A 72,089-nucleotide genomic window follows, 5' to 3' on the forward strand; every position below is an offset into this window, starting at 1 on the left:
AAGCAAAAACCATGTAACTTTATACTAATTATAGTTAAAGTTACGTAAGCGTTTACTTAGGTTCATACTTATATTTCATATTTTCGGGTTTGATAACTCGTTTTGGTATAGCCATCAAAAATCAACCTTGTTTTTTTTTGTAAATGAAATGACCATCGATTTTTACCATAATTAATTCTTCTAATATTTTTGAAAGAAAAACAGGTAATTTTATTTCAATTGTGGGATACTTATTGCTGATCTATTAGTTTATTTAGTAATCAAGGTAATTGAAATTAAGGGAGGCTAATCAGAAGTAATACCATATTTTTCACTAACTATAAACATGAGAAACATATTAACAATAAGTATGACAATTAACGAGATTTACAGTTATTGACGGATCTTAAAATTACGTTTATGCGCGTGACACCATATCTACATTATGAGGTATAGTAGGCTTATTTAGCTGCTTTTAAACCCTAAGATACAAGGTGAAGGCTCAACCTTTAAAAGTAATTTAAGCGACGTCCACACTAGACACTTTGGAACCGTTTTGAAACTGATTTGAGGGGCGAATTAGTTAGGACCTTATATCTTGTTAATTATAAGAATTCTCAAAATTATTTTAAGCATTAAGATTTTCGAAAAATATGTCTGGCAACACTTCTCTCTGAAAATATGCCAGTTGGATAACGCCGCCGAAAATCCGTTTCGGCGTTCCGGTCATATCGACTATTGTGCAACGCAGCACAGAAAGCGGGTTGAGAATGACCAAAGAACAGGCGGTGGAAAAACTTTAGTTTCCAGAGCAAAAATGCGACAAATTTATTATTATTTGAATATTTAATAGAAATAGTTATTGCACCAATACATGAAATTAAACAGTACGATTCTAATGCAGCTCAATGCAAATTTATTCATGAACAGTTTTAGGTAAAAAAAATCAGAGGGGGCAAATGCACCTCCCTGCCCTACCCAAATGACGTCCCTAATTTCGATTTAATAATATCTTATTAGACTACACTAACTATTTTTCGAGCCACTTCAATCATAAAATTCACTCGCTATTTTTGATTAGATGGTCAATTGATATTATAGATTACTTTCAAAAATCTTTCTGGAAGCGCAAAAACAATTTCCCCTCCGCTCCTTATTGTGTTTTTAATCCGTCTTGGAAAAATACGCGAAGGAGACCGCAGGCCTCACTCTTGTCATTTTAGCTTGACCAAATACACGGTGGAAGGCTCAAACGTCCGCGCGCGGACAGGTAAAATTTTGGAACCCGGCGACTGAGGGGCGACAATCCTATGCCGGGTTTTGGATGCAACAATTAACGCGTCAAAAGTTATGGGGGAGGAAAGGGGTTGGGGCACGGTTGATGGTATAAAAAGGGGCAAAAGACACAAATGGAGCACAGTTTCTTGTCGATCTTACCATCTTCAAGTATTATCTTTGCGCTAGTTGCTGCTTCATTAGTTTTCACTAAGTTTTTTCGCTGCTTCCTTAGTTTTCACTAGGTTTTTTGTTGCTTTGGAGATAATTATGTAAGTATATCGAAATTTTCTCTTTATCTTCAATAGGCTAGACTTAGATTACTTAAATTGTACTGTAATAGGTGAAAAAGTATCTCTTAAGTAGTCTCTATATTTATTTACATTTAATTTATTTTAATTTTTAAAGAACGCGTGAAAATTCTAATGCTAAAATTTTAGAAATTTTCCTGTAATTACAAATTATGCCCTTTATTTATACGTCTGAATCGGTATATTGCAGGTCTTCTAGTAGTTTAGTTTGTATCGGAGTTACGACGCCCGTTACCAACAGTAATGGTCGTCTGCGACCGACTCGACCGCCTAAGGGTACTCCCAGACCTACGGTCAGGGTGCCCTCGATTGTTGAGAAATTCGAAACGGGCAGATATGGACGAAAAAATATCCATCTGCATTTCGATTACGTCGGAAACCATCTCGAGGCTGATGGCACACCTGCCATTTCTGTGGTGGGGCGGTGCAAGTTCGACGGTTGTAATCAGTTGATCGTCGGGGGAGTCAGTAGCGCTTACGCTATGGAACGGCATGCCGTAAGTTTAATATTTACGCCTTGAAATTTTTTTCAGTTCTAACGTGTTTTCATTTATTTTTGCTTATAAGATTGCTGTCCATAATCTTTCTTTGACGCCTGATTCCAACGACGACGGCGAATACCAGATGGACGTTTTGGGATCGGGGAGCGATTTGATTCCTCCACCATCTAAGAGGACCAAACTGGACCCGGCCGCCAAGAAAATCAACCAGGCCCTCTTCAAGCGATGGCTTGTCAATATGATAGCCATTGACGGGTTGCCTTTCAGCGTGGTGGACGGGAAAGGTTTTCGAAAGGTAATGGCGTTCGCCAACCCATCCCTGGACGTATTTAGCCGGAGGTCCGTCACCTCTGAGTTGGCGCACATCGTTACGAATGAATTAAAGCCGAAAATCACGGTAAAGAAATTTTTTGGAATGTTACAAATAAATATCCTCAAGTTATTTATTTGCAGTTGTATTTATAACATTGCTCATTTGTTTTACATGTCAGAGGATTCTTGGCAATTTGGCACAGGGGACGTTACACCTGACGTTGGACATTTGGTCGAGCCGGCGCCAGCAGTCGGTTCTCGGAGTTCGAGCTCAATTTATTGACTCGAACTTTAAATTCCGAAACCTTCTGCTGGCATTTGCCCATTTTTCTGGTGCACACACTGGCGCCGCAATTCGGTCTATCCGAGTCTTCCGTAAGAAATTATATTTCATTGTACGAGAATTATAAATTAATGTTGAGCATTTCCAGATCTCGTGTATTTGCGCGGACAACGCGTCAAATATCACTAAGGCGGTGAACTTGTTAGATATTTTGCGACAGCCCCGTATAGGAGAGGCGGAAGAGGAGAGCTTTTGCACAACTCCAACGTCGTCGGCGTCCTCTGATTCCGATCTAGAATCTTCGATTGATTCATCGGATGACGAGAGTTTCGTTTTAGATGACGGTATATTTCGTTTCACTAAATAAGTGGTAGATACGGTGGCACTCTTTTTTTCGATTGTAGGGTGGGATACGTGGAGCCAACTCCTATTGGTTGGACAGAGCTCTGACCCTCAGTCTCCTGGTGAAGGCGACCTCTTACCCGATTGCATCCTAGACAACTCCGCTCTTCACGGAACCTGGAACAGAAAACGGTGCGTTTGCCACTCACTTCAGTTAGTGGTTAACAATTCCGTGAAGAAAGTTCCTCGGGTGAAAAGGATGATACAAAATGTCAGCGATTGGGTGTCGTTCCTGCGTCGCTCCACCAAGTGGAGCGAATATTTTCGCTCAAAATCGCCGAATGGTCTTGACGTCAAGGCCATCGGCGTCACGAGATGGAACTCCATCTATGCCGCTATGGAGCGACTAGTGCAGGTAAGCGGCATCTTAAAAACTGAGTATGACAAAGATAATTATACTAATGCACCCCATTTTCGCCGTTACCCTTTTTGTACTTTCTCTAGGAAGGGATGATCACGGCGCTCAAGGCCACTTTCCTTGAAGCCGGGGTCTTCGAGGATCAGATGCCAGAGGAAGATCATCTTCACCAGATGAAGGAGTTGCTGCGGTTTTTAAAACCGATCCAGGTGGCTACGGACACGTTTCAGAAGCGAGAGCCACTTTCTCACCTGGTCATAGGTACTCTTCTAGATACCTATGACCAGATATCCGCCGCTCGAGTGGGGTTCTTTGGAGAGTTTCAAGAGGAGCTATTAGCTCACTTGAAGTCGAGATTTTTCGAAGAGATTGTTGACCCCGATTACGTGGTAGCCGCCATATTAGACCCCAGAGGGAAAACATCATTATTTCCTTGTAATATACCTCAAAGTAATTTTTCTTCCCAGTTATAAGAACAAAATTAATAGATGATTTTTACAGCATCTTTTCCAATCGGAAATGGGTTGCAGACGAAGGAGGGAGGAGAAATCTTCCGCTCGCTGAAGGAGGAGGATGCCATCAGGCATCTATCGGAGTTTGCCGCCCGATTACCGGAACCAGTGATTCCTGTGGACGAGGAGGGGGACCAGCCGGCGTCCAGGGGTGGGATGTGGTCCCGCGTCAGAAATAACCATGCTGCGGAACAACCAACAGCTGCTGTCGAAAGGAATAGCTCCTTGAAGAATGAAGTGGCCAGGTATCTGGAGGAGCGGCTTCAACCGATGGAAACCGACGTACTACAGTTTTGGAGCAACTACTCCAAAGAATATCCAGTTTTGGCGGAGTTGGCCAAAAGGATGTTAAGCATCCCAGTGGCCAGCGCTGATGTAGAGAGGATGTTTTCGGTGGCTGGGTCGATATTAAGGTATCGACGAAGCCGAATCACTTTAAAAAACGCCTCATATTTACTGACATTCAAGGAGTGGGCGGATACCCTTGAATAGATGGATTTGTCGGAGGAACGAGATGCTTCAGTAGATGTGGAGTAGAAGAAAAAAAACGGCCCTTTTCAGGGCCATTCTCTTTTTGATACAAAGGTTTCACTTATAATGTATTGGTCAGTAGAGTACTTTTACTAGCCATTAACGGCGCCTCGCTAGGGGCAATTTTCTTACCGGGATGACGTCACTCCGTGAATAACCCTCAGTAAAATATTTCCCAAAGAGACATACTTATGTTAAATATTATAAACTTATGGTAATGGCCTTAGCGAAACAATGGTTTGACAGTTTAGGAGTATATTGATTTTATATGTGCAAAAAGCCATCGGCTGCGTTAAAATATGTCGCCGTTGAACCCCACCGGCGGTTAACAGTTGGCCTACACGTATTTAAATAAGCTTACATGTTATACATTAGCCGCTTACATTAAATAGGAATATTAAAATTTGTTGCAATGCAACGTTAGATTCCCTTTTAATAAAAAGAAATAAGCTTACGCTGTGTTATAAAATAGATACACTATAATACGAAGCGTTTCGTTGCTGTCTACACCGACTTTTTCCAACCGGAAAACTCGTGTAAATTAACCACACAATAGTATTTATATATATAAAAATATAAATAAATATAAATATATTAAAATATTGATAAACATAAATATAATAATATAAAATGTAAATAACATAATCACTCATTATGCTACAAATTATAATTGTTTTATAAGTTTATAATTGGAATATTATAAGTTTAAATTAATTACGTAAGAGCTATACTGCATTTAAATGATCATTGGATTAATTAAAATTTTAGAGCACGTTAACCTACCACCAGGGTATTTGTGTGGCAGAAAAGTAAATATAAAGGGTGAAGGGCAGCTAGGAGCAACAAACACAAGGAGAACGCAACCCGTCAAAAGTCGTGGATTTTCTTGTGTACGTTTTTCATTGGCTAGACCCTTTAGCGCCTGCTGCCGTCGGAAGGGGAAAATTCGGCAATTGTCTTCCCCCGCCCGTAAAACGTTCAGCGTAAAGGCTCGTGACGTTCGTCCAATGAAATTCGTACACAACCCTCCGGTAGCGTGTTTAAAGGCTAGCTGCGTTCTCCTTGTGTTTGTTGCTCCTAGAGGGCAGTGGTGTAGCCAGGATTTGGTTTCGGGGAGGTCACACAATGAAAAAAATAAAACCAAAATAAAAAAGTCACGCGCAACGCCACTGGTGACAGGCCTTTAATATATTAATAATTGAGAGACAAGGAAATTGCGTCGAAAAATCAGAAAATATAAGTTAGCCACTGAAGTGTTAAATATTTACCGTAGTATTGAAATATCTCGGGCGAAAACATTGAAATAAGCTTATTTTCTACACAGGGCGAAAACATTTAAATAGGCTTACATGCTATACATGGGCGAAAACTCTGAAATAAGCTTACATTTAAAAAATCTTACCTTAAATGGGTAAGGAAGTTTTCTTACAATAAAAATAAATAAGCTTAAAATAAAACGCAAATTGGGCACACCACAAAACGTAGCGTATGTTGTAATAATCAGCTAGGCTAATACCCAAGTCACCACTACAGGCCTAAGTCAACTTGCGACTTAAAACGCCTTTTAACTAGTGGCCGGGTTATACAGCGTAGGAGGGGGGTGGCTAGCCCTTCATGCCACGCGAGCTAACCGACAGCTCCCTAATCACACAAAAATAAACTACATTTAAATATTTTCCCAATTATTAATTTTTCGACGTTTATAATAAATAGAAATTCTGATTTCGAATCCATTAAAGGGTGAAAAAATATTTTTATTCGAAATTCGCGCACTTTCGAAGCGCGCCACGGAAATGAAAAGGGCGGAATCGAGAGGAACCATGATTTTCTCCTGCTCAATATTCGTGGGGTCCGCCCCCAACAAGGAATTCTCAACAAGGCCGACTTTGCGTCCATGACACGCTCGCTCTCTGATATCCATTTCCCCGATGCCACTTCTATTGAAGAGACGTGGAGCGCTTTCCCCTCGGCCGTCAGGCAAGCGGTGACGGATCATGTTCCCACTAAGCATCTATCATCCAGGCATAATCTCCCGTGGGTAGGCTCTTCCCTCGGACGTCTGATGGAATCATGGGCATCACAAAGCGTAGGTACAACTGCTCCCGGAAGTACCCTTCTGCTGCCAATGTACAAGCCTTCAGTCGGCATCGTGCTATGGTCAAATTTGCACTCCGAGCTGCGCGCACCCATCATATTGACAAAGTAGCGTCGGATATACCTACAGGAAAAAGTACTACCTGCTAGTCTCCAAGAAGGCGAAGTCAGCGGGAGTTCCCGATCTCTCCAGCTCTGGAACGACGTTCACCACAGCAGTAGACAAAGCCAATCTAATGGCGTCTACCTTCCGGCGAACTTTTCCGACGTATGATGTAGCCGTAGTTCCACTCTTGGCGAAATACACCAGCTGCTGACCAAAGTCAAACCGCATAAAGTGTCTGGCCCTGATGGCATCCAGTCAATTGTATTTCGCCAGTGCGCCGATGCATTAGCAGCTCCGCTTGCGACCATCTTCCAGCTGTCTTATGACTCTGGTGCTATTCCGTGAGATTGGAGTCGGGCTAACGTCACGCCAATACCCAAGGGTGGAGATAATCCGATCCTACTAAGTACCGCCCAATTGCTCTCCGGTCCCTCGTTCTGAAAGTCGATGAGCACGTCTGTGCGTCTGCCATTTCTACGCATTTCATCCAGCACAATCTGATGAATCCGTTCCAGCACGGCTTCAGGGGTGGCTTCAGAGGATTGGACCTCTGGCCTTGAGCAGGCTGGACGTGTCGACATCATCTTCCTTGACCAAGGGCGTATCCAGAATTTTATTTCAGGGGGGTTTTGAGGCAAAATTTCAAGGGTGGGTGCTGACGGAAGTTTCACTGATTTTTATTAGGCACCCCCCCCCCCCAGTCATCAGCATTTGAACCCCCAACCCCCCCCCCTTAAATACACCCTTGTCCTTGACTTCCGCAAAGTATTTGATTCGGGCCCCTACGAGCTTCTCAAGGCCAAGCTGCACTCTTATGGGGTCCGGGGTCGTACGCTAAACTGGCTCTCTTCTTACCTTGAAAATAGGGAGTTTCGGGTTTTTCTGCCCGGTGCCACTTCCGATTGGCTCCCAGCATCGTCTGGGGTCCCACAGGGCTCGGTCCTGGGACCTCTACTCTTCATCATCTACATCAATGACATTGGAGACAACGTCGTCTCTAAGATGTAAGTCGCAAGACTGTAACACTCTACAATCTGACCTAGATACAATTAGCAAGTGGTGTGACCAGTGGCTTCTAACGCAGTCGAAAAAATCCAGCGCCAAGCCCTCCGCTTCGCTGCCAGTGTTGGCTTCGCGTGGAGTACCTCCATGACGAGGGTTCTTCATAACTATAAGTGGAACACCATTACTGCGTGCCGCCGTCTGAAGAGGCTTGTCATTGTCAACTGTGTCGTGCATCGCGCTTCTGGTGCCCTTGCTCCACTTTCGACGGTCATTTCCGATTGGCATCGCCTCCCCCGAGGGAATCATGTAGCCTCCATGGTCCTCCCGGGTTACCGTCTCGTCATTCAGAAACATTCGTTTCTCCCCTCCTCCGTCCAAGAGTGGAATTCCCTTCCGGAACACCTGAAGGACATTCCAAATCGCGTGCAATTCCGGAAGGCGCTTTTCTCGTTCATGGAGCTGTACGAGTAATGCTTCCATGTCTCGACGTGATGGGATTTTTACCCCTTTGTTGAGCAAAAACCGAACTCAAGAACTCAAGAACTTGAAGCTTCCATTTTTATACGGCTTTCGCTTCCCAATTGCACCAGAGAATCAGTTCTTGAAATGACGTCGCGTACGAAGAATTTATGAGAGCTCCGAGAGGGTTTCTGCCTGGTCAGAAGAACCGGATTTTCAATTAGTACAACACCATTCTTCTATATGCAATCGCCCATTAAAAATTTCAAATCACAAATATAAGGGGCACGTCCTTGAAATGGTAATTCAATGCGACCGAAATCATAAAATTCTTACGTCGTCATCCGAAAAAGTTGGAAAAAATTATTCCGCTAATATCAGTCTGTATTTAGGATTACCGCGCTTTCAAAAATTGGAAATGCAGGTGCTAACTGTCGGATAAGAGGGCACCTATTCGGAACCATTTATACTGGGCCATGGCAAACTGTGATTCAAACCCCCGCTTCTGCAAGAGAGGCTTGTCATTTCGAAAACGATCAGTCTCTCTGCTTCCCCGGTTTTAAATGTAAGGAGCGCGGTTATGTCCACAAAGTGAAAATCATAAAAGATAAAAGAGCCGCGGATATGTTGGAAAAATTTATAAAATCAAGCACGGTATATAAAAATCCTAGTGACTTTACGAACGCACGTGACACTTTTTACGTTGAATCATATAATAATTCGTGTCTAATTTATCTCGATAAAAGAATTCGGTATGGAAAAGAGGCGTATTTTCTGAGACGGTTGTTAGCAGTGTTGGACTGGAACAACCACGTTGGGAAATTACGAAAACAGTTACAGTCTGAGGGCCAAAACTACTACTACGCAAATAAAACATTCGAATTCGTTCAAAGATGATTGGAAACCATTGTTTGGTATAAAGGCGTATCTTTTAAAATATAATTAAAATTTAATTGTTCGAAATTAAAAAATTTATCTTTTAATTTGAACACCTTGAGTAATTTGCTTTATATTCTGAATAAAATGTATGCACAATTCTGTCTAACCTTTGTTGTATATAAATAAAAATAAATAGGTAAATAAATATAATCTTCTTTATATGGGTTTTATTATTTAAATTTAGCTTTAAAATTTCTAAATCAACATATAATGAATATAATATATATATATAATATCTTATATAAAAAGGAATATGAAATACAGGAAAATAAGTAAAATTCCAATAATAAAATATATAGGTTCATGTTTTATTTTAGAACTAAGAATATAAGATTCTCGCCCAATGTTACAATCTAGACTCGCATTTTCTTTTTGCGATTTCACTCCTTGCGAAATATGGAGTGAAAATCTTAACCTGCCCAGCATATGGCTACGTTATCAAGTTATCATGTTATTTGTACACGTATTGCTATATCCTTTGCGACTAGTTAATTTTGTAGTGCAGTTAACGCGAAAGAGCGCGGGAGAGATAAGCCGATAATTGGCGAGAGCGGGAGAGAAATGAAATGTTCCGAAAATCAGACCCTAACCATGATTACAATTTTGTATTGTGGAAGCTGTGGAGGGGTAAAGGATTACGAATGGATTTTGTTTGGCTGCAGAGTTCGTCGTAAGTGTTGTCTGCTATTTTATTTTAAAGCGGCCTACGACGTTTTCTTGGCATAGTAGGATTTTATAACCTATTTTCAAGCGTAATATTTAATCTAATTAATCTTGGAAACGGAATGGTATTATAAATCATGTATTTTAATAATAATTGACCATATTTCAGTGATAAATTCGTTTAATTTTGATATTATTTCGTCGTTTTAGTCAGCGCCATGTGTATAAGGCCAAGGCCCAAAATTATTGTTGTTTACTGTTACTGTAATTAATCGATTTTTTTTTAAAGTTAACTTTAAACGACTAATTTAGATGGTAAAATGTCTATTTTGTGTACTCTATGTACACTAAGAAGGTAACATGGCTCACTTAATTTTTTAAGAACACTTCCAGAAAAGACCCACCTATCCTTTCTTTCAATGGCTAGAGACCTATTTGGGATTTTTTGCAAAAACTATTCATATTTTAAATAATAGTTTTCTGTGTGTTTCAACATAAAACCAGGGAAATTCCTGAAGTAAAAGTATCAGGTTACGACATTTACACCTATTATCCACTTATGTGTATTTTTTTGGGGTTATCCTTTTTGATGACCTGGATAGCATCCATAATTGGAGCATAGCTTGCAATCTTCCACTCAACGCTTCCCAGTGTGCAGTCCTGTCTCTCCGTTGACAAGGCTGTCCTGTTACTAATGCCATTTACACCCTTGATGGACCCTCGTTCAGCATTACCTTGGAGTGGTCATTTCTCGAGCGGGACGGTCACCGTACGTCAGAGATGAATAGAACACTTTTTTCCAGATTCAAAGTGAAACTAAGCCTTTAATAATGTATTGAACTCATTTTATATAAGAAAAACCTTTTCAGTGGTTTTCGCTTTAAATAATGCTAATTTTAAATAAGCTTACGTAAGATAATTATTACGAGGAAACCTTATGAGTTTAAATAAACTTACGTTTAGAACTTACGACGAGGAAATTTTAAATAAGCTTATGAAATATATGGGCGTCAGTACTAAAGATTCCGCAAATATCGGGATATAGAAAAACTCATCCCAAATGCCGAGTTCCCCCTTTATTATTTGTAACGCGCTGGCGACGGTTCTGATAATTTTTTTTTATACCCAAGCCACCTTTCAATACGCTCTTGACATTAAATGTCTTGAACGTCATCAAACTGACGCCTTTTCTTACTTTTGTCACTTTTACCACTTTTACCAGTGTAGTTATGAACGAATATCATTGATAGATAAAAGTGATAACGGATAATAAGTGTATTGCTTTTACGGAAATAAATAACCGATACAATGAAGCTCATTAACTTAAAGGCCTAGGTTTAAAATTTACTTTCAAACTTACTTTGCCACACAAATACCCTGGTGGTAGGCCAACCGCGGAACACGTTGGCCTACCACCAGGGTATTTGTGTGTGTGTGGCAGGAAAATAGTATATTAATTAATGAGAGACCAGTAAAAGGCGTCGAAAAATCACAATTTCTAAATTAGCCACTAAAGTGTTATAATGAATTTAAATATTTACCGTAGTATTAAAATATCTCGGGCGAAAACATTGAAATAGGCTTACTTGCTATACATGGACGAAAACTCTGCAATAAGCTTACATTTAAAAAATCTTACATTAAATAGGTAAGGAAGTTCTCTTACAATAAAAATAAATCAGCTTAAAATAAAACACAAATTTGGCACACCACAATACGAAGCGTAGGTTGTTAAGTATGACTTCATATCTTGAAACTCGAACAATTAATCACACAAAAATAAACTACATTTAAATATTTTCCCAATTATTAATTTTTGGACGTTTATAATAAATATAAATTCTGATTTCGAATCCATTAAAGGGTGAAAAAATATTGAAATTCGAAATTCGCGCCCTTTCGAAGTGCGCCACGGAAATGAAAAGAGCGGAATCGAGAGGGACGAGAGCGTCGCACTTTTAGAAGGGCGACTTGACGAAAGAGGGGAAAATACGCTCTTCGCGTAGAGCCCACAATAGCAAGTGCGAGAGGGGAGCGAAAGTGCCACCCTTTTTTTCTGGCGCTCTTCCTCCAGAGCGACAGCGCGTAAGAGAGAGAGCGTCGAAAGAGGGGAAAATACGCTCTTCGCGTAGAGCCCACAATAGCAAGTGCGAGAGGGGAGCGAAAGTGCCACCCTTTTTTTCTGGCGCTCTTCCTCCAGAGCGACAGCGCGTAAGAGAGAGAGCGTCGAAAGAGGGGAAAATACGCTCTTCGCGTAGAGCCCACAATAGCAAGTGCGAGAGGGGAGCGAAAGTGCCACCCTTTTTTTCTGGCGCTCTTCCTCCAGAGAGACAGCGCGTAAGAGAGAGAGCGTCGAAAGAGGGGAAAATACGCTCTTCGCGTAGAGCCCACAATAGCAAGTGCGAGAGGGGAGCGAAAGTGCCACCCTTTTTTTCTGGCGCTCTTCCTCCAGAGCGACAGCGCGTAAGAGAGAGAGCGTCGAAAGAGGGGAAAATACGCTCTTCGCGTAGAGCCCACAATAGCAAGTGCGAGAGGGGAGCGAAAGTGCCACCCTTTTTTTCTGGCGCTCTTCCTCCAGAGCGACAGCGCGTAAGAGAGAGAGCGTCGAAAGAGGGGAAAATACGCTCTTCGCGTAGAGCCCACAATAGCAAGTGCGAGAGGGGAGCGAAAGTGCCACCCTTTTTTTCTGGCGCTCTTCCTCCAGAGCGACAGCGCGTAAGAGAGAGAGCGTCGAAAGAGGGGAAAATACGCTCTTCGCGTAGAGCCCGCAATAGCAAGTGCGAGAGGGGAGCGAAAGTGCCACCCTTTTTTTCTGGCGCTCTTCCTCCAGAGCGACAGCGCGTAAGAGAGAGAGCGTCGAAAGAGGGGAAAATACGCTCTTCGCACAGAGCTTACAATCGTAAGTGCAAGAGGGGAACGAAAATGTCACTCTTCAATCTGGCGCTCTCGCACTAGATGGAGAGCCCGAGAGCGGAGAGCGAACGTACTTTTGCCCATCTCTGTGTGGTTATGGTACTTGAGCCAGAGGCGTACTGTGGGTAAATGGTGCCCGGTTCTAGACAAAACAAATTATAATTAGCTTTGATATTCTAAAGATAGGAGTGTTTTTGGCGCACGGTTCAAAATGTACTCCTGAACCCAGGCTGGTACGCCTCGGACTTGTCAATTTTTATAGAACTATTTGTGGTGGGGCTTGCGATTTGGTTATTGGGTATAATTGTGTCTTATATTTTCTGTAACTTATTAGCAAGTTCTAAATTTTTTCTAATGGTTTATATATTTTTTGTATATTATAACATCAGAGTCATGCAGGTTCGCTACTCTTTTACATGGAAAGGTACACCGGAGTGGAAAAATAACTGATATGGTTTACTCTAACCACTTCATTAGGATTACTAAGGATTTAAGTTTTAAGAGATTGAAAATTCTAAACTCCTGTATCTTTATTGTTATAGGAAATTTAAAAATAATTTCAATGTGGTATAAAATTATACAGCTAATTAAAACAAAGTTCCTTTCTAAGCTCTTAGGTTTTTTTATACATTAATATTTGACTCAGATTAGAATTGTGAGATTTCTAACATTGATTTTGTGAAATGGAAATGTAAAATATATTTTATTTTTCTATGGTATATTGTTGACCTGCGTGTTAATATTAAACAACTCCTGTTGTAAGTTAGAAACCAACAAATCTAGAAATTTAAAAAATATTTTTAAAGAAAATTAGTTAATTACTTCGTAATATTTAAAAATGTTTAACTACATTAGTACTAATTTTAAATTTTAATTACTGATTTAATTTTTGGAATGATTCTGACTAATATAAGGCTCAGATTGGGCTCAACTGCAAATTGTAGACTCGGAATAAATTTAAGACTTGAATTGGACTTTCAGTCTCATTATGACAGTGATAAATTGATCCACAATAGAGTAGTATCGCTCTGTAGCTTTGGGCTATGGCCGCCATTTTTAGGGCAATTTTTTATCTATAGGAAAAAGCATGGGTGATGTTTCCTCTTTCAGTGCTCTAATGCTCTCTCGTAAAGTTCGGTTCTCAAATTCAGGTTGAATCATCTGTAGTCTGTCTGGGTTCCTTTATAACAAAACTTTAATCGAAAAGCCTCGGGTAATAATTTCATGCAAATTATCTATTGGTGATATGGTTGTCTTTTTAATACTATCTTGTGGTGGTGTACGGTGGGACAAGTTTTCAACTTCTTTAGAATAGTTTTCCATATTATCTTCTATGGTTATATCTCTACAAGTGACATGTAATTATTATGAAAATTTAGTGATATACCAAGTCTTTGCTGCTGAACCAATTCATTCATAAAAACTTTATACTCTTCCTAGAAAGAAGGCATAATCGAATTATCTCTAGAAATTTAAGTTACTAAAAACTTAAAAAGGCTTAAGCTAAGGAACCAATTTCATTTAATATTTCGTAACTATCCAATTTCATATTTATTTATTCTTATCTAGCTGACTTTCTTCCCCACTAATTCACGTTTTGATTGGAGTATTATTATACTAGATGGTAAATTTAGCGTTGGAATCCAGTCCTGGGGCTCCGAAAATGTCTGCTACAAACCCTCAAACTCGGCGTTGGGCTCCAATTTTTTCTGTGTTTTTTTCTTGCCTAAAGGCGAGTTATCTTCTTTGGAAAGCGATTAAATATAATTAATTGAGCTCCATAAATACTTTTACAACCAAAGATACTGCATCAAACCATATTTAATTTAATAACTTGTGTTTCGAAGTAATCCCTGAATTTTTCCCATACAAAATAGCTGGCGCGATTTCAAATATGGCGTCTAAAAGAAACAAGAATATGTTTGGCGCATGCTCACGTCCCTTTTCCGCCCCATTTTCTGGCCAAAAAGGAGTATAAATCATTTTTTTATTCAACTTAAGAAATAAAAAGAAAATAAATTCACCATTAAAAAAACCACCTATAAAATGTGTAAAATAATCTAATATATTTGAAAAATATTGAGGAGCAAGTTTGAAAACTACAAAAAGTCGTTTTTCTAAAATTGAACTTTTTTAGATATCTGGTTTTGGAACTCAGGTAACGCAATACTATTCCGCCAAGACTCAATCACGGCTTAAAGCAAAGACTATGTATACGCTTCGCTTACTAGACAGGAGTCTCCATACAAAAAACCTGTTAACACTTTCGAAACACGGGAGAAGCCTTGACCAGCCGTTAGAGGCGCCACTAGTAGCACTCTGAAGCAGGCTTGGAAATAAGGGTTATTTCTAAACTGATCTATTTGGCCAGTGACTCTCAACTCTTGAATTATTTAAGTGATCACGTAGACCAGTTGGTTAATAATACGGTAGATAATGTTGAATTGATAGACTGGACCAGTGAACCCCTAGCTTTTGAATAACCAAACTGGTCCGTGCAATTAATAAACTGGTCTTTGACCCAGTGACCACCACTTATTTCCAAGCCTGCTGCACTGCCGTGCAAAGCACAAAAGCATTAACGACCAAATTTTCGATTTACAGATTTTGGTTTTATTTCTCCTTATTTTATACGTTAAATTCAATTTTGAACTAATTTTCGAATTTAAAATTTTTGTTCTTAGAGAAATGACTTGTTGCAAAACGCATTATTTTAGGTTTTTGCTTTATTTTCAAACCAAAAACGCATTAATGTGTTTATTTTCTTTAAAAGTCAAATCAAAACGTATTTTTTTTCGCGTTTTAAGACATGGTTTTAATGAGATTTCTGAAATATCGTTTGGACTGTAAATGGTTTAGTACCAGAATGTAATTTGAGTTGAAAAATCCAAGTCTACTATATAAACTTGAAGTAAGTTGGGGTATCTTAAGGCAAAGAAAGTTTGAATTTCGCGGGTTTTCTCCATATTTTGGTTTTGGTCGTTAATATTAGGTGGTTTTTTTTCGCTTGTCCAGGGACAAAAAGTGTAAAGTTTTTACCCTAAAACGTTTTATTCGCCTGTTCTCGGGGTAAGATTTACCCTGTCCCGAATTTTGTTCGCTTGTTCCGGAGTATTAGGGTTACACTTTTTACTCGTCCTCGAAAGGAGGTGTAGAGGGAGTAATCTAGTTTTGTCGTCTGCTTAAATTTCGTTTCACGAAAATATGATGGGAAACTTTTTATAAATAACCTTTAACCTTTAACTACTCCCTTTCTACTCCAACTCGTTTTTTTCGTCAAGACATAATTGTAGTAAAATGACGTCATATGGCTACACTTTTTAACCTGCTCAAAAAACCCAGAACAGGCGAAAAAAAACCACCTACTTTTGTGCTTTGCACGGCAGTGCAGCTCTGAAGCGCAGGGAAAATTTTGACTAGCGTCTGCTATCGTATGCAAGTGGAGCCATTGAACCTCGCATTGAACTGTTGAACACGCCAGTCTATTTAGCGAAGGGGCTTAAAGTGTGGTGACATGGAGTCCGTGGAAGTCCATAAAAATGTTATTATTCACTTAGATGTAGATTGTTTTTATGCCCAAGTTGAGATGATTAAAAATCCTAACTTGATGAATAGACCTTTGGGCATAAAACAAAGGCAAATTATAGTTACATGTAATTACCCTGCTCGAGAGTTCGGGATTAGGAAACTTATGACAGTAAAAGATGCATTGACCATATGTCCCAACCTTGTTATGGTACTGGGAGAAGATTTGACTGATTACAGAGATATGTCCAAAAAAATCCACCGTAATTTGTTTCATTTTTACATAATTGCTGAAAGCTTAAAATTTATTATCAATAGAGTTGCTGAAAGGCTACACTAATAAAGTAGAAAGGCTTGGAATGGATGAAAATTATCTTGATGTCACCGATATAGTTTGTAGTCGATTGGAAAAATCTAGTATTAAAGAGTTGAAAGTAGTTGGTCATACTTTTCAGTCAGAAAATGGTATATAGTCTAAAGAAAAGGTTGTTTGTGACTGAATAATATGCAGATTTTTCATTACACTAGACGAAGAAGAGGTATGTAATTGTGGTTGTCAAGAAAGACTTAAAATGGGGAGCAGCATCGCATCTGAAATAAGGGAAGCTCTGAAGACTCAACTTAATATAACTTGCTGTGCTGGTATTGCGCATAGTAAATTATTAGCAAAACTCATATCTGGTTTTAAGAAACCCAATCAACAAACTACAATTTTTGCAAATGATGTTACTAACTTGATGTCAACAATTGAATTTCCTAGACAACTGCCTGGTAATCATTCTGTTATTTTGTTTATGACAAAGTGTTAGGGCGCTTCTATGGTGGTATTAAATATGCAATTTGTTTCTTATTCAATAGGTATTGGAAGTAAAATATCTGAAACTTTAAACTCTGTGAATATAAGAACATTGAAAGATCTACAAATGTGCAAAATTTCAGAACTACAAATATTAGGGAAAGATGCAGAAAGAATTAAAAATTATAGTTTGGGAGTTGATAGCAGCCCAGTTCTTGAGTCTATGAAACATAAAGTAAAAATTTTAAAGCTACATCCTTTTAGAAAAATATTCAAAGTTTTTTTCCAAAGCAATATGGGTTGGAAGATACCACACCTACCACTACATTAGAAAATTGTACCAAGATAATCGAAAACCTAATTACAAGACTTTACAAAATGTAATTTTATTATTCAACAAAGGTTATTTAGAATATAATGAATTTTGTTGCAGGATCATTGAAGATGGGCGAATTCCAAAAACCATTGTAGTCTTTGCCCGGAGAAAATTTACAGGAAATGAATTACCAAAGCGACGTAGTCAGCGTTGTAGTATTCAATCTCATGTACATCTATTTCGCAATGCAAGCATTGGTTAGGTAGAATATTTTTCTACAAACCTTTCAATAACTAATACTATTATCGTATCATTATAGAAAACAGCAAGGAAGTAACAGAGAATTTACTTACACTCGCAATACCCATGTTAAAGAATTTAGCCCAAAATAACTATTGCTTTGGTCTGCTTGGTGTAACATTATTAAATTTCATAGAGCAGGATGCTAACCAAAATGGAATTGAAAATTTTTTCTACAAAGAATTGCCTAAGGTTGAAAATACTGTGGGTTCCACAAAAGACAATGTGCAACCCAGTAATTTTAGTGGAAGTTCAATTGGTTCTGTGGCGGAACTTGACAACAATGAACTATTTCCAAATAATACTGAAAAATCACAGGTCACAAGTAATTCCATAATGGACTATGTTCAAAAAGCAAAACAATTTTCCATGTCAAATCCCAAAAATACAGGCAAAGACAATGTGCAACCAGGTAATAAAAGTTCAGAATCAAATAATTCGCGATGGAAACTTGAGAACAATGAACTGCTTCAAAATAATACTGAAAAACCTGAACCCACAAGCAATTCCATTATGAATTATATTCGAAAAGTAGAAAAGTTTTCAGTGTCAAATCCTTCAACTTCTCGTAAACATCCTTTACCTTGCAAATCTCCAAGTGCAAAACGTAAGAAATTAGACCAAAAGTTAACAAGTAGTCAAAGTATAACCTCACTTTTAATAATCCCCTATGACATAGACAAAAGTGTATTTTACTCTTTACCAAAAGACATACAGAATGAGTATGTTTTACTGTGGAAAGCTGAAAAGAAATCTAATTTTAAATGAAGCCTTAAATTTTGATTTGGTGGTAATGACTTGTACCAGTACTTTAATTGTACATCAACTTTTTGAAATACTAAAATAAAATATGTTCATTCCTTGAGAGCGCAAAATTGTTGAAAAACTGAAAGAATGTTTGAGTCTACATCAGAAGTGAATAACAATGATTCCAATGTTGTGACATATTTAAAAACATGTACATGATGCTAAAATGTAAATTAATGTTAATTTAGGTTTTGAGATTTTTGTTTTATCATAGCTACCAAATGAAACACTTGTTGCAAACGTCCAATTGTCCAGCTAAACCAATGGTTCTTAAAATCCTTGTTTTCCAATTCACATGAGGCAATATGCTCGGTTAAGATCATTATAAACCTCTGACAGATAATTTTTCACTTAGATTAAATCGTAAATTTTTGTATTTATAAACCAAATTACTTGAAATATGACAAGAAAGATATTTTTAAGTTCACTCTGAGCACTTTCTAAATCTTCTTCAACTTTTTCTACCATATCTTCGGTAGCGGTTTCATTTTCATCATCATCCATCTACAGAATTTATTAATTAAAACCTTTAACTAATCTTAATTAAAGGAATAATCTCAGTCTAAATTTTAGTTAATTTTCATACTTGCAGAGTTGAAATATTTACCTTATCAAACTTTAATCTGGCATTACTTAGGTCATTTTCAAACTTTTGGACATTTGAAACAATTTTGCAGATAGTCGAATGCAAAATCTCCCATATATACATCCTTTACGGAAACATTTCCATAAATATTAAATACAGATTAAGATAAGAAATCTTTAAAAACCATACTTAGTAAATTCCCCCGTCATTTCTTTGGAAAAGATCCAATTAGCGACAGCGCAGCTCTCAATCACGCTAATACGAAGCAATTTATCGACAAGAACACACATTTTCTGTTGGTTATCACGCCAAACTTCAAACATGGCTCTTAAAATGCACATTTGAGCTTCTTCCGTAGTTGCCAATGATTTTAAAACTGGATGAAACCTTTTCAATGCCAAAAATGAATATAAATTTAACATATCTAAAATAAATAATATACTTTGCAACTGCTGCAAACATGTGTGAAATAGATTTGTTGGCCATTTTCAATAACGTTTGAACAAACACGTCAATTTTTAATGGATTATGGCCCATGTCTCCATCATCCTCTTGCAAAGGGTTCGCCAGTCCATCAATTATTTGCAGGGCTTCGTCAGGAGTGCACTTTGATTTTATAGCCTCTGCTAAAACGTGGGCTACTGCAGTGCCAGGTATCGTGTCAGCTATGTAATGCAAAAATAATGAAACCATTCAAAAAGATGAATTATGGTGTACAGGGTGCCCACTAAAAAATGCTCCACTGCTAAATAAATTAAAATCTATTTTTCCTAGGAATTTAATATTTATCTCGAGAACCTTTAAATTTTGGGTCTAAAAGGCTTTAAACTGATGTGAATAAACCAATAGGAGGCCAAGAAAATTCACATAAAAAACACAAAGGTCAATAAGTAAAAATGCTCAAGATATCACCCTTCGATGTTTAGAAATTACTAGTGCTACGCCATTGAAAATTTCATGACAAACTCACCCTGGTAAGGGGTCTTTGGCTATGGAAGTTCTGTTGACCTTGAACCATGTCTTCAAGGTCATTCAATATTTATTCAGAGAACCATTGGGTTAAAAGGTCGGTCCAATTTAAAAAGGGTGAGCCATCACTTTTTATATACAGTGAGTTTGTAGTTAAATTTTCAATGCCATAGCACAAGTATTTTCAAATTATTAACACCTAAGTGTGATATCTTGAACATTTTTACTTAATGACCTTGGTGTTTTTTATGTCAATTTTCTTGGCTTCCTATTGGTCAATTCACATCGGTATTAAGCCATAAGGTTATTATATCCTAAATATGACGGCTCACATTTTACTAATTTAATTAGAAGTCTCTAAATTCAACGGTTCTGTTGATAAATTTTTAATGACCTCGAAGACATGGTACACGGTCATTGAATTTTGTCTCATCAAAAGACCCCTGCCATCTGAAAATATTAAATTCGTAGCAGCGGAGCATTTTTTAGTGGACACCCTATATATTAGACTAACCAGCTCCTTCCTTTTCGTATTTATAGTCTGGTTTTGGTTCTTTCGGCATCATACTAGCAAATTCGGTGGGAATCATTTCTGTTAACCTTTCGTAATAGGTTAACCTCAGGCATTTTTGAAGAGCCTCGTACACAAATTTGGCTTTTGGATGTAATGGATCCAGGCTGATTGCATTGATCCAATCATTCCAAGTCCAAATGAAGCGGAAATTGCTTAAATGGTAAGCAAACCAACTGGCAAAACGTTCGATGCAATCAATATTCATAGTATCGATTCTTTGGTATATTAGCTCTGTCATTTGAGCTAGCTAAGACAAAGTTTAGGAAAAAACTTGAAATATTTATCATAATCAAAAAAATAATAAAGGATACAACAAGAGGCATCGAACTAGGTTGGAGTTTACACAGCTCCAATAGAAGAGATCCATACACAATTTCCATGTGAGATGGACTTGGAAGGCTAAAGATTTCTGAGAAAATAACCTGAAATAAAAAATTTCGTATTGTTAATTTTCTAGAAAAAAAAATGCGGAAATATTTTTAGAAAATTTTCCGATTTGCGGAATAATGAAAAATTGATACATATTACTTTTTAAAGGTTGTTAATGTTTTTAACTTTTTAACAATATAAAATGTCTAATATCAGTAAACATACTACAAAACATTAATAGTGATACATTGTTAATCAGTTTAAGCTAGTCTAGAGGTTTAGTTTTACTTTTAATGGCACTTTATTTAAATTTGCAAACAATATATTAGACTTATCATGGAAGGAAAACTTTTTTTATTTTTTTTTCAGAAAAATACGGAAAATTATTATATTATGATAAAATCAAAGTTAACAATAAGAACTGGAAAATAAGGTTGGTCTATTATTTCTATTATATATATATATATATATATATATATATATATATGTATAGTATTGTATCATCTAATGACCCCCTGCGCATGCTATACGATCTGAAAATATCAAATTCCTACGACAAATAGCTTTTTAATTATTAGTTCCGGATTGTTTTTAGTGGACATCCTGTATATATTATACACATACCTCAACCAGAACATAGTCAATGGGTATTTTGTTTCGTCCTGGAAATGATAAAAGCTGAGCTGCACTAAAATTTCAAGATCCATCATTAATGACCTTTAGCCATAGCAAATATTGATGAAATATAGTACCATTCCTTTCTGTCAATGCAATACTGATGAATAATTCGGCGGACTTGTTCCTCAATTAAATTACGTTCAATAGCATGTGCACCAGGCATAACTAGACCCTGCATTACATATGTATTAATAAAACTTACTTTTAGAAGATTAGGTAAATAAAAATTACTTCAGGTAAATCTGTATAGTCAAACAAACGAAAAACCACTGAAGGATAAGGATATTCAGTATTTTCCTCATGCGGGGGCATCGTTATGTTTGGAAGTTTATGTTGTAATGCTTCGCAAAGAATTTCATCAAATGCCATATATGGTCGAACTACATGATGTTCCACCCAATTTTCATTGCGAAGTTTTGTAACTTGGGCCCATAGACAGTCTAAATACTCTTCTTGCGGATGTGGAGAGTCAGTTTGCCAAACTTTCAACCCTTTAACGTGTATTTTCTTCCGTTTCTTGAGATAGTTTTCAATGTTTGAAAGTAAGTGGTCTAATTCCTGTTTCTTTTTTTCATAAAGCTCTCTCCCAACCTGGATAAAAATTAATTAGGTTCAAGTAATTTCAGACAATATTTGACAATTTTACCCAGGGTAAAGCACTTAATATGGTGAAAATAAACCAATCAGATCTGACTTGGGGTATATTGTCTTCTTGTGATGATTCATACATATTTTCAAGCAAAGTGAAAAATGTGTAGACGCAGATTACTCGACAGTTTACTAGATCGGCAAAAAATTGTACCAAACCCCTAGCCGCCTCAAATTGTTTATTTTTCAGTGAATCCTTCAGTTTTTTGGTTAAAAGTTCTACACACTAGAAATTAAATTTAATTTAGAAAAGTTTGAGATTTAATCTTCATTAATATGTTAAATTACATCTCCAGAAAATTCAAAATTCTTGGAATTTAGCAGTCCCACTAGAGTCGAATAAATAGTAATTTTTTCAGGCATCTTTACAATACTACGAGTTAATATTAGGTATTAGCATATTTTAAGCAAGTACACAAAATAATTATAAGAATATACCAATCTCCAAGAATTCGTAAAATTGCCTGTTTATGACTTGGTACGTGCAAATCAAGTTGAACAACATCAGCTAAAGTTTCGAGGTTTTTCTCCAATGACACAGTACTCTTTTCACCAACTCTTATAATCAAAGATTCAAGTCGTTCAACCATACCACCCGTATCAGACTGTTCTGAATTGTAACGCCGCCTTTTACGGCCTCTTTGATCTAAACGTGAATAATATCAGTAAGAAAATCAAGATCAGAAAAGTTATAGACAAGTTCCACAATCCAAAACTATCATTTCTATAGTCAGCAATACTTTATTAGGGTCGAGAGATTGTAAAATATTAACTTTTGCTTTCTTATTACTAACACTAAATTTTATTTAAACTGAAAAATTTTATAACCCACAAAAATAATATACTGACTTGTTGGGTTGTAAAGATAAGCCTTGCCGTATTTTGATTACTTGAATTGTTTTAAATATAAACAAAATACTATTACCATCATAATCATCACAATCGTAATTTCTTCTTTTATTCATCTTTGCTAATTTATAATTAAATTGAAAAAATATAAAGATAAATTACTCAATTTAAACAAAACGAATTGCCAAAAAAAATTCCACAAGTTCCCACAACACCGTCGACCCTTCGTTTCGGGGACCTCACCTCTAATGATAAGCAGGGTTGCCAGCATGCGGAAACCCATAGAAATTAGAGAGAGGAACGGAAAGTGTAGCCTCGACAAGGCATTAAAGTAATCTTCACGTCTCAAAGCTACGCTGTAGGCCCATTTTCTTCCGGTTGCGTTCCGGCTTTCTATTGGCTGATCGAGAAAGGAAAATAATTTCAGTTTCAACTCATTGGCTGATTAAAATTTTTATTTCTTTATCATTGATCCGGGAATCAGGATTTCGCGGGACGTCGATGAGAGTATTTACATTAATTTAAATTAATTTTATTAGATAATAATAATAATAATCAGCTAGGCTAATTATTATTATTTATTAGTAATGGTTTTCGTGAAATTTTGAATATGTGTTGTAGAAATCTAAACAGACAACACATTTATCAAATCTTAAAGCTTAGGCCTTAGCGTTTGACGCAAAAAATTATTTACCTTTTCTAGTCTCTATACATTTAATTTGTTCCAATCATCGATAAACATTTAATTTGTTCCAATCATCGATAAACATTTAATTTGTTCCAATCATCGATAAACATTTAATTTGTTCCAATCATCGATAAACATTTAATTTGTTCCAATCATCGATAAACATTTAATTTGTTCCAATCATCGATAAACATTTAATTTGTTCCAATCATCGATAGATTATTTATCGTCGTTTGGAACAAATTAAAAGTATAATATTAATCGATAATTTCCATTAAAAATTGTTAGACTTAGGAATTTTTTTAACCGAGCTAGATCTGTGCGAAGTTGTAGCAGACAACAGAAGAAATGACCGTGTTACGTCACAAACTTAAACCGGAAGAGAGTAGGCTTAATCTACTGAAGTCGGAAATGCGACCGACTTTCCGTTCCTCTCTATAGTTTCTATGGGAAACCTTTCTTTGAATACGACACCTGGTGAAATTAATTCAAACTATTCCGAGAATTATGGGAAATCGCATTTTACCCAGAGTTCTTTGAAATTTTTACAGAAATATCGTCTGCTTAGGAATAGTTTTTTTTTAAATCGTTCCTGCATTATCTTAGTAATTTAAAGGGTTATTTAATGATTATGAAAAAGTTGAATACTTTAAACAGGTAAGCAATTTATTCCTAAACTATTCTTTATAGTTTTCGTACATAAAATTATACAAAATATTAAATTTTTATAGATAAAGTTGAAATTTGTATCTAAGCCTAGGTGGTAATGTGAGCAATAGAAATCTCTTATACATATTTCAAACATGGACTAATTAATTAGTCCATGTTTCAAACATGGAAAACCAAAACCAGTAAGTTGAATTTACAGTGTAAACAGTGTCTATAGTGGATAGACCGTGTAAATATAGTTACCGTTGCTATTGCTAAGTAGTTTTTAATATGACAATGTTTTTATTTGTAGATTAGTGGTTAGTTTTTCGTCAAATAACTGTGATATAGCGAAACCTAACATACCAAATAGAAATTGGACAAAACAAAATTTCATAAAACCTTCAGTGAGCAGGAAATAATAAAATATAAAAACAATCATAAGTCAGGTAAACATTTTACGAAAGGATATAAAATGGCCAGATCAAAGAAAGTTAGGATCGTTACGCAAGATCACTTTCCAGTAGACCAACACGCAGCCTACACAGTACCAGGAAGAGCTGGTCAATTTCAGGAATATATAATTGTTTTCCACTTCTGGTATTCTTTATATCTGCTAATACGCCTGTATCTTGCCTCCTTAATTTTTCACGAGCTACAGCATAACCAGCCCATTACAAATTTATAAAATCACATAAACTTTTTTTGCTTTCGAAAACTGTAACTTCTTCTTACGTTGAATGACTTATTAGTTGCTTTTTAAACCTCAAATTGCATCCCAGGGTTTAGGAATTGTTTACATTTATTCGTTAATTCATTTAAGGTGTCTTTTTTATTTTTTTCTAGGGTTGAAACCTTCTCTTTAAGCTCATTATTTTCAAATATCAACTGTTTAATCAGAGCATCCTTTTCATTGATAATTGATGAGTAATGGTCTTTTATTATATACGAATGTTCACAGTGGCTGATGGTAAACTCATTCTTCATGCTCATTTGTGGTACTGGTAACGTACTTTCCTCGTTGTTAATAACAACATCTGCTCCTAGCGACGAGGTTACATCCGGAGGAAGAACCAGTTAGTTATAACTTAACCGTTCTGTAAATAAAAACACGGTAAAAATGTTATAAATGACAATGGATTTATAAGTTAATTTCCAACCTTTGAAAGGCTTTAAAACAACATGTTCAAATGATTTCCAAGGAAAGTAACGAGGGAGAATGCATTGTAATGTTTGACTCCAGCGGGGTTGAAATGGTATCCGCAGATTTTGCTAGTTGCTGAAGGAATCCAGTTTCAAAATTTGCTTTAGAACTTGTGCATGGTATTAAAATCATGAGGAGCTGATTGAATCCTACTAATCCATTCCTCTTTCAAAGTCTTGTCCCTTGGAAACAAATGAGAAAGCTAGCTTTACTCTTGTAGCTGTTTTTCCCACAACCGATAACACAACATCTTGTTCCTCCCCTTTTGGGTGTTTCTGAAGAACTGAAAATAATATACTATCGTTAAAAATTGAACATTCAATAAAATAAGCGAAAATATTTATTATTAATTACCTGTTTTGTCTCTCCATCTCGTTTGAAAATCATATTTTACACCTAAACTGATTAAGCCTTTCCGATAACTTACGTAGCAGACGATTTATACGGTCCTAGCTAAGCAGACGGAAATCGCGAAAATGTTGATACCCATAATACCTAGCGAATCCCCAGTAGATGGCGCGTTTCAAACGAAAAAGATCTATTACCAAACGGTCAAATGGTAGAAATGTCGAGGGGTCCGCCACTTAAGAAAAGAGCGTACAAGATTCGGAATCAAGGAATCTTAGAGTTGATTCTCGTTGATTCCAAAAATCATTTATCCCATTTGATTCCGTGATTCCATTCTGATTCTTTCGTAATCCAAATTGATTTTTCTGATTTCAATTCCGATTCCGTGGATAACTTCAAAAAACCGTTGATTATGCTTGATTTCAATATTCTGCTAAGATTCCAAATAATCACAATTTTACGTAAAATCCTTATTACCCTCATACTCTTAGTTGATTCTGATTAAGGTTATTTCTTTGTTTATATTTAAAGGAAACAGGAAATGCAATATTTGGCATTTCAAGGGATCCGTAACCTACGATGCAGCTATTACCCCTTCGCTCCGCGCGTATCGTTTAATTTACGACGTAGAAGTGCGTTGATGATAATAAGTAAAAGAAAGGTGATAATGTCGGACAGTGATTAGGATACTCAATGAAATTTTGATTGAAATGCTTTTATTGATAGATAAAATAACACAAAAATGAACAATATAAACGAAAAGTTAAAAATGGGATTTCTTACATAAATCGTGCGTATCCTCGGGATACCTGGCAGCCATGGTGAGGGTTATACACTTAACAAGACGGCCCAGGCCGTAATATTAGTTCCACATCAGTGTATTCGAGTGGGCAAAGCCATACACCCTTAGTAGACACAGGTAGGCAAACTAATACAAAGTTTTTGAGGCTTTGTGATTTCTTATCGTTGGATATATAAATTTCCACCCTAAGTGAAAGGGTGGATGCCGCCCACCATCAGGAGACCCGGGTGGGCAAACTAATATAAAAACTGTTGAGCCCATGTGATTTCCTATAGTTAGATATACTATTTACCATCCTATGTTAAAGAGTGGCCACCGCCCACCCTCAGGATACACGGGAGGGCAAACCAAATCATAAGCTGTTGAGGTCATTTGATTTCCTATCGTTAGATAGACGTAAAGTATCAAAGGTGAAATAGGTAAGCAAAACACGACAAACATAATTTTTTTTAAATTATTGAAATTAGTGGAAAAATGATTTAAAGAAATTATTAAACTGGGATTCAAATATGTTCATTTTAGGAAATTTATATCAAACATTTGGGTATGGTTCAAACACCAAAATTCCTATTATTGCACAAATTCAAAAAAAAGATACCCTTGAATGTAATTAAGCTTAAGTCCGACTGCTTTGAATTTTTTGGTCTCCCATATTCTAAGTACATAAATTCATTCTTGATTAATGCATATTGGTTTTGACTTAACTTGCAAGGTAATTTGACAAAAAGCTATATTTTAAATGTCGATCTATTTGTGGTAGAGCTATAAACGGGTAGTCTTTACGTGAACTTGTAAGTTAATATACCTAAGTTTTGCGAATGGTATACGGCAAAGATTATCGTAATAAAAATTTACATTCATAGATATAAAAATACATAAGCCCGAATGCCCCTAGTTTTTGGATGAGTATGGGAGTCCAATAATTAATAATGGCGGTACGTAATAGTGTGAAGGGAAATAGAGTCTTCAATGCTTTAACTGTTTAAGCGTACGCGTGTTCTTAATAATATAATACCTTCTCCCGATAGTGACTTCAATTTATTATTGTTTCTTTATGGTTCCATTATTGCTTTTATTACCTAAAAGGAAGTTCGTCAGGTGTGGATTGAACTCGTAGTTTGTCTTTGAACCTTTTGTGTGGTGTAACGAGTGATGAAGTTTTTAAATGTCTCTTGTTGATTTATTTGAATAAGAAAATAAGTATCTCATTGTGGGGCTTTTAGAGAATTTATAAGTACATATGGGGAAGAGGGCATTTAAAATGTTCGAGCTTGTTTATTCGAGTACTCACTTTCGAGTGAGGCATCTTAAGCGAGTGTGCCCACCTACCACCGCTCACCACCCGAACATTTAAAATTTTCGAGCTCGTTTATTCGAGTACTCACTTTCGAGCGAGGCATCTTAAGCGAGTGTGCCTACCACCCACCACCCACCACCCGACGCGAAGTTTGAGGTTCACTTGACCGAAAATATACGTAAAATAAGGCGGAAAAAGGTACGAGAATTTCGACAACTTAACTAGACAACTCCCCCCGCGTCGCTAAAACTGACGAGAATACAGTCGAAGTTCCGAACAAAATACGGTAAGCTTCCAGTGGCCGAGAGCGTAAAGGCGTCATGGTTTGGAGTTTTTGACTGGCCGTTTATGAGTTCGAATCCCGGTTTCGCCGAAACTGCAAATTATTTTCGCAGCGCCATCTGCCGTGTCGTTGCTTTCCACACCAAACAAACAAACACACAACACTTAACGACAATCCATCCATAGCAATAGTCCCACTTCGATATATATATATATATATCTCGATGTGGAACTAACAAGTTGGCAAGCCAAAATATACTTCTCCTCGGAAGGATTGTCCCTAGTGGTATTAATTTCTCGAGATAACCCTTTAAGATATATCTCCGCAATTTAGAGTTATTTGTTAAAAATGTTATCCCAGTTCTATCCCGCCCGGTATAGAATTTTAATTATAATTAAAATAATTGAGACGAAACGACCAATTTTAATTTATTCAGAATATCATAAGTTAAGTAGTTACAGCAGTGAGTTAGACGTACTATAACAATGCGCAATTGAATTAAACCCTTTTTACAGTACAAGTTTATCAGTTGAACATAATTCAAAGCAAATTTTAATGAAAAAATATCTAGAGGGTATTACAACGACCGTTCGCTTTTTAGTTTATAATTTTAACGGAATCGGGCCAGTTTTAATTAAACGATTGTTTATCGAAATTTTGTTAAAAGAATATTCCCTAAGGCCGCGCGATAAATTTACGATAATAATTTCCCGTCGCCGTTAAATAACTCTAATGTTGTGGGCGAGTGATTAGAAAATAAAATGGCAACCAGAAATATGCAAAATTATAAATGTTTATTTTTATTCAGAACAGTCTATGGAACGTTCTAGATTTAACTTTCATCAATAACCCAACAATATATATCCCTCCTACGTAATTGTACAGAACTGGTACTCAAGTGTCTAAGACTAGATTTGTCTTAGTTCATCGTGATTGAAAAATAAACCAAAACACACACTTAAGTAAATATCATAAATTATACTGAGGTACTTTGAATTTAGTTAAAATTACTAACTATAAACTCTGTCTTAATTAACAGCTGAGAGCTGTTCGCTACTAATTACTTCCAATCTACTTAATAAGCCTCACAGGTTGAGTTGATAATTTCTAGGGTATAATTAGGTTATTCCAATACAAAAAATAATAACAATCAATTTTATCTTACAGCTGACTTGAGTATTCCTTTTTCTTAGCGTTATTAAAAGGTAAAAAACCCGCCTTATCATAATGGTTTCTTTACTTTTTATTTTCCTAAAGGAAGTCATTGGCTCGGCGGTAAAATATCTGCATTGTAACTTTGCGACCCGAGTTCAATTCCTGAACACGGTCAAATAAATTAAAATACTCAGATATTTAATTAAATATAAGATTAATATAATTTCTAAATATTTAATTAAATATAAGATTAATATAATTTCTAAATATTTAATTAAATATAAGATTAATATAATTTATAAATATTTAATTAAATATAAGCTTAATATAATTTATAAATATTTCATTAAATATAAGATTAATATAATTTATAAATATTTCATTAAATATAAGATTAATATAATTTATAAAAATTTAAAATGATGTAGAATAAATTATAGTACCTAACGTTTTAACTTTGTAAATGACATTCGCCAAAGCTGTTTTTTAGAAAAACACCGTAACTTAACAAGCGTTGGTGGCTGAGTGGTTAGAGTAAATCTCTTGCACTAGGCAGACCCGGGTTCGGCGCCAATAATTCGCATATTGATATTAAGACGGATACCGTGAACAATTGGTGGAAACCCTGCCATTGGACGTTGAGAGGTAGCATTACACTCAGCACTCTTTCCGTCCCAAAGTCAGTTAGAAGAAGTTGGAGAGAAAACGCCCATACAAACACAACTGACTCAACATCCACAACCATCATAACACGAACTCAACATGCACAACCATCAAAACACAAATACGACAAACTCAACACTCACAACCGTCATAACACGAACTCAACATTCACAATCTACGCATAAACATTACAAAAACGTAATACACCAAACCGTCACGACGGTGAGCGAAAAAACACCATCCAAACCAAACCGCAAATGTATCCGTTAACGCTCACCGTCACACGGTGGTTTTACCAACCCTTCGAGAAACTGCGAACGCAGAAATTTCGAGAAATTGCGTACGCAATGATTAACCTTTGCACGAATAATGCGAACGCGTTCGCAGGACAGACGGACAGACAAACAGACAGACAGACACGGTGATTGTATAACCCCTCCTAGGGGACTTTGTCCCCTCGGAGAGGTAAAAATGGGGGCGGTAAAATAAAGAAAGAAAAACTTGTGTTAGGTGCTTAAATTTACTTGGAGATTTTAGAAATTATTGGGGAGAGTAGCTCTAAACTTACGACTGGCGTGGAGAAGGTAGAAATCGGTTTAGATACCTTTATGGGTTGGGGGCTCGGTTTTTATACTGGTCGGGATATAGGAGTTGTAATGTTCTGTCCTTTACCCCTGTAGCACACGGGAGTCGGTTACGGGTCGGTCTTTGGTCGAAAAGTCGGTTTTAGGTCCATGACCAAAAACCGACCCAAAAAGGTTTAATCTTTTTCGAATATAAAATATATGTACGTTTTTCAGACTTTTCTTAGTCAGGGTGGCGACCACTGTAATACACGGGAGTCGCTTACGGGTCGGTCTTGGGTTGAAAAGTCGTTTTAGGTCCATGACCAAAAGCCGACCTAAAAAGTCTTAATCTTTAAAAAAATATATGTACGTATTTCAGACTTTTCTTAGTCAGGGTGCCGACCGAAATTTATAGTACAATTTCCGACTTAAAAAAGACCTTAAGTACACTGTTTTCAGATAATTGAGAGTTTGGGCATCTTATCGGTTTCATGAACCCAAATTATTACCAAAAATACTGTGCTAGCTTTTTGAATACGTATATAGATAAACGATTAAATCAATAAAATATACAGTGCTAGCTTGTAATATTTTGTTTATTTTTAAATAAAATTTATCGAAAAGTGATATGCATTGTCAAATTTCTTTACTTTAATCGTGTACAAGATTAAAGATAAAACGAGCTGGCGAACACCGTGATCGACAAAATGATTAAAAATCTTTATCTTCATACTTTTCAACTGACTTATTTTTCTTTAATTCTTAAACACCACTCGTTTGGTTCTAACACCATTAAGTACTTTTCGGTCGAAAATAATACTTACCCTGTAGCAAGAAGAGTCGATTTAAAGTCGATCTTTGGTCGAAAAGTAGCTTTTAGGTCCTGGTCCAAATACCGACTCTAAAAGTCCTAAACGTTTGTGAGATAATAGGTACCTTGTAAAAAGTTTTTGGTCGTTTTAAAGTTGGTATGGCGACTCAACATTTTGGACCACTTGCCGACTCTAAAAGTCTAAGCATTGGAACTATTTAGAATCCGAACGCCGACCTTGAATTGTTATAGCTGTCGTGACTTGAAAAAGACATTACACATTTATAGCCCAACCAACGGTCGACTTATATCCGACATTTTATTTGCCAATTAATCCCTCAAAACTGTGAAACTTTTGCGATTTAATAAAACAAATTGAAATATTTTTAAAATAACATCTATTCTGTATTATATTTTTTCGAAAAAGATCGTATATTCAATCTGAGAATGTTTCCTTATTAAAAAATCTCTCAACTCAAGTAGGTTATATTCATATTGCTAAATATTTTAGGGTAAGATATTTTCAATGAAGATTTACAAGTTAGTTTAACTAAGCCCCAAGAAACTATAGAAGCTTTCCAACGGAAATAAATTCATTGCTTCATTCCCGTTCATGGGACATCACCAATTACATACATGTATATAGCTATTTATATAGCTATATATATGACTTTACGTGGTCATTTTCAGTCATATAAAATATCAAAAAGGAAGTCGGCCCGACCACCTGACGGTGTCGGGCCAACGTCGTTTCGACGTAATTATACAGTATATTCTTAGTCGGGATGACGTCGGTAATTTTGGGTATTTATCTTGATCGTCGACGTCGGCCCGACCCTACTTTACCATACCGGCCCACCGATGTTTCGGAGTACATACGACGAACATTTAAAGTCGGCAGAAGTCGAACATACGACGTCGGGCCGACCCTAAATCAAGTAGGACATTTCGACCCTAAATAGTGCAGTGGGCCAACGTCCACCCGACTCCGCGAATTGCGTCTCCCGCCGACGTCGGCCCGACTCCGATTTGCTACAGGGGCTTAGGCCGAGTCTTATTATTCCAAGTAGCATAAGCCTTGTCATACAAACTCGTAATTTCGTAAATATAATCTTACCTTTTCTGAAGTGGAAAAAATTTTGATTTCTAATTAATCGAAACTGAATTAAGATTGATTTGAAAATATCTAATTAAATTTAAATTGTAAATTGTAACGTGAGGCTGAACGTACACGTGAATTGAAAATTTGCGAAAGTAACAAGACCGAAACCACGCGGAAGCGGCGGAAACTTTAATTTGTCAGGAACTCCTCTCCCCTCAGCAGTGCTGTCAACTTAGGAAGAGCTTACCCACTAACTATTGTATGAAAACCGCCTAGCGCATTTTAAATACCTACGGCAAATTTTGGAACATGTTGTATTTCGTTAATAATTGTAATTGTTGTTATAGCGGACACATACTCCCACTATAACACTATTGTGCTCATCGCAAGACCAGGAGTTATGCAGCAAAAATATTCAAACCACGGGCCCGGACCAAACAACGTCACCTTGCTTTCCGTGCTATCCAAACTTGTAACTCCCTCCGCGCAGATGTACTTTCTGCTCAATCTCGTAGGATTTTCCGCTGCCGCACTCGGGAGTTTCTCCATTCTACCCTTTAATTTTTTTTTCTTGATTTTCCACCTGTGGGTTATATACAAGCTATTCTAGCTTCATAACTTGTATTTTTCTTAATAATAAATAAATAAATAAATAAATAAAAATAAATATTTTCATTAAAAAGAAGCGAAACGGTTTTTAAGCCAAATTTATACCAACTTGTCAGTTGAACCCCATATTTTCCACCTAAGGCTGATTTATCGACTATGAAAGATTAAGAAATATTTCACCTAATGCCGACTGAAAAAGGAACTCATGAAACGGTCGCAATTGGTTAGCTGCCGAACATCCCTATACATCCCACTACCTAATATTTAACAACTATAGATCTCGAATGTACTATAAAGAACAGTAGGCATTTGGTCTTCTTCCGACCATCACCATACATTCAATTTCCTTCCAATTGCCGACTGGAAATGGACTATAAAAAAGGTAGGCATTTCGTCGGCTTCCGACTATGACCATTTACCGACCTTACTACCATTTACCGACCAATTTTGGACCTGCCTGTGCTGTTGGGGTAGCTTGCAGACTTGCAATACCCCCTGAAGTTTAATTTTGGCCAGTCCCCAAGCTAAACGAAAGTTTAATTGTTGTCCGTGCGCCAGATGACAAGAGAAGTTTTCAAGTTGGTGTTTGAGGGCCCTCAGCTAGTTGTGTGTTTCAAGGCACTCCCCCCCCCCACACAGTAAGACTCCCCTCTCCCCTTTTTTCCATGCGATAATTACCGTGGTACCCTTTTCCCCACAAAAATTACTCAAAAACTCGCCTTTCTCCCTCTTCCAAACCACCCAGTAAGGCACCCCTCCCCCTTTTCCCCATGCCAGAATTACCGGGGTACCAGAGAGTGTTTAGTATAGAATCTTTTTTTTTGGAATTTTGCTGGGCGCGTTCATATTGAGTTTACCCCCTTAACCCCCATTCTCCATATCCTGGGACCAAAGACCCGAGCCTAGACCCCCCACCGGTGGTTCCAGGTAATGGCCGACTAGCGGGCGGCCAAAAAGAGGGGTCGAAAAGACCGCGAAAAAGAGTGTATAGAGAGGCGCCTCTCTTTGAAAAATCCGTCGCATGATTTTTTTCGCTAAAATGTCCACTAGTCTTAGACGTTTGAGGGCGCTACTATCACCATTCGCCTCGAGCGCGCGCGACTTAGGCATAGAACGACGCAAAAAGTTTTCTATTTGTTGGATAATTTAACATCAATAAATCTATTAATATGTATTTATCGGCGAGAAATTGTCCGTCAACTAAGAAAATTAAGTTTCGTTTACTTTTTTTTTAAGTTTCCAAGGGATAACGAACGGTGAATGCGCTTTTTTATTAGATAAGCTTAGGCCTTGGGCATTAGTCTAGCTGATTATTATTATTTTATTATTTTATTAACTTTCAAACTTTTAGTTCTAAATTGTGGCTGCAAAATGTCAACAATGACCAACTATTACATAAAATAAATGAGTATTTGTACACAAACCATACACTTTGTTCTCTTTTTTATTGACGATTGTTTCATGAATGTTAAAATCAGAAATGGACTAACAACTATTTTTTGCAATAATGAATATCAAATTTCAGTTTCCCCCACGCCTATTAAAAGTAGAAAAACATCTACCAGGAGAACTTTCTTCTTAATATTTATTAATAATTAATTATTCCAATAAGTAGTAAATGGAAACAGCTAGGGCAAATGAACATGAGTTAGAAAGAAAACACGTTGGCTACACACAGGGCCAGAGCTAACGGGACAAAACAAATTCTCCAATTGCACAACTACGCTTGCCGTAATGAATCAAATTATAAAAATGGTAATTTAAATTTTAAGTCAAGACTTTCTAGGAAATTACTTTTGGTTATATTCGTCAAAGAGGAGGCAATAGAGATCATCTGAATTCTCAACAATTTTGGGCAGCATACAGAGCTGCATCAGTCAATAATCTCTTAAAACCTGCAGATACAAATTGCATCGATGATTTGGATGCTTCATTTTAAACAGATTCCTTTAAGAAATCAGCTCCAGTACCACAAGAGGATTCATCTGATTTTGATAAATATGGAGTCTTACAAGTTCATTGAAAGTCCTAACCTGCTCAAAGAAAATTTCCACTCCTTAGTTATATATTAAGATACCTAATCCATCACTGCTTTTCAAATCACCAATGTTCTTCTTGCATCATTGAACTAAGGCAGGACAAACCAATTCTTGATCCAACTAATTTGCTTGCTTATTTTAAGACATTCAAATGCAAAAAAAACCCTTCTTTTGTACCAACTGCCAGTTTCTTGGAATTTGTAACAAAGGAAAATGAGATATTTGACACCAGTTTCTAACTATTATCACAATGACAAATGTTAAAGGACGCTTACAAAGATTCATAGCAGGGCGAATTGACAAGAAATGGTTCCTGGCTCCTGAATATTCAAAATGCGCAACTGTGTTTCAAAACATGATATCTTTTTCTGTGGAGTTCTGCATAAACAGTACCCTTAAAAAATAAGATCTTGATCACCAATATACAAAAGCACAGAAAAGATTTGACTCAATAAAACAGTAAATGCTAATCGACTGTCAAGCATTGAATTCGCCAAGTTAATGTCACCAATAGTATTTGCCCTTTTATTAATTATTTATTCGTGTTTTGGTTCGGAGTCGTTTGAAATACATTGATCCTCAACAAATTCTCCTTGCCCACTTGGTTCTGTAGCTTTTTCTTGGGCTTCAATAATTTCATTGGTTTTAATTTTGAAAAACTTTCGAAGTGTATCCTTGTGAGAATCAATTTGTTTTTGTTCTAATTTTCTCTTCTTTCGCTTTTCGGCTCCTGAAGCGCGAGTTAAATCTTTTCATACTTAATCTACACACTAAAACTAACCATTCAAATGAACTTTAAAAAATAAAATTTTTTCCCCAACCACGAAAAATGATTAACCAGAGCAAATAGTTGAAAAGCCCGTAGAGGCCCTAGGAGAAGTCAGAGCTTAAACCCTATAAAGGACCGTCTTTAAAGGTAACTTTTAATAGCCTTGAAATGGCCTTTTTTTTTTTAAAAAAAAGTAACTTCTAATAGCCTTGAAAAGGCCGTTTGAAAAAGTACAAAATTACAAATAGCCTTGAAAAGGTCGTTTGAAAAAGTAAAAATAGCCTAAAAAGGCTGTTTGAAAAAAGTGCAAATAGCCTTAAAAAGGCTGTTTCCAAATGTAACTGGTCGCTACTAATAGCCTTGAAAAAGGCTGTTCTAAAAAGTAGCTAGTCGCTACTAATACCCTTGAAAAAAGCTTAGGCTGTTTCAAAAAGTAGCTACTAATAGTCTTCAAAAAGACTGTTTAAAATAATAACTAATTAGCCTTTAAAAAGGCTTTTGGTTTGAGATATATTATATAAGCAGAAATACAAGAACCGAAATTATCAGCGACCTATTCCTCTAACGCTAGAGCCAAATTCTCTGTTTCCCCCTTCTTAAACGCAGTATGTCATCCCGCCCTCCTCAAAAAACGAGAATCTCCGTCTCCGGGGAGAGTGTTTCAATACGCCACCTGGTGTTGCTAAGGTAAACTTTTGAGTTAACACAAACTAAAAAGGTGCTTCGCGTGCATCATTTTTAGTCTGTGTAAAAATTTAAAACCACGATAATTTTATCTTTATAAATTGTTAAAATTTAATACGAAAACCTTCAACTTTTCGAGTATAGATGCTTTTACACAGTGCTTTTTTTCCTACAAAACAAGCCGAAGTTAAGAGATAAATCGGTACTTTGCAATATAATTAAACGACTAGAAATGCCAACGGCATTGAGTATACTTCAGAAGCTTTAACAGATATTTTAATATTTACATACATTTTCAGACTTTAACAATACAAAAATTACTCTCTTCTTTCCAAAAGAAACGGACGTGCAGGCCCGGGCTGGCCATAGGGCAGATCGGGCAAATGCCCGATGGGCCGGTGTGGTCAAAGGGCCGTGAAGCCGTCTAGCCAGCATGACAAGGTAGTGTTTTTGTGGGAAGTAGGGGCCGACGTTTCTAAAATGCCCGGGCCGGTTTAAGGTCCCAGTCCGGACCTGCGGACGCGTAAGGTTTCCCAAATAACGAATTAATTTTCGTACGTTTTCCATTATTATTAACTAACAGACGTTTAGCTTACATACACTAAGCCTCGGTTGACAGACGACGTTTCGCGTAGTTTTTTCTAAGAAAAACGATACATTTTACCTCACTAGATGGCGAACTAGTTACCCGTGGTGCACTCGGATATATTCCCCGCGGTCGGGCGGGACGAAATAAACGAAGGTAAATTTTCTACCCTCCCCCTGGCGTACAAAGAAAACGTATCCCCCGAAAAAAGCGCTCGCTGATAATTTCGGTTCATGTATTTCTGATATAAGTGTTTAAATTTTAGACAAGCGCATTAAGGTTTCTTTAAACCTCGTACCTCGAGGAGGTAGAAGTGCGCTCTTGCCCAAATTTTAAACTCGACTAGAGAAAAAAATAAGACTACTAACTTGTTCTGTAACACAAAACGAAAGTTGAAATGGAACGAAAAATGGCCCGTATCGTCGACTCGTCGAGATAAAGAGTCACGAAATATCACAAAAGTGTTGAAAACCGGGTAAAACCCCAAAATTATAAAGACACAAACCATTCCCCCCCTCTCCAGGCTCTCCCCTCTTCTAGTTGGACAGGTTGGACAGGGCAGTTGCGATAAGCGCTTCTACAAACCTTAGGGCAGTTGCACTATTGTATGCGGCGCTATGCGCCTTTTGATCCTTATCTCCCCTTCTTCTATTCTATATCGGGGGAAACATTTCCACGAATATTTATCTTTCTTGTGCAAGCCGACCAAAATATTTGGTCCCTTCCGCGTGTTCTGTGCACCTGGCAGCGAAAGCCAAAGGCGAGAAAGGGGGTTAACACAAATAGTCCCGGCCCGTCGCGTTACACTCTGCCCCGCCCCCTTCCCCACACTTTACGTTAAAAAACGTTCCGATAAATTGAATTTGATGTTTTTTTATAAGCTAAAATTTTTATTTCCATTTTACAAAATTTTCATTAAACACTTAACCATATTGTAGATGGAAATGATTTTGGGCGGCGGGGCCCCCTAGAAAATTACGGGTAGGCTGTAGCCTACTTTGCCTACCCCTAGATCCGCCACTGAGTAACAAAGCGACCCAAAGCTCGGACGTACGACGACGACGACCGACGACGACCGACGTACCAAGCGCTCCTTATAATATAGATGGCCTTCCACAGAATGTCACAAGTGACCTCAATCACAACGTGGGACCCGGCGTGGATCCCGGTTTTTTAGTCGTTGGTTTGGAAAAAATACAAGGCGCCACCACCGAATGATAAAGTTTACAGTCAGTGAAGAATTTGTCCCGCGAAACCCCGATTTCTTAAACCGTAATTGTATCTCTAGTTACATATTCCCAACTTGATGAGTGTCATTTTAAAGGGATGCGCAACCTAATTTGCAGAAAAATGGTAAAAGTTGGGATTACGCAGTGAACGCTGATGCTGGTGGAGGGATACAAAACATCATTATCAGACTGATAATTTCAAATGCTGTGTTACCCCTGTGGCGCCATATAACTAGAGAGAAAAAAAATTTAAAAGTTTTTTTGTTTATATTTTTTTGTATTTTTTAAAATCATTCGTTTTGTGTATCCCATAATCATATATTTGGTATTTTCCTATAATGTACATCAAATCTAATCAAAGATCCCCAACTAATTAAAATCCTTTAATTCACTTAATTAACCCCTACGATACTTGGTATGTCATGCGTGGTATGGTTAGTAAGCCCCAGAAAAATTCAAGAAAAAAGATATAATTTAAAATTCTAAATATTAAAATTAAATTAAAAAACCCATAAAACGGAAAATTTATTTAAAACCATAATTTAGCGAATCTATTCTATTCATTGTCCCACCTTATTGTTACCTTTCCCCCAGCTAGACAATCCGGCACCCGGAAAAAATAGAAAATCCACCCAGAAGGTCAGATTGCACCATGAATCGACAGTTTTAAATAAGAAAGAGCATCCGAATTTGCCCCCCTTTTCCACGCAAACTATGTAGCGGCCGACCTAACCCCTGCCTTACAGTGTGAAAGATCATATTCGGCTCTGGAAAAATCAATCGAACTTAGTTGCCAAGGACGAAAAATAGAAAGTCATCCAAAGGGGTAGAAACAGAGACCCCTCCGATAGAACATAGCGCCGCCTTCCAGCCCCCCAAGAAACCATAACTGCAAGTAAAAACCACTACCAAGCCTACACTTCCGACACCCGACTTCCCCCCCCCCCCTAGACGGAAGAACAACAAAACCAGAGAACGCAAAGGAAACAAAAGAATTAACAGGAAGAGTTCGAACAGAATCGGAACTAGGAGAGATCCCCAACCCATTCCGGGCTTAGGCCGCGATATCCCAAGAACGTAGTCAAATAAAAGATGCATAATGCACAAAATTAACGGTCAACCCAAAAGAGGAGAAATGCCCATCGCGTCTAATTTTCAAATAAATCCCTAAATCCAAGAACGTTTTCCCCGTGATGGAAAAACTATCAGCAGATCGAGTCAACTAAAGGCACCCCTCCAAACCCAACTGTCGTCGAAGTATCATCCCACTGGCAAAGGACATTCCTGGGTACCGTCGCCTTCTTTATCGAGAAATAAAGTCGTCCAAGTCGCTTATGCACTAATCCGGTATTCGAGACACCAAGAGAAAGAGCCAGCAAAAAGAAGACAACATCCCCTGACAGCGAAACCGTAACGTTGAAAATCTCCTTAAAAACCCTCCTCACTATTCCCTGAAACGGAAAACTACGTTTAAGCATACACAATAATCCCCGACAAGTTAAAATATTGAGTCTAGAGCCCCTAAAACCATGTTAAATCGATACTCCCCAATGATTCCTTCAATACCAAATTAGAGTGTTGTGTTAATTTCCTGTCCCGAGAGCGAGAAACACCCCGTGTCGAGAGCCCCAAACAATACTCCTGTAGTGTATGTCAATTAGGTTAAAAGACGGTCGTTTAAATCAGAACATAATATTTAATATTTACTCTAGCTACAAACATTCGCCATGTGGTTACGGGCGTACCATATCTTGGCCATTAAACAATTAATCGTCTGCTCTCTTCTGGGAACAGATTATCATATCAAAGGATAGGTCATTCAAATAACAAGGTATAAAGTAGACCCCGACGCCGCGAAATTTTGATCGGCGGCGGCGAGCCGGTCAATTTTAGTCGGCGGCGGCGCGAACGGCGTACGCCGATTTTTTTGTCGGCGGCGGCGTTGACTTAAAATACCACGGCGGCGGTGGCGTGAGCCGGCGTTTCTTCATAAAGAAAAATAATTTTATACTAGAGAGTATAAATCAACCTACCTGTGGTCCCAGGGCCATCTTTACCTTACAGGTGAGTAGTAGTAAACTAAATATGAACTATTTTTTCCAAGATGGCCGCCAAGATGGCCGCCATAACCCCCCCCATAACAAACCTCAAAATTTTTTCCAAAAACCAATTTTTGTCCTTGGAAAAAGTCATCAAAATATTTTTGTTTTCAATCTCAAATTTCACCTTGAAGATGATCCTTGACCTCGACGCCTGACCCCTGACCACCACCCCTAAGCCCCGGTCTATCACCCCAACAAGTTTGGACACGATCGGACAAGGTCGGCCCGAGATATCGGCGGTAATATGTGACCCCACCAAATGCTTATGTTAATTTACTTTTGGTGTCACTTTTTTATTTTTTTCGTTTTTTCGCCATTTAAAATGCTAATTAGTTATTTGCTAGTTGGGGAAACTAATTCGTGACCTTCGCTTTATACCCTTGGAAACTTTTTGCCCCACCCAAAATACTTTAAACAACTAATAAACGAATCTAAAATGTCGATAAAAACTATTTCTATAAATGATAATTCTTTCGACATTTAAAAACCAAAGGATATGTGTAAGCGTAAGACGTCTCAAAAATCGAGCTCTTTAAAGTTTAAAAAAATGAAGTTATTTATGGGGAAACCAGAAATTAAATGCAAATCTCCTACCGAGAACCCTTGTTATTACGAGGAACCATGTCGCAAACACGCGTTTGATTTTATAGATAGTTTTAAATTTAGTGTTAAATGCTGGGTTTGTCAAGCATTATTTCTGGAACGAAGAGTTTTTAAGATGCATCTGATGAATCATTTGACATCTAGTTATTCTAATAAAACACTTCTTAATATTGATGTTTGCGATTGTCTTCATTCAAATCAACCGAAATACACAAGCGAAGAAGAAATATTAGACGACCAAATTATTGATTATTTGAACGAGTTTAACGTAAAAAATCAAGAATGGCTCGACGGGTTTGTTAATGATAATGGAACTCCAAAGAAAATTCATCGTAAAAAAAAGACAACTGGTATTAAGTCCGAAGAAACTTTAAATTCAACAATGAAACCAAATGTTGTATTTCCACCGGACTTTGTCATGCCGTCTGTCGAGCAGATGGAAGCTATTATCTTTTTTCAAGAATATTGTAAAAATAATCAAATTTTAAGTCTTAATCAAGCTGAAACGCCCATTGAGGTTTTGGAAAATCTTGAAAAAAATTGTCAAATGATTGAAAATATGTGAATAAATTTGTTTTTCTAATAAACATATTGTTCTTATTTTTCCTACGTAAAAATAGATAATTTTAACTCTTTCATGTTAAGGTTTAGCGTGGTAGATCGGTAGCGTTGCAGGATGTTAATCAAATAGTTTAAAGTTCGACTCCCAAGCTTTTCGACCTATCACGCTAAATCTTTTATTAATATAAAACGAGATGTCGCCCAACTAAAACTGTCATTATAAAGATGTCAAGTTTCGTAGTATTTCTACCTTCGAACGCATCACCCGATATTTACCCGGAAAATACACCGTCTACCTTTAAAGTACAGTTATCAAAACCTTTAAATTTTAACAATGAAAAATGGGTTTGTGCATTAGCAGAGATAATTCTTCCTGAAACTTATTCAAATATAACAAAGGAGTATTCGCATTTTCAAGTAGGGCACGTGTCAGATGCTATTTCACCCGAAGAAAATCAATGGGATTATATTAAAATTGAAATTCCGCCCAAACGTTACGAAGGTGATCAAGATCGAAATAAGAATACTATTCCCACATCTCTTCAAAATAATATACTTAACGAGTTTGCTAAAGCTATTGAGGCCAATCAAACACTTAAAGGAAAAATACATATGAATACGGTAAAAGTAGATGAAAACGAAGATAGTTCAAAATTAAAAATACAGTTACAAAAAGATGTGCAAGTAAGAATACCTCAAGCATCGCCCCTAGCTTCTGTTCTGGAATTTCGAGAAAATGATTTTGTCGACAGTGATTATCTTTCTAATTATCCACTCTCGAATCACGCCAAAACTATTTCTTTAACTTACGCAACAAATTTTATCGAAGTACGAATAAAAAAAGCGTTAATTGTGAATAAATATCAACAAAAATATTTACCACGACAAATTCCCGTGGAAGAAATCCAATCACAACCCAGGAGGAAAAAACAGAAAATTAACAAGAAACCGAAACTAAAGCTAGAAGTAAAACAAGAAGAAAAACCAAAACTTGAACCAAAACTAAATTTAGAAGTAAAGCCAAATCTGAAACCAGAAGAAAATCTAAACAGCATTTTACCAACAGAACCTTTAATTACAAATATTAATGGAGACGTCAACCAACCAGAAGTTTTAAATCCTTCCGAAGAAAATAATTTACCAAGTTCTCTTCCAATAGCAGTTAATCTACCATCTCAGCCTGTTATTAAACAAATACAATGGAATAATTACGCAATTGTGTTTGAGGCGGGCAGATATGAGGGTGAAAGACAATATAATAATGAAATTCAACCATTCACATTACACTTAATTATACGCGATTTATTAGAACGATGTAAACCGAGACAGTTTGATGGATTAAAAACCGCGATATCGTCCGATGATGAAAATAATTTATATTTTAATTTAGAAATACCGGTAGGGATGGAAATTAAATTTCAAAATCCATTAGCAGATCTTTTTAAAATTCCACCAGACATTTATTTTACGGGTATTCAAAAATTTGGCCCGTTAAATAATTTAAATAATATTACTTTTAGTTCGAGCAAGAATTTTATCGACATACGTATTGAGACTACAAAAATACCGCAATTTGAGCAGGAAGATTGGGCTTTCTACTCTGTATCAATTATCCAACCTTTTTTATTTGAAGGTCAGAGAGATGATTTTGGAAATATTATCCCATTATCTTTGCATAGGCAATTAAAAAACGAAATTCAACAGGCGACAAACTTCCCCCCTTTAAATCGGTTCGAAATTAGTTACGTAATCGAAGAAATAAATCGAGGTCATTACTTAAGAATTTCATTCCCTCGAGACCTACAGGCGGCCTTCACCGGGAGCTTAGCAAATATTTTTAATATAAACGCGCCAGAATTTCAAGATGGTGTAATTAGCAGTCAAAATCCTTTAAAAGTGTATGAGGAAAAATTTATGTCAGATGAGGATTCTATTATAGATTTTAGGTATAATAAAAATATTCCAATTGAACCGCCTAACTGGGAAAATGACAGTTATACGTTTGAACGTAATTATTACGAGGCTAATAAGGATTTAAGCGGGAATTTTAAACCGTTATCTCTTCATTTCAAAATTTTAAATGAACTTCAAAAATATTTTGATTCGCATGTTTCTCTTAAAGCTGGATTTTTTATTTTCAAAGAAAATGAAAAATATTATTTTCAAATTGAGTTAATGAGTGGGTTGGAAATTAAAATATTTGGACCTCTAGCAGACCTCTTACAAATTGAGTACAAAATAGATTATATCTCCTCAGTTTATAAAAGCAAAGCATTAGACCTTCTTCAAATTAGATTAGAATTAGATAATACGGTTAATTTTATAATTTTTCGAAACGATTTAAACAGAGTTGAGAATAGTCGACGACAAAAACGTGATATTGATTTCCACAATTACGAACAAGGTAAAAATAATAAACTAAATGTTGTAGACAAATTCCATTGTCGAATTCCAAGGGGCGTTTACCACACTATTGAAGATATTTTAATTGCAATGAAACACTCATTACCAAAACAGAACTGGGCTAAATTCGAGTTTAATTTAAATTCAGATTCGACAGTTTCAGTTAAAGGATTGGGTGGAAACAGTTTTTTAACCTTTCCAATAGATAAACCCAAACTCGGTCAAATGTTAGGATTTGCACCCAATCAAATCGAAAGACCTCTTTTTAACGAAATTAGTATGTACCCCGCAGATCTCAACCACGGAATATCCGGAATTTATGTCTATACAAATATTATACAACCTGTAATTACAGGTCACACCAACACACCCCTGCTGAGAATTATCAAATTAAACGAAAATAAAAATCGAGCACAAGTTGAAAGATTTCATTTCTTAGATTATTTTCCAATACTCTATGATCAAATACTATAGAAATTTCTTTAAGGTCGGATTACGGTGAACTCCTGCCATATAAGACAGGAAAGAGTATTGTTAAATTAATATTCAAAAGACTGGATTCTTAGTCTAAAGTACACTTAAAACAAGCTCATCATGGAAAGATATTATAATTATTATGTACAAACAGGCCGTGGCTATAACGTATTTGGAGGAAGTCAATATCAAACTGGTCGTGGATTTGGGTCAATTTTTAAAAGTTTAGCAAGATTCGTAACATCTCTTTTTCGACCCGTAGCTAAATCACTCGGTATCCAAGGTTTGGTTATGGGGAAAAGAATAATGGACGATGTTGTTGCGGGTCAAAATTTTAAGGAGTCGTTAAAAAAAAATAGTAAAATTGCCGGAACAAATCTTTTAAATAGTCTCGGTGATTCCATATCAAATACACAGAAAGGCTCTGGAGTTTGGAGAGGACACAAGCGCAAATCAAAATTACGCAATAAAACAAAAAAACGACCCAGAACCAAATCCGATTTTCTTGACTAAAGTATTATGCCTCAATTTGAATCTATGTGTTCGGAGTTAGAGCTTTTTAACGAACCCCTGATTAATGGAAATATTGAGGGGAATAAATTTGTAGATTATTTCCCTATAGCTCCCTTGTCTAATGCTACACAGATTGATTTTTCTATCCCCGGGGGAGATTATTATATCGACATGTCGAACTTAATGCTTAAAATTCGAATTCGTGTTAAAAAAGAACAAAACGAGATTTTAATAGATATACCTGCAGCCGAAAAAAAAGTCTCCCTATGTAATCTTCTATTGCATTCTATTTTTAGTCAAATAGACGTATTTATGAATGAGACTTTAGTACAATCTAGCAACAACTGCTATCCGTTTTTAGCATATTTAGCAACAGTTTTAAGTTTTGATAAAGGAGCCAAACAATCTTACAAGTCCGCGGAAGGCTATTACGAAGACGGGTTTTGCGACCCAGCGTTAGCGTTTGAAGATGTTAATAAAGATAAACAAAACAATGGAATTTTAAAAAGAAGTAAAGATATTGCAGGATCGAAACTTTGTGAATATATGGGCAGACTTCATGTTGATTCTTGTAAAATAGACAAATTTCTTTTAAACAAAGTTAATATAAGAATTCGACTCTTGAAAAATTCCGATGAATTTATAATTATTTCCCAAGAAGATGTTAATAAGAAATATAAATTGATTGTCGAAGATGCCATTCTCACGGCTAAGCATATTCTCGTTAATCCAGATCTCCAGCTGGCACATAATGCGATACTTCATAAACAACGAGCTTTGTACGATCTAACACAAACTGTTGTTAAAACTCTGACAATCTCAGCAGGCGCGAGCGATTTCGTGAAGTCAAATATTTTTTTAGGTAAAATTCCAAATCGGGTAATAATCGGAATGGTAAACAATTCTGCTTACAATGGCGCCAGTCAAGAAAATCCCTTTCAATTTAACCATAATAATCTCTCGTTCTTACAACTTTCATTAGATGACCAGAATGTCCCAGAAACTGCTCTAACTCCAGATTTTAATAAAAACCTCTACACTAGGTCATATTATTCACTATTCTCGGCAATGGATTTAATAGGAAATAACTCTGGTAATTGTATTGATTACGAAAATTATAAAAACGGTAATACATTATTCGCGTTTGATTTAACGTACGACTCCTCGGCGAATTCTAACAATCTCTCAATTCAACGAAATGGTAGTTTACGGATGGTAATGAAGTTTGCTTCCCCCTTAACTAATATTCAAAACATAATTATTATTGGAGAATACGAAAACCGATTTGTCATTAACCAAGAGCGTCAGGTTACTTATATTACGGAATAAAAAACAATCAACGAGGGCAAAGAATGTTTAGTTGCTTCGTGAAATCGTAGTGGTAAAGATGTCTCGAACTCACAGTCTCTCGCCTAAACAAGAAGTATCGGTGATAGGTTATGTCAACCCATCCATCAAAATTTACAGACTAGACACTTGCGCCGAATTTGGACTGAGTTTGGAAGCCTGGCAATCTTTATTCACATTTGAAAAGGAAATAACGGATTTTTTTGAAGACCAAGTTGCTAGTTTTCACACGTGGCTTCCTCTTGAAGGTTCAAAAATAAAAATCGACTGTTTCAAGGGACAAAAGGAAAAACTCGTGGATGTACGATCTTGCGCAAGAGGAAAAAACCATTTGTATCATCTTTTTTATTCAACAAATTATGGTTTTACTCTCAACCAAGCAGGGTGGAAAAGATTGAAGCATTGTAAACATACAATTGATCAGGAGATTAATTTAATTTTGTCGGCAAAAATATTATGCGTGACATAATTGTACATGAGCTCACGGATAAAATGTTTGAAATTACCGAGAATTGTGAGAATCCGCATTGTAAATCTTCGATTACTCATGATGTCTCTTGTAAACTAGGATTTAGCACAAATTTTTAAGACCGAGTGGAAAATATGATATTATTAGCCATTCCACAATTAAATTTTGATCATATTGTTGTTAGATTCCAAAAGGAATTTGGCCTTGACCCCTTAATAGTAGAAAGTCAATTATATTTTGATATTGTTCAAAATGTTTCAAACTTAAAATGTGATTTAATTTATTAAAATAAAAACTTTTACTATAGTCTGTTTTTATTATTGCTATACATACATTTAAAGATGGTGGTGTCAAAAACAGACAAACAATTAAGTAAAGTTTATTACGATGTTGAAAACCCACACAGTTATTCTAACAGTATTACATTAAGAAAACCTTTTCCCAAAATTTCGGAAAAAGAAATTAAAAATTTTCTCAACAAACAACCAACTTACACACAACACAGAGCTAGGAGATTAATTTTTAAACGTAACAAATTATACGTAACAACTATTGACGAGACATTTATGGCCGATTTATTAGACCTCCCTCTTTTACAAACTTTTAATAACAATTACCGTTTTACGCTCTTAGTTCAGGATATTTTAAGTAAATTCATTTTTATTCATCCAATAAAAAATAAAACCTCGAGCGAGATTGTGAAGGCCTTTAGAGAGATTTTCAAAAAACGGGTACCCCTTAATTTATGTACCGACGCAGGGTCAGAATTTAGGAACGCCCCATTTCGCGCTCTCTTAAAGCGTTACGGGTGCTTGAAAGTTTGTAATTTCCAATTTAGGTACGGGTATCGCTTTCCTCATTTCTCTGGTATTGCTCAGTATTTTTAGAAATTATCGTAATTTGGAGCGGCTGTTTAAATTAGAAGTTAATATATTTTGCAGCTCATTATCTAATAAGTTATAATATGTTTCCTGGGGAGAAACAAGCTGTTTATTTTCTTGAGATATTTGTCCGACACTCGATGCGGGAACTAAAATAATTTTTTTCATTTTATCTTTTATTGAATAAATTGGCAATTAAAGGAACGATAGATCCTAGTAGGGCCGGTATGAAGAACCCCGTACCTTTCTGAATTATTAAAGCACGCTTCCTTTTTTGTGAAATTTTCGGACTGGCCAAAAACCGTATTGTTTTTTTATATTTATATAATTGTTTTTTTTTGGCTTTAGATAATATAATTCCACCCCTTTCAAGTTTTTGCAAACGGTCTGTAAGGCTTTTAATTGCGTTGCAGAACTGTTAGCTAATAAATTTTTACGTATCCCTCCTTTAGATTTATACAATAAATTTAAATATGGATAGTGTGTTTTAAACCTGTCAGAGGGATTTGCAATAGAAGTCGTTTTTTTACGTACTGTCTTTTTCGGAGGCATTGTCTTTAATGAAGTTGCCAATAATATAGTAAATTATTTATTATTGGAAAAAACTACCATTTGTGGTCCGTTTTGATTAAATGTGTACGATCTTAATCGTAAGTTATCTGGAGTAGTGACAGATGTGTCTATAAATAGGGAATTGTAAGGTTCGCTAGTAGCCATATCGTAGGCTATTTTAATTATTTTTGTATTATTGGGAGATATTTGATTGGCTAAATATTGAACTTGACTTAAATCTCGATTAGATTTAAACAGATTCAGATATGACATATTAAGAGAGATTAAAGGAGATTGTTTCCCTCGAGGAAATAGGGTTTGTGAGATTAATACGACTGAAATTTCATCATGATGACTGTCGACGGTAACCAATTTAGCAATTTGGTCATTTTTGTAAAGTTCATCTGCTAGATCATCGATAATAAGTAAGGAATTTCTATTTGCTTCCCAAAACTCGATCCCCATCGGAGGTAGTCCTTGAATAAACTCTATATCGGTTAAAAGTTGAGATAAAACCTGGTAACCTGATTGCCAAACCGAATAACAATAAATAATTTTAATAGGAGGTTTATCGATTAATTCATTCCTCCATCTAATTAGTGAGTTCGTCCAAAATGATTTGCCTGACATAGTAGGCCCTGACACCATCATTCGAAACGGTGAAAGAAATTTTATATAAGACATTACTGTTTAAACAAAGACAACATACTACGTAGTTTGTTAGTAAATTGACTGTTTTATAGAATATATGTAAAATCAACAAACACATTTTAAATTTAAAAAATTATTTTATTAAAGTATAATATGTCTCTTATCAAAAACCATTCCTACACCAATTATATAAACTTTCAAAATAACATACAAAAATAACATTTTTGAATAAAAAATAAATCATAATAATTCCTTCACCAAAAAAATTATACATTAATTCCCGTTTTTTAGTAAAAATTCAATTTTAGAAGTTAAAAGTTTAAATCTTAGGTTATTTAAAAATAAAGTATTTACTCGATTTTCGGAAGAGATTTGATTTACGATAACTATGTGGTTGAATGAAACTTGTTTTGCGGGTTTTTTTGTTACATGTTTTTTAGACTTATAATTAAAAGATGGTAATTTTATTTTACAATTCGCCATCTTCACATTCTAAATAGCCGTAGGGGACACTAGAGATATTCTCTTTTAGCACACGTTTACAAAATGTTTTTTTTGAAAGTTTTACTTAAGCATTTTGTACTTATCTTTTATTACGTTAAAAGGAATTTTCACCTTAAACTCGGTATTTGGTATAAAAATCATCTGTTTAAAAGAATCGAAATGGATGATTTCTGAATTCTCCCTGGTAAGAGTTATCCCTTTTAATTTTATAATTATCTGATTATTTTCAAGTTTAAAGCTGTAACTTTTTGGCCCGGTTGATACGAATTTTGTTATATATGTATTCGTGGTCTCGCACGTAAGTTCACCTAAATTACCACCGAGGGGGGGGGGGTAGCCATACTTTTGGTAGATGTGTAAATTTCACTCCGTCAGTGTCAAAATAAATTACACGCTTTCCCAAATTATTAATTAACTTATGCAGATGAATACGCCCGTAACTGGTGACAAAGGCAGCAATTATTACATTACCTTTTGAAAATGTGGGTGCCAGCTCACTTTTTTTTTAACATACCATGGCAACATCGTTGTTGATTAGATGAAAGTCTGTTAATTTATTCGTTGTGTCTGCTATAATCTCGGTTAATTGGGAGTAGCGATGGATGATTTTAGTTGTTGATTTATCCATTCTTAAAGCCATTCTTCCATATAATGAATTTTGCGCCAATTTCGCGGAAGTTCTTAAGGATGGGTTATCAACAATTTCTTCAGGTTCTAATCTTACTCCATCTGCTTCGTATATCGCGTCTAAATACTCTTTTTGCTCTTGATATGTTTTAATATTAGGTGGAAATCCTGAATTTTTAACTTTTGCTCTAAAAAAATGTCAATATATGGTTTGAAAAAATTGGTTGTAATATTGTAATGGTACACCTCAAAAATTTCTAACAGTTGGTAATTACACTCTTTTATTGAGTAGTAGATTTCCACCGAGGGTAAGACTACCGTTATAGCTCGTTCGTCAATACTATGGGTACATTTTTCATCATTATTGATCACACAACTACCACATAAAGGATAATAAAGTTTCTTATTAAAACGGTAGGGAAGAACGGGTAAGTAGAGGTCTCTGGGGGGGAGGATTCGACAACTAATTATTCCAAAATAGGCGTCAGGTGCATAATCAAAGTTGTGTGTGATAACTTGAACATTTTTACAACCATATTCCATTTTTTGTAAGCAATACGCATACAGACTACAAAAGTCAAAATATCGGATTTGTTCTCCAACTGAGGGGTCTATTTCATGGTACAGCTTAATTGTTTCTACACGCCCTCCAACTAAAGAATCTCTAGGGTTAATTTTAGGAATAATTTTAATTGTATTAAAAAAAGCTTTAGCTTCGACATTTTTTCTCAACAAGTCTAATATCTCACATTCAAAAATTTGAATATGTGTGTGGTTTGGTAAATTTTCTTCTATAAATTCTTTTCGGTCTAATTCTCTTTCTCTAATTTCTTTAAATGTTTATCTGATAATTGTATTAAAGCTCGAGCCAGAAAAATGTTTTGGACAACCGTGCCAGAAATCACCCATTACATCAATTACTATGGGTGGATATTCACAGTAGCCATCTACGAAATACGGACCTACAGCCTGTTCCCCGGCCGCGGATCTGACCGTTTGCAAAATTAAATTATTTTCCTTCTCGTACCAAGATAAATATTTTAATGCAATCTCACTTTGATTCTGTCTACTTGCCAAACCGATAGCCGGAATAGTACATAATGTATATGGTTCTAAAAACTTGTCAATAAAAACATTGTTAAGTGCCGCAGAAAGAGAAATACCCCCATAATTACTGATATCAATTTCAATTAGTTCTTTATATAAGATGCGAAATTTCTGCATAGCTAAGCGTAATAAATTACAATCTAAAAGACAATACGCTCTGGATTCTGATTTAATACAATAGACCGGTTCGAGCTGTTTGTGTGAATAGCAATTTTTAAATTCTCGGTATTCCATCTCTTTCATTTTATTGGGTTCAAAATATTTTTCGTCCGGAATTGGTCCTGAATAATTTAAAGTCTTTTTTGTCCAAAAAAATATAGGGAAAATATCCTTTAGATTTAGGTAAAGAAAACATTTTAGGAAAATGCCTTAGCGGAGCACTAATGTAATTTAAAGAATCTACAAAACGAATGTCTACCCTTTTAATATAAATAGTAAGAATTTTGGCTCCATCATAAATAACCTCGGGAATGACATGTTTAATTAATTTAGAAATAATAAACATTCCGTCGAAAGATCCCAGATTATGGGCCATTACGATGAGGTTGGTAAATTTCGGTCTAATTGTTTTTCTTTTCCGTTTCCCATCCGTAAGTAAAATAGTTTCATGTTGAAACAAAAAATTGAGAAAGTTATTTACACAATATTGTCCTTCAAAAACAGTGGTTTCCACAGGCTGATTTAAAATTTCACTTTGTGCCACTAACAAAATAGGCTCATGCATATTATGCTCGATTATAGTCTCAATATCGAAATATACATAGGATCGTGGTTTTTTTTAAAGGTCGACTGTTTAACATAATGCTGGTTAGGAGGATGTTCAATTTTACAAGAGTTGCAAGCCGTTTCACATTTGTGAGTTTTTAAAGTTTCAAATTGAATACAGCATTTTTCGCATCTGTGGAAAAGCTTGCAAGTTTCATTTTTAAAATGAAAATTGTAAGATTCGCCTTGTTTTAAATACCTATTACAAAGTTTACAACGAATTAAAGGAATTTCTAAAATTTCGTGAAAATTTTTACTTAAACACCTTTTACATTTAATATTTGGAGCGGAAAAGCAGTGGTGCTTGTTTCTATGTGTAGTGGAATAAAAAAAAATTTCACAGTATAAGCACGAAGCTACGCCGCCCCAAATGGAATGTAGATTTTTAGCTAAATGAACGTGCGTGCCAATTTTTACAAGTAGAATTTTGTTTTCGGAAGGGGGAAAACCTTTGAAATAAATTTGAAAATTTTCCGTTGCGTTAAATATTATTATCTAATATTTTGGGGCTAAATATGTTTGAAATTTAGCTATATCACCAATTTCTACAGCTCCTTGTGCAATTCCTACATCATCATGCAATTGCTTAGCGGCTTTAGTTTGTAATTTACTACGAAAGAGTGTTAAGGCTCTATATTCTTTAAGAACACTTGTTAATGGAAGTTTTTTCTTTTTGTACTCGGCAATTTGACAGAGTTTTTGTCCGACTATGAGGGCTCTCGCTTCGCATAAATTATCGATGTTATTTATATAGTATAAATTGGTTTTAGTTTTTAAAAAAGCATCAACATCGATAATGTCTCTGTTTTTTAGAGCTAAAAATTTTTTTCCCCATTTTTTGTGGGGATTTCAAAAGAATTATACTAAATTTAATTTCTCCATCTAGTAAGAAATCTTTTTTCGATTGAGCAATGCGAGCTATATGGCTAAATATTCGAGAAACAGTTAACTGATCAATTTTAATAAATTTAATGTTAATTGGATGTTCTAAATTTACCGATTGAATTGCAAATCTGAGGAAATCGAAACCTGGTGCCTCTGTCTTACGTATTTGATAATTTTGGACAGAATCTTTTCAAATACTGTAAAAAATAAATGTGTGGGGATTTCGTTTAAGTGTATTAGTTCTAATTCAAAATCAAGTTGTTTACATTTCCACTTTTTTGAATTTCTAGGGCTTAATTTTTTAATTTTATAAAACGTTTTATAATTAAAACTGTTTAAAGATGAAAAGTCTAATTCACTGTCCGAACCGTAATCACTGGAGTCTTCCATATTCTAATTTCGTTTCCAGGTCTAAAATGTTATTCTAATTACTATTACGAATAATTAATTAATGAGTTTAACTTGCCTTCGTGAGTGGGCAAACAATTTTTCCTTCCGTCTGGTCAATTATCTTTTTCAGCCTGTTTGTTGAGTTTATGATTCGGATAGGGTGTTGGCTAAGAATTTCACTCTTTTATAATCACCCTTCCAGAGCTCATCTTGAGGAAGATGTTTAATGTTTTTATACGAATATATCTGAATATCTAGATATATGCCCTTGTCGCTCGCCTTTTTTCTCGGAGTTTTAGTTTCGTAAGAAACTCCACCTTTCTTAACTTTCACGGATTGCTCGATACCAACTTCTTCGATATTTGACATACGACGTACCTCTTGAATAAAGTCCCCATCCGATTCGTCCGAATCTAATACCAATCTCTTCTTCAGGCCTATCAAAAACTGAAACTGCTTGACTCGCGGAGCTTTGATTATTGCTTGTGGAAGCCATTTTAGGCTGTTATGTTTTAATAGTAAAATTTTGCCCTTTTATACCAAAAGTATTTATTTTTTCATTAATTTTTTTCAAAATATAAAACCTTGAATATTAAAGTGTTTAATACTACAAGGATAGAACCTAGTTATAATTTATCGGTATGTAAATGGTATTTAAAATTGTTTGTGAATGCCAATTTAAATATAGACATGTATAAAAATATAAAATTATTAAATATTTTTTTGAAGGACTTTATATTTAATCAGTTTTTTATCATTGAATTTTCCGTGACAAAAAAGAAAACGCCCTAAGAGTTTAAATATTTTTGCTTTAAAAATCGATTATAGATGTAAGAATTTTGTTAATTACAGGGTTAGATGTTTTAAAATTCTATGGGAAGAAATATATTTCTGCGAGGTATAAAATTTAAACGAAGGGATAAAAATTATATTTCTGCAGGGTATATTTGATAAAAAAATTGTCTTTTGACTTGATTTTAAACAAGTTAAAACAGGATGTAAAAAATTAAATATTTCTAAAATTTTCTTATAAAAAGACTGTCTTTACCGTATTCGTTTTATAAACCATGGGATCTCGCGAAGTATTGACTTTTTCCGGTAAGATTTCTCATCCTCTCGCTATTAACCCTTTTTCACTTAAATATCTAGCATTACGCAAAGTTAGGAATTATAATCTTTTTAAAATTAACGATGTTTCAATTAGACTTGAAAATTACTGTATGAAAACAGTCTTTCTTGAGTGTCAAGCATTAGTAGAACCTTTTAAAAAAATCATTTTTGCGTGCCCCTTTATAAAAAAATCTTTCAAATTATCTCCGTCTGTTTTTGCTTCAGTTTTTTCCAGAAGAATCAATAACAATTCTTGTCTATTTGACGTTCATTCTAATAATTTTTTCTGTCCCCACGATGGTTTTGAGTTTGACGGTTTACTGTTCCACACTCAAGCCACTCTTGAGGGCTGGTTTTCTTACGAAATTTTACGTTTAATTGGAAAACATATGCGATTATATCAAAATTTAAATAAGATCCCATGGTTTCGTCAACATAGAAATCGTAGGAATCTTCAACACGACCTTTTAATTCTCTATCAATTACAACAACTTTCTTTCTTTCAAAAAAAACAATTAACTATAACTAATGACTTTCGCCTAACAAGATATACCATCCGTTTAGAATTAGGAACGATAGTTCTATTTTTTATTAATGATTTGGATCGACAAGAAGTTAAAATAGTTACAACTTTAGAGTAAGGAATACTAATTTTAAAAAATAATTACAATAATTAAGATAAATATTTTTATTTAGTTGCAAATTATCTCCACAAAATTCAAATTTAAACGATCGTCGGCGAATTTTACAACTACGACTCAAGGTATTTACAATATTTTTTATTTATTTATTTTAAAAAATTAAATTTATTTTTTTTAAATAGGACTCAAATCTGATAAAATTTTAATTTTGTGAATAGACATTTTTTTAATTAAAAACTTTATATGTGTTTTTTATTTTTTAATTGTTTTTATTTGGTGAAAGATATTAATTTTTGAAATGTTTTATATTTTTTATTTAAAATGTTTTCTTTTTAAAGGGTTTAAGTGTTTTTTAATCATGTTTTCGAAAATAACTAGTTTTATTAATTTAATTCAGGCGGTGGAGGCTCTTTTTAATACTTCATAATCTACTTTTTCTTTTTTAACTAGTTTTATTAATTTAATGTTGGGATTGGTGCAAAGCCCTTTTTTTTCTATATTAAACATCCTTTGTTTTCATCTTTTTTATACAATAAATTTTCCAGAAATGGTATTCTTATCTTTTTGACAGGTATCAAATTTTTTTGGTTAAATTAATTCGGTTATATAAATATTTTTTTGTTTTATTGGTATTAGAATTTTTTATATTTTCTTTTATTATTATTATTATTATAATTATTATTTAAAAAATTTCTTGAAAATTTATTGTTTAAAACTGATTTAAACAAAGTTCATCTGGGATACAATCTATTACTCTTTTCAAACTACCTATTGGTCATTTATTATTCTTATTTTTTTGATTTTTTTCATGTCTTCTATATACTTTTTTCATGTCTTCTATGTACTTTTTTCTATACTAATATCGTGCTTAAACTATAGTGTTTGATTTTTTTATATGTTTATTTTGATAATTGTTGAATATATTAACTGAAATTTTATAAGTATATTTTGTACTAGGTCGTTTAAAAGTAAATATAATTGTTTTTTATTAATTTATAAAAACTTGTTTGAGAAGGATAGGGATAATTAGTTAACCTCAGTTGTATTACAAAATTAATAATTATTCCCAAAGGCAATATTTTTTTAAATTTTAAAATATAGGTCAGGCTTAAACTATAAAATCTCAATGTAAAGGATTTTTACCAGGAGAAATCTAGAATCAAGATGTTTGGTGAATTCTATCTAAAGCCTGTAGTTTCTTTGCCCCGATCGTTAAAATTTCTCTCTCTTCGAGTAGTAAGAATGAATAATCTTTTTAAAAAACAAACTATTTGTAGAGAATTCGAAGAACGTTGTTTAAAAACTGTATTTCTAGAATCTAAAACAGTAATCGAACCATATGGTTTGATTGAGTTTAAATGCCCCTTTTTTAAATATTCCTTTAAGTTAAATCCCTTATTTTTTGTCGCACCCTACGAATCGCGAATTGAAAAATCGCAAAACTTTTGTTCTTTTTCTGTACACGATAAAACTTTCAAATGCTATCGTCCAGGAATTGTATACGATGATTTATTATTCCATTGTAGGGTAATGTTAATCGGTTGGTTTAGCTACGAAATTCTTCAATTATCTAGCAAATATATGCAGATATTTTGTAATACTAGTCAAATTTCGTGGTGGAATCACAAGAAAATAAAAAAGTTTGAGTCTGAACTTCATGTGTTAGATCAAATTCAACATGTTGGCACTGTACAACATAACGTTCGATCTGTTTTAATTAAATCAGACATTCTCGAACTATATACTTCCGAAGCGATTAAGACCAAAACCAGTGTTTTTATTCGTGCGATGGTAGAGCAACAAAAAAAGTCAAAGAATTCTTGTGGTAAATATTTTTAGATATAATCGGTTTTAATAGATTAACTTATTTATATTTATAAATTCTACCCCGAATTTCCAACCCGACATGTCGTTTTGTACCGAAGAGGAAAAATACCTTCTACGAATTGATGTAATTATAATTATTTTTAATTATACACTTAAAATATTTTTAACATTGTGTTTTTTATATTTTTTAGCCTTCAAATTATTTATACACCCTTCTTTAATTCTTTATTATTTATTAATTTAATTTGTTAGATTATATTTTAGTTTTATTTGTAGTGTTTCTTATGTTGTTAAGTGCTTAAAAAATATATTGTTTGAAATATAATAGTTATTAAATATTATAATAACTAATTGCGTTTTTGATTACTTTTACTAAAACTAACATTGTTTTTAAAATAATAAAACTATTAAAATATTTGCGAAAAAAATGAAAAATACTTATTTATATTAATTTAGTTATTTAAAGTATTTTGGGTGGGGCCAAAAGCCGCCAAGGGTATAAAGCGAAGGTCGCGAATTCGTTTCCCCATGGTTCCTCGTAATAACAAGGGTTCTCGGTAGGAGATTTGCATTTAATTTCTGGTTTCCCCATAAATAACTTCATTTTTTTAAACTTTAAAGAGCTCGATTTTTGAGACGTCTTACGCTTACACATATCCTTTGGTTTTTAAATGTCGAAAGAATTATCATTTATAGAAATAGTTTTTATCGACATTTTAGATTCGTTTATTAGTTGTTTAAAGTATTTTGGGTGGGGCAAAAAGTTTCCAAGGGTATAAAGCGAAGGTCACGAATTAGTTTCCCCAACTAGCAAATAACTAATTAGCATTTTAAACGGCGAAAAAACGAAAAAAATAAAAAAGTGACACCAAAAGTAAATTAACATAAGTATTTGGTGGGGTCACATATTACCGCCGATATCTCGGGCCGAGCTTGTTCGATCGTGTCCAAACTTGTTGGGGTGATAGACCGAGGCTTAGGGGTGGTGGTCAGGGGTCGAGGTCAAGGATCATCTTCAAGGTGAAATTTGAGATTGAAAACAAAAATATTTTGATTACTTTTACCAAGGACAAAAATTGGTTTTTGGAAAAAATTTTGGGGGTTGTTATGGGGGGGTTATGGCGGCCATCTTGGCGGCCATCTTGGCGGCCATCTTGGAAAAAATGGTTCATATTTAGTTTACTACTACTCAGGTGCCCCTGGGCTAATAATATCAGACACTCTTTTTCATATCACCGCGTCTTTATTGAATACTTTACAATTAAATTATAAACAAATATAAAGGGCCGGACGGCGCCCATCCAGAGCGCGGTGCCCTAGGGCTTAGCCCTTCCTAGCCCAATGGTAGAGATGGGCCTGTGTGGTCCTGCTCCTGGTTTAATTTATTTATTCCGAGTATAAGCTTATTTTATTTACGCTAGTTTAGAATAATAATTAACAGCATATAATAATTCAAACAAATCTATTTTTTTAAAGTATCAGCTACATTATGTAAATACTACCATCTTGGTAGTTGGAAAATATATATTAGGCCATATCCAATTTCCGTCTTCATAACGTTTCAATTGTCCAAAGTAATTCCAAGCTTCGCTACTGCTGATTGCAGAACTTATTTTATGCAAATTACTTTAAACTTCCCACGCTCAAAATCATCATCTCTAACTTTATTACTCATTACTCGTTTAATATAGTTAAAAAATACAACGTCTAATAAAATAATACACAACTGAAATGACGAAACGCTGACAAGGAGACTACCCGAGGTGTAACACACCAATTTTGTTCCAAATCAGGGGTTTGATCAAATCATCAAAATTCCTTAAAGGAAAAGTTTCAACGGGCATTAGTTTTGCTATGGCAACCGAAAATGTTTTTGACAACACAAAATTTAAAATTCCTTACCGAAAAAAACATGGGATTTTTAAAATTCTAAGGGTGGCCACTTGGAAAATTTTCCAAAAAATTTAAATTTTTTAAAATGCAAAAACTAAAAAAAATATCAAAATTGACGAAAAAAATAAAATTTATCAAAATTTTGTAAATTTTTTCAATTTATTGAAAATGGGTAAAAATGCAAATGATTTGTTAGAAAATTAATAAAAATGGATTTTATTGATAAACAAATCTTAAATGTGATAAAAATCAATTGTGTTTATCAAATTGAATGAGATAAATTCTATCAAATCATTTGCATTTTTACTTATTTTCATCCAATTGAAAAAATTTGATCAATTTGATTTTTTTTCAGTTTTTTTCGGTAAGGAATTTTCCATTTGGTGTTGTCAAAAACATTTTCGGTTGCCATGGCAAAACTTATGCCCGTTGAAACTTTTCCTTTTGGGAATTTTCATGATTCATTAAGGCATACTTAACCCCCGATTTTGAACAAAATCGGTGAGTTACACCCAATGAGGTAGAATAAATAGAGATCCAAACAAATCTGGGATTCGAGGGACATGTTTTATTTGAGTAGGAGAATTAGGCTTAAGTTTCAACTTTATCCAATCGAGCTGGCGCCATCTGTTTCTATAAGCAGACACTTTTGCAAAATATGTTAAGGTTAAGTTTTCCAATAACACGATAGATGGCGCCAACACGATTTGATTAAGTTGATTTACTAGGACTAACTCTCCAACTCAACAAATGCTGTCCCGCGAAACGGTAGGTCCTGGAATGCGGATTTGGATCTCTATTTATTCTAAAAATCGGCGTCGGCGTCGCGCCGGCGTGTACTTCGGCAGCGTCGGGGTCTAGTATAAAGTACCCTTGTAGCAAATCGGAGTCGGGCCGACGTCGGCGGGAGACGCAATTCGCGGAGTCGGGTGGACGTTGGCCCACTGCACTATTTAGGGTCGAAATGTCCTACTTGATTTAGGGTCGGCCCGTCACAGTCACGGATGAAAGGAGGAATATACCGATTTGCACTTTCAGAGTTGCTATATCGAAAAAAAAATCAAAGCAGAACGCTTCGAAACGCTTCCACAACTTAAGCAAAGCTGAACTTGTAAATGAATTAAAAGTATCTAAATCGACTTCAGCTAAACTCAATGCCAAACTGAAACGTTTGAAAACTAGAATTGAAAATCAAATCAAAAAGAACTCGGAAGATGTTGATGGCAATCATGGTTTTTTGTTGAATATTTTGGAAAAAAATTTAGATTGGCCCAAGAAGAATAATGAAGATTTCCAAACCATTTTTCTTAAGACTCAACTTCAAATGTTAAAGAGTAACAAACATGGACGACGCTGGCACCCCTTAGTGGTACAGTGGTGTTTGTTCATGTATCAGAAATCTCCTAGCCTTTATAAGGTTCTAAATGAATCCGGAATTTTAAAATTGCCTTCAAAAAGTACTTTGATGCGGAATTCTACAGATATCGGAGGTAAACCTGGATTTCACCCCAATGTATTTGCAAAAATACAAAGCGATTTTAAGAAGCTGAAAGTTAAACCTCATCATGAATATTTTACATTGGTCATAGATGAGATGAAAATTTTTGATGATATAGTATATAGAGTGGAGAGTGGCGAAATGGTTGGTTTTACGAATTTAAATGATGTCCAAGAAAAGATGATGGCGCTGAATTCGGAAACGTTGAAAGAAAAACCTCTGGCTTCACACGTCTTACAAATGATGATCCGAGGTATAACTTCGTCTTACCAGTATCCATTTGCCCATTTCGCAACAAAATCCCTAACCGCGGAAAGCTTGGATTCGCTCATATTTGAAGCTATATCAAAACTGGAACTATGTGGATTGAAGATTTTGTGTGTCGTAGGAGATGGTGCGTCCACAAACCGCAAATGTTTTGGCATTAATGAGGGAGAAAAGTATTATAGGTGTGAAAACCCATTTACTATAGATGAGAGGAATTTATATTTTTTATTCGATGTCCCTCATTTGATCAAAACTGTGAGAAATTGTCTGTTTCACAGTGTCGAAGGAGGCAAACGTAGGCTAATGAAAATAAATGGTGAGCACCTTGTTTGGGAAACCATCAGAAAGGTGTACTTTAAAGATATGGAGAAAAGCGGCTCTTTACGGAAACTGCATAAGTTAACTACAGAGCATATAAGGGTAGACAACAAAATGAAAGTTAAACTAGCAACTCAAATCATCAGTCAAAGTGTGGCAAATTGTCTGAAACAGGAATTTCCCAATGAATACCCAGAGACGGTTCGTTTTATTGAAATATTCAATAAATGGTTTGACTTAATGAACGTAGGGCATCTTCTTGAGGGAATTCATTCCAAAAATTCAAACCTTCACCCTTTTCGACAAGTCAATGATCCAAGGCTAGAGGTAAATATATTAATTTTAAATTGACTATTACCGGGTTAACTTACAAAGACATTCATTTCAGTGGCTGAGAAATGAATTCTTAGGTTATTTTGACGAGTGGGAAAGTTATGTGGAAAGGCAGCCAGGAACGAGGTCAATAAAAAGTAAAATGTTACTAACCAGAGAAACACTATCGGGACTGCGGCAAACAAGTAATAAATAAAGTTGAATTATGAAATCCATTTGAACTTAAATTGAACTTCTTTTGTTTAGCAAATGCCATGCTGGAAATTATTCCGTTTTTGATAGAGAAAGGCGCAGATTTCATCCTAACTACCCACTTCAACCAAGATCCTTTAGAGCAATATTTTAGTAAGCAACGACAGGCATGCAAAGCTGGCTCACAACCAAGATTGTATCAGTATTCAAGGGCAGCCAAAATTTTGGAAAATCTTCGCGAAGGAAGAATAAAATTGAAGAATGCTAAAGGTGGAAATACTCAATAACCCATCTTGAACTTGAGAAATTTTAAAACAATGAGTATTGCGACAATGTTTTAGTTTAAAAAAATACTCTTTTAATACTTTTTAATATTAAACTTGTTTTTTTACACAAAGTAAAAACCATTTAAAATTCATTACCCGACAATTAATTTATATATGATCACAGAAACTTTATTAAGGAACAATACGATGCCTTAAAATTCATCACCTGACAATTTGTTATATAATATATGATCACAGAAACTTTATTAAGGAACAATACGATACCTTAAAATCATCACCCGACAATTGATTTGTTATATATGATCACATAAACTTTATTAAGGAACAATACGATACCTTATTTCCAAAACCGCGTAACTCTGTACTACGTGGTTATGGAAATAAGTAAGCTAATATTTTTGATATAATAGTTAATAAAATAAAGAAACCTGCTTCATTGTATAACAAAACGTTTATTGAAATAAACGGTTTGTTATACCAAGAAGTCTTAGTGCTAGCCCATTGAATTTAACATGTGCGATTCTAGCAAACCAGACTTTTGCAACGGGCCCTTAGTCTTTAAATTATTATATTGCTTTTTACCAAGGTAAACAAGTTAGCTGTACAAAATATTTTTGATAACTAAGCTCATTTCCTATTAAACAATGATATTGTGTTTTCCAGTATTTGTTGTTTTACTTCAGATTCAATTTTCTTTTTCAATTTGTCTCGAGATTCATGTTTTGTTTTCATCCTTTTTTTCCATGCTTCGTCTTTCTTCTCATTTCTCACTTTTTTGGAAAGGCCATTCCCTTTGGTAATGGAAATTATTACTTTAAACACTTTCACTCCTTCAGCTAAACTGACATCAGCATTCTGTACTATTTCTTTCCATTGCTCTTGAATTTCTATATCATCGTTTATGGATGATATAGTTTTCTGTAGTTTATTGCTACACTCAGGGTCATTCAAGTATTTTGTATGAGAGTCTATCTTTTTAAATAAATCAAAAGCTTGAACACTAGGGTATTTCAATCCCCCACGACTCTGTTTCTCGACCCATTTCTTGTACTCTTCTGGAATTCTTTCAGAATTGTGTTCCCTCATAATCTCTCCAATTTTTTTACTTGCATTTGACGCCTTATCCTTTAATAATTTGTTTATGACAAAACCCCCTACGTAGAAAAGGGTACATGCTTCTTCCTCTCTAAAGACTTCCTTCTTAACAGTTCTTTTTTTGGCACATACGCCACTATTAAAAACTTCTTGCATCAACATTTTGAGAGCTACTTTTTTTTCTTTGTCACTAAAGTCGACGGTGTCATTGCACGCAGAAATTAGTGAGTTTAAATCGCTGTGGAACAGTTTCTTGTGATTCACATAAACTACATCATCTTGGCAGTGAAGAAGTAATGGCTTGAAAAGATCAATAGTTTCTAAATAACAATTGCTTCCAACTTTAATTTCAGAAGCCCAGTTAATTCTTTTTAGCTGTTCCTTATCACCGCCAATCTCCATTACTTTCTTTAATGAAGTTTGGGCTTCAGTAAATATTGCTATAAACTGCTGTTCAAACAATTGTTCATCCAATAATGATTGACTAGGTATTTTTGTGCTATATTTAAATGCATTTGACGATAATGTCTTTAAAGGTTTGGATTTAGATTTAGTTGGTGAGTTTTCAGTGTCAGATTCTGAAGTAAAATCATCTAAAAATCATCCAGAAATCAATATTATTCTTAAAACATTGGTAATTAATATAAATCGTTCATAACATAATAATTAGCTTACCGTAACAAATTATTGTTTCTGCTTGGCTATTAACGGAACTAGGTTTATTAGTTAAGGTTTGTAATGCATTTTTCCTTGGTTGTTTCTTCACTTTCTTTCTAGACGGAGCAATTATTTTCTTTTCAAAATCATCATCTCCTAAAACATTATCATAAACAAGGTTAATAACTTAATATAAGCTCTAAGCCTTGGTAGTTATTTGTATAAAACTTTCATGAACATTAATACCTTGGCATATTGGACTTTCTTTACTTCCACTAGGTTCGCCGAATATTAACTCATAGGTGTGGTCCGTAAAATTTGTCATAATTTAGTCATTAAAGACTTTAAACCAAATGAAATTAAAAACTGCAAAAGTATGAAACCACGCCGCCGATGGATGTAATGGGACGGATGGACAGGGAGCTGAGCAACAACTAGAAATTCACCGCCCCCCCCTTTATTCCTTGAATCGGTACCTATACAACAACTTCCGGTTGTGCCTCTAATTGCCGTCAGAGTGCGTTGTTGCTCCTTTTTTTGGCGTTTCAAAGAGCCGGACCGTCCCTGTTATTAATTCGTCCATGGATATACTAAATCATCTTTTGGAATGGTTGATATCCATTTTACCATTGCCTCCTTGCGCTCTTCCGAGTTTAGGATTAAGAATGTTTGAACTGAGGTTATGGCTTTTTCCCAAGCGCTGTGGTAATTATCTTCAAATTTAGAATCTAGAAATTTAAATATTTGATTCAAATTAAAAAAACTATATTTTAAAAGAAAATTAACATTATAATGAAGTTTTACCTGTAAGCAATTCTCTTTTTAAAACTTTTTTACTTGTCCTTTTTTTCCTGTTTGAAAAATATTTTAAAATAACTCAATATGTGAAAAATTATTGAAAGACTTACGAGGTACTTGTGGAGGCTAAACTCGGATTGGGAATTACATTTGGCACGGTCGATGACAATAGTTTCTTAGGTGAATTAGAATTTTGAAAGTATGAATCTGAAATTTGTATAAAAAATATTTTGCTTTTGTTTTATAGATATTATATTCGTTGCTTTATGTAAAATTTAGTTACCATTTGATAAATCTTCAAAAACCTTAAATGGAGCTGGTTTCTTAGAAGCCAACTTGGACAATGAATTTTCCGCACTTTCTTCACTTAGTAATTTATTTAAATCTATTTCTTTGGCTAAGTTGTGCCATTGTTTTAAATCATCGTCGTCTATGATTATATAAATAATATAAAAACATTGAAAACCTTTTAAAAACAAAACAGTTTCGTAAGCCTCGGTAAATACTTACCAGAAGATAATTCGGCGTATATATCCTCGTATTTTTTTCCTTTCTTTTTTAAAGGTGACGTAATAATTATTTCGTTGGTCAATGATGAAAAATGCATCTTCTGTTAGTTAAACTTTTAATTAATATGCACGATGTATTTCTCTTTGAACAATAGTGCTCGACCAGTCAATGTGCTCGACCATGCTCTACGTACACGTTCGTTTCTTCCACCCAATTTTTCCGCCCGCCCCTTTTGACCCGAGTTTTCCGTTAGTGCATAGTTCTACCGCCAGAGCGCACATTTAACAATCGCACCTAGCAAAAATTCGGGAACGGGGCGTCCCTGTGCGTTAGTTAGTCCATGAGGCCACCCTCCACTATGCTTCCATTATCTTTCCCACCTAAGAGCCTATGAATACATCCGTAGGCTTTAACTGTACTATTTCGTTATCCCATTTTAACAAGTTGAGCAAGCATATCTGACTTTATAATATCGCCTATTCAAATTTTTTTTTCAACCAGATGAGATTCCGAACAACGAAAAAAGCTGAACTGTTACTTTTTGTAAGTCCCTTTAAAAAAAGGCAGTAGGTTTCTATGAAAAAATAATATATGTTGGATTATGTAAGTAATTAAGTTTAAAGAACTATGAAATTTAAGTACCTCCTATAATTTAGAAAAATGGTATAGTAACTCCCCATTTTTGTGTATTTAAATTAGGTTAAATTTATTCTTGACTTAAAAGAACCTTGTCTTTAAATCATCAATTTCAAATGAAAATATGAAATATTTCAGTTGTAGTGCAAATGGTGCTACTTAATGCCACTCTCAATTTTTATAAACGCATTTAAAAATCCGAACATTTATTTGATCTCTAAACTAGTGCCATTCCCCTAAGTAAATATTTTATCCTTTAAAATACTCGTTATAATCTATATGTGAAAAATATATTAAATAAAGTTCCTAATATATTCTACTTAGCAAATGCAATAATATATTTTTGTTAAAATGTTTATTAAAAAGGTAATAAAGTTCATTACTATAAAAATATGTTTAAAACACGAGTATTTAAATAAAATTGAACTTGATATAAAACCGGAATTTGTGTTTATACTTACTTATAATAGTAGGCCCACCATAGGCATTCGTTGGGCCTACTATTATCTAGAACCATGGTTCTAGCTATTATATTGAAGGTAAATGCAACGTCGGCCCATCGACTATCCCGACAGTCGGCAACACGTTGGCCCTAACATTGAAAATGCTACCGGCCCCGACTTCAATTGCCGCACGTCGGTCGTTGTGACATTTAACCTGGTCGCCCCGACACTATCCCGACAATCGGGCCAATCACCAACGATTTTGTGCTGCTGGGGTAAACGAAAGTTTGTTGTCCGTGCGCCAGATGACAAGCGAAGGTTTCAAGTTGGTGTTTGAGGGCACTAATAGACGCTTCAATTAATCATCATCCGGGGTGCAAAATGGTAATGAGGACTGGTGGGGGCCACCGAGGAACTCTAATAATGGGAGAATAGTTCCCGTTAGAACTTACGATAATGTTTTCTATTTCACGCGACCACGCTAAATTCGTCAGCATCGGAGTTTAGAAATTTGGCCATTTCAAATAACAAAAGGCTTGTCCATTTTACGGTTTTTGATATGCTATAAAATTCTCGTAAGGTTTCGCTGATCATTTTTTATATAAGTGCCTATTGCACGATTATGAAAGGAGCAGAAACGATCGCGTGGCACCAGCAAAGGGCAATCTCTACGAGTTATCGGAATCGGCAAGAAGCGCCGGTGTGAAAGCAGACATTCAGCAGTGGCACAGACGACTTGGTCATCGTGATATAGCCGCAATCAAGATATTGAGTTCCAACTGGCCTTGAGATTGAGAAAGGAGGTCCGAAAACTAGCTGCGAATGTTGTATCAAGGGGAAATTGGCGCAACGACCCTTTCCCGCAAGTTATTCGAGAGTAGCGATGATTTTAGATCTAATACATACAGATGTCTCCGGGCCAATGCCGACACCAGCAACCTCTGGAAACTGGTATACACTGTAAAAAAAGCATTCAATTGCCTCTCAAATTTAACTAACAACATTTAGTTTTCAACAATCCTTCGTATTAGCTTTCAAAATGAACTACTGCTATTCAAATTTGACCAACTCTTTATATTGGAGTTCAAATTTAACAACTATAACTCAACATTGATTGCTTCTTCATATTGGCGCTCAAAATTAAATATCACCATTCAATTTTGATAATTAATAATGTTAGCATTCCAAAATGCCAGTAACACTCAAATTTGAAATAGCCTTGTATGTGCGTTCTCATTTAATTGCCAAAATTTAATTTTGATAATTAATAATGTTAGCATTGAAAAAAACCGCTAACACTCAAATTTGAAATAGTTCTATTTAGGTGTTCAAATTTAATTGCCAACATTCATTTTTGAAAAGGCATATATTTTGTTAAGATTAAAGTTATTTATCAATAGTTATTAGAATTTGCAGCTTTATAGCATAGAAAAGAAGTTAATTTGTTAAAAGCCATAGTTTTCCATTATAATTGCTTGTCAACCAATAGATTTCAATTATTAAAGGTGTTGGTATATTTAATATTTTTGTTCCATGACAACTCAACCAGAGGTGTTCACCCTACCATCTTACATTTCGCTAAAACAATAAGCCATTTAGGCTACCATAGAGCTTTCTAGCGGCCAACGCGAGAAGCTCGCTTAACTACTGGATTTCCGTCTGCTAATTAGCAGACACCGCGTTCACATTTACCAGAAACCGCTTCAAAGCGATTCGAAGCGCTTTCGAGGTGTACGTATGAACATACCCATAAAGTCGTTAGCATAATGCACGTCACAAAGGAAAATGACAGTTGCTCTCAAAGACACGAAGCTTTTGGTATTGAGAAAATGTATAAGGAATTCGAAGATAAAAACATAACTATAAAAGACCACGCGCATGACCGAAATACGTCAGTGAACAAAATCATAAAAACAAAGAATGGAACCACCAGCACCAATGATAGGTGGCACGCTGTCAAAGCTATTACGAAGGAATTAAAGGTGATTGGAAAAGGCGCCATAAAAAGACACGGCGTTACGTGGCACGAAGAGCTTCAGGACAAAGTGGCGGCGGTAAAAAACCACATCTATTGGTGTATTGAGAATTGCGAGGGTCAAGGGGAAAAGCTACGGCAACTAATGCTTATTTGCATTGACCATTTTCAAGGCAATCACGCTAAATGTCAAATAGAGTCCGCGTGCAAGAAGCCAAATTACGTTCCTTCTATTTTAATAATTTCAGACGAGGTAGCGGTACAACTCTTAGAAAACATGTTGAAAAAATCAACTTTGTACAAATACGCCGAAGATTACGCGAAATGCCGAGATACGTACTTTATTGAAAGTTTCAACAACACCGTTCTAATGTACTTGGACAAAAGGATTCATTATAAGTCACTATCGTATGAGCTGCGACAATCAATGGCCGTTCTAGATGGGAACGAACACGTTTGTCGGGCATTCACGTCACGATGCGCCACGCAAACAGCGGAAAATGAAAACAGAAAAAAAGGAAAAAAAAATTATGTACCAAAAACATACAAGTAAGTTTCAATCCCATTATTATCGCGATTTCATTCAAAACCTAAAAGGTACTTGTAACACTATTTTTTACCTAATTATAGTTTTGTCAAATCAATCTGGCGACTTATCAAATCTTCACCGCCGGAAACAGCACTTTCGGGAGCACAAGAAAATATAGACACCGATGACGAATAAAGTTAATTCTAAATTGAATATTAAATAAATTTTTGTGATAATAAAACCCACAGTATTTTATACAGGTAGGAATAATAATAATAAACTTGTACTATAAATGTATAAATAAAAACAAATAATGCTTGTTGTAATGAAAAAACCTTGTCACGTCTCCAATAAATAATAACTGCAAATATTTGCGTAGCTTTATCAAATTTACATTTTCTACTTTTCTATTTTAGCCGAGGAATGTACTAAATAAATAGAAGCTAGTTAGCGTTACCGAAATCCGACTACCGGATTTTATATAAAAAAAATTAATATTGCGTAGCTTTATCAAATTTACATTTTCTACTTTTCTATTTTAGCCGAGGAATGTACTAAATAAATAGAAGCTAGTTAGCGTTACCGAAATCCGACTACCGGATTTTATATAAAAAAATTAATATTGCGTAGCTTTATCAAATTTACATTTTCTACTTTTCTATTTTAGCCGAGGAATATACTAAATAAATAGAAGCTAGTTAGCGTTACCGAAATCCGACTACCGGATTTTATATAAAAAAATTAATATTGCGTAGCTTTATCAAATTTACATTTTCTACTTTTCTATTTTAGCCGAGGAATATACTAAATAAATAGAAGCTAGTTAGCGTTACCGAAATCCGACTACCGGATTTTATATAAAAAAATTAATATTGCGTAGCTTTATCAAATTTACATTTTCTACTTTTCTATTTTAGCCGAGGAATGTACTAAATAAATAGAAGCTAGTTAGCGTTACCGAAATCCGACTACCGGATTTTATATAAAAAAATTAATATTGCGTAGCTTTATCAAATTTACATTTTCTACTTTTCTATTTTAGCCGAGGAATATACTAAATAAATAGAAGCTAGTTAGCGTTACCGAAATCCGACTACCGGATTTTATATAAAAAAATTAATATTGCGTAGCTTTATCAAATTTTCATTTTCTACTTTTCTATTTTAGCCGAGGAATATACTAAATAAATAGAAGCTAGTTAGCGTTACCGAAATCCGACTACCGGATTTTATATAAAAAAAATTAATATTGCGTAGCTTTATCAAATTTACATTTTCTACTTTTCTATTTTAGCCGAGGAATGTACTAAATAAATAGAAGCTAGTTAGCGTTACCGAAATCCGACTACCGGATTTTATATAAAAAAATTAATATTGCGTAGCTTTATCAAATTTACATTTTCTACTTTTCTATTTTAGCCGAGGAATATACTAAATAAATAGAAGCTAGTTAGCGTTACCGAAATCCGACTACCGGATTTTATATAAAAAAATTAATATTGCGTAGCTTTATCAAATTTACATTTTCTACTTTTCTATTTTAGCCGAGGAATATACTAAATAAATAGAAGCTAGTTAGCGTTACCGAAATCCGACTACCGGATTTTATATAAAAAAATTAATATTGCGTAGCTTTATCAAATTTACATTTTCTACTTTTCTATTTTAGCCGAGGAATATACTAAATAAATAGAAGCTAGTTAGCGTTACCGAAATCCGACTACCGGATTTTATATAAAAAAATTAATATTGCGTAGCTTTATCAAATTTACATTTTCTACTTTTCTATTTTAGCCGAGGAATATACTAAATAAATAGAAGCTAGTTAGCGTTACCGAAATCCGACTACCGGATTTTATATAAAAAAATTAATATTGCGTAGCTTTATCAAATTTTCATTTTCTACTTTTCTATTTTAGCCGAGGAATATACTAAATAAATAGAAGCTAGTTAGCGTTACCGAAATCCGACTACCGGATTTTATATAAAAAAATTAATATTGCGTAGCTTTATCAAATTTACATTTTCTACTTTTCTATTTTAGCCGAGAAATGTACTAAATAAATAGAAGCTAGTTAGCGTTACCGAAATCCGACTACCGGATTTTATATAAAAACATTAATATTGCGTAGCTTTATCAAATTTACATTTTCTACTTTTCTATTTTAGCCGAGGAATGTACTAAATAAATAGAAGCTAGTTAGCGTTACCGAAATCCGACTACCGGATTTTATATAAAAAAATTAATATTGCGTAGCTTTATCAAATTTACATTTTCTACTTTTCTATTTTAGCCGAGGAATGTACTAAATAAATAGAAGCTAGTTAGCGTTACCGAAATCCGACTACCGGATTTTATATAAAAAAATTAATATTGCGTAGCTTTATCAAATTTACATTTTCTACTTTTCTATTTTAGCCGAGGAATGTACTAAATAAATAGAAGCTAGTTAGCGTTACCGAAATCCGACTACCGGATTTTATATAAAAAAATTAATATTACGTAGCTTTATCAAATTTACATTTTCTACTTTTCTATTTTAGCCGAGGAATGTACTAAATAAATAGAAGCTAGTTAGCGTTACCGAAATCCGACTACCGGATTTCATATAAAAAAATTAATATTGCGTAGCTTTATCAAATTTACATTTTCTACTTTTCTATTTTAGCCGAGGAATGTACTAAATAAATAGAAGCTAGTTAGCGTTACCGAAATCCGACTACCGGATTTTATATAAAAAAATTAATATTGCGTAGCTTTATCAAATTTTCATTTTCTACTTTTCTATTTTAGCCGAGGAATATACTAAATAAATAGAAGCTAGTTAGCGTTACCGAAATCCGACTACCGGATTTTATATAAAAAAAATTAATATTGCGTAGCTTTATCAAATTTACATTTTCTACTTTTCTATTTTAGCCGAGGAATGTACTAAATAAATAGAAGCTAGTTAGCGTTACCGAAATCCGACTACCGGATTTTATATAAAAAAATTAATATTGCGTAGCTTTATCAAATTTACATTTTCTACTTTTCTATTTTAGCCGAGGAATGTACTAAATAAATAGAAGCTAGTTAGCGTTACCGAAATCCGACTACCGGATTTTATATAAAAAAATTAATATTGCGTAGCTTTATCAAATTTACATTTTCTACTTTTCTATTTTAGCCGAGGAATGTACTAAATAAATAGAAGCTAGTTAGCGTTACCGAAATCCGACTACCGGATTTTATATAAAAAAATTAATATTACGTAGCTTTATCAAATTTACATTTTCTACTTTTCTATTTTAGCCGAGGAATGTACTAAATAAATAGAAGCTAGTTAGCGTTACCGAAATCCGACTACCGGATTTTATATAAAAAAATTAATATTGCGTAGCTTTATCAAATTTACATTTTCTACTTTTCTATTTTAGCCGAGGAATGTACTAAATAAATAGAAGCTAGTTAGCGTTACCGAAATCCGACTACCGGATTTTATATAAAAAAATTAATATTACGTAGCTTTATCAAATTTACATTTTCTACTTTTCTATTTTAGCCGAGGAATGTACTAAATAAATAGAAGCTAGTTAGCGTTACCGAAATCCGACTACCGGATTTCATATAAAAAAATTAATATTGCGTAGCTTTATCAAATTTACATTTTCTACTTTTCTATTTTAGCCGAGGAATGTACTAAATAAATAGAAGCTAGTTAG

The 72,089-nt window shown here is 35.0% G+C and overlaps 4 protein-coding genes and 1 long non-coding RNA gene across 8 annotated transcripts; 3 read left to right on the forward strand and 2 right to left on the reverse strand.

Moving 5' to 3' along the window:
• The first annotated feature begins 424 nt into the window (after positions 1–424).
• Positions 425–4,424, forward strand: LOC149921886 (zinc finger BED domain-containing protein 4-like). Its single transcript, XM_090162180.1, has 7 exons — positions 425–429; positions 1,756–2,062; positions 2,133–2,360; positions 2,809–3,004; positions 3,065–3,417; positions 3,507–3,870; positions 3,922–4,424. The coding sequence occupies exons 1-7, from the start codon at positions 425–427 to the stop codon at positions 4,422–4,424; spliced, it is 1,956 nt and encodes a 651-aa protein (XP_090018306.1).
• Positions 4,425–15,902: 11,478 nt separating this feature from the next.
• On the forward strand, positions 15,903–18,472 carry PolI (DNA polymerase iota). 3 transcript variants are annotated; one of them, XM_090162785.1, is made up of 8 exons: positions 15,903–16,430; positions 16,486–16,632; positions 16,696–16,938; positions 17,026–17,198; positions 17,255–17,343; positions 17,397–17,536; positions 17,599–18,186; positions 18,259–18,364. In XM_090162785.1, exons 1-8 carry the CDS (start codon positions 16,157–16,159, stop codon positions 18,345–18,347), a joined length of 1,743 nt encoding a protein of 580 aa, XP_090018911.1. In that variant the 5' UTR covers positions 15,903–16,156; the 3' UTR covers positions 18,348–18,364. The 3 variants fall into 3 exon arrangements, with proteins under 3 accessions (XP_090018911.1, XP_090018909.1, XP_090018910.1); XM_090162784.1 differs by having other exon boundaries at positions 15,906–16,430; positions 17,599–17,766; positions 17,812–18,472; XM_090162783.1 differs by having other exon boundaries at positions 15,904–16,430; positions 17,599–18,472.
• On the reverse strand, positions 18,307–23,291 carry Cbp80 (Nuclear cap-binding protein subunit 1). 2 transcript variants are annotated; one of them, XM_090162782.1, is made up of 16 exons: positions 23,136–23,291; positions 22,649–22,856; positions 22,499–22,583; positions 22,209–22,436; positions 21,794–22,153; positions 21,637–21,734; positions 21,509–21,572; positions 20,827–20,937; positions 20,456–20,762; positions 19,415–19,637; positions 19,162–19,359; positions 18,994–19,096; positions 18,780–18,890; positions 18,605–18,718; positions 18,390–18,547; positions 18,307–18,321 (listed from the first exon to the last, which is right to left on the reverse strand). In XM_090162782.1, exons 1-15 carry the CDS (start codon positions 23,173–23,175, stop codon positions 18,434–18,436), a joined length of 2,364 nt encoding a protein of 787 aa, XP_090018908.1. In that variant the 5' UTR covers positions 23,176–23,291; the 3' UTR covers positions 18,307–18,321; positions 18,390–18,433. The 2 variants fall into 2 exon arrangements, with proteins under 2 accessions (XP_090018908.1, XP_090018907.1); XM_090162781.1 differs by having other exon boundaries at positions 18,321–18,547.
• Positions 23,292–24,742: 1,451 nt separating this feature from the next.
• LOC149921889 (uncharacterized) lies at positions 24,743–26,174 on the reverse strand. Its single transcript, XR_016477272.1, has 3 exons — positions 25,954–26,174; positions 25,556–25,882; positions 24,743–25,492 (listed from the first exon to the last, which is right to left on the reverse strand). It is a non-coding gene; the product is annotated as an uncharacterized LOC149921889 (long non-coding RNA).
• Positions 26,175–67,647: 41,473 nt separating this feature from the next.
• On the forward strand, positions 67,648–68,409 carry LOC149921890 (uncharacterized). The gene has a single exon (XM_090162181.1). The coding sequence runs from the start codon at positions 67,648–67,650 to the stop codon at positions 68,407–68,409; it is 762 nt and encodes a 253-aa protein (XP_090018307.1).
• The last annotated feature ends 3,680 nt before the right edge of the window (positions 68,410–72,089 follow it).

Source organism: Leiobunum rupestre, chromosome 11 (genome assembly GCF_980474605.1).
Source record: "Leiobunum rupestre chromosome 11, qqLeiRupe1.1.hap1, whole genome shotgun sequence".
Lineage (NCBI taxonomy): Eukaryota > Metazoa > Arthropoda > Arachnida > Opiliones > Sclerosomatidae > Leiobunum > Leiobunum rupestre.

Bases quoted from the DNA above. Each gene is read 5' to 3' on its own strand.
- LOC149921886 (XM_090162180.1), top strand. The intron at 2,361-2,808 runs GTAATGGCGTTC...GAGCATTTCCAG, and splicing joins ACGGGAAAGGTTTTCGAAAG to ATCTCGTGTATTTGCGCGGA. The intron at 3,418-3,506 runs GTAAGCGGCATC...TACTTTCTCTAG, and splicing joins CTATGGAGCGACTAGTGCAG to GAAGGGATGATCACGGCGCT.
- PolI (XM_090162783.1), top strand. From the start codon at position 16,157: ATGGAGTCCGTGGAAGTCCATAAAAATGTTATTATTCACTTAGATGTA. The intron at 16,633-16,695 runs GTATATAGTCTA...TCATTACACTAG, and splicing joins TACTTTTCAGTCAGAAAATG to ACGAAGAAGAGGTATGTAAT. The intron at 16,939-17,025 runs GTAATCATTCTG...CTTATTCAATAG, and splicing joins ATTTCCTAGACAACTGCCTG to GTATTGGAAGTAAAATATCT.
- Cbp80 (XM_090162782.1), bottom strand. From the start codon at position 23,175: ATGAATAAAAGAAGAAATTACGATTGTGATGATTATGATG. The intron at 21,735-21,793 runs GTAATTTTTATT...TATGTAATGCAG, and splicing joins ACTATACAGATTTACCTGAA to GGTCTAGTTATGCCTGGTGC. The intron at 19,360-19,414 runs GTATATTATTTA...GGCATTGAAAAG, and splicing joins ATGTTTGCAGCAGTTGCAAA to GTTTCATCCAGTTTTAAAAT.
- LOC149921890 (XM_090162181.1), top strand. From the start codon at position 67,648: ATGCACGTCACAAAGGAAAATGACAGTTGCTCTCAAAGACACGAAGCT.